Genomic DNA, 60861 nt, shown 5'->3' with positions numbered 1-60861 from the left:
CATCATAATTTAAAATCAACATATGTTTATATATAAGATATATATATATAAATATATTATACAATATAAACCAATGAGTTTTGATTCATCTTTTCCATGCAGGATCAATATCCTCAACACCCGCTTTCACGTATAATATGTGGTTTATTTCTGCCTACACATTGTCACGTGTTCTTAAACACTCGCGCTCAACAATTGACCTAGAGTCGTACTCATCTTCCGTGCTCAAGCGATGGGGGAACACTAACACAAGGCACATTCTTGGCTGCACTCGGAACTGGCGTGATGTGGGTGTGGACACCACGCTTAGGCGCTCATACGCGTAACCTAAATTCTGATACCATATTGAAAATTCACTAGGCTTATACGAGCTTGATCTCATTTCCACTTTAAATCTCGAGCAGATAAGTTTTGGTACTCAAGTCTCATATATACCAGTGGATTTTGATTTATTTTTTTTACGTGGCATTAATATCCTTAATAGAATTCACATTCACTTTTTCTTAGAAGTATTTTCTTTAGTGTCTACACTCTCAAAAAAAAAGAGAGAGCATGAAGCTTGAATAGACTGAATATGAGATCATATCATATTGTTCTTAACTTGATATGAAAAGAAACACTACATATAGCCATAACAAAATACACATTTTCTGAAAAAATATGAGAGTTATCTGATTTTAACTTTAACTTTAACTTTAACTCAACACACTACATAACAAAAATACACATTTTTCAATTCAAAAATTTTAACTTTAATTTTAACTCAACACACTGCACAACAAAAACACATGTTTCCCAAGTCAAATTTATAATCACATCTCATTTGTCCGTTTCCACAATCAAAAGCAAAATTAAAATTAAAGTAATTTTAACTCTGAATCCAAACGGTTCCTAAATATTTCCAAATCTTCCATGAACTTTTTCAGGTGTTACTCTCTCAATAAATTATATATAAAAGATGTTGAAAAATCAAAGATAAAATATTACAGGTTAATGATATTTCCATGATTCGTTCCCTTAATGTACTCTGAGATTTTCCTTGTACATAGTCTTGTATAATGGGATAGATAGGTGGCATAATCTATTACTTGTAATATTTAGCAATCTTTCCTTGTATTTCTTCAACTACTGGCTATATGTGCAGAGATAACAAATCACTGAAGATTAACAAAACCGTTCATAGTATTCTCAATTTTGTACTGAAGATTAACAAAACCGTTCATAGTATTCTCCGAATGAGGGAGATGCCAATTATCAACACTGGGTTACCTGCAACTCCATAGTAGTAGCGCGGCTATCTAATTCCATTGATCAAGAGCTCCAGCCCAGCGTTGTTTGTATTCAAAATACAAATAATTTATGGGACGACCTCAAGGAAAGGTTTTCCCAAGGTAATGAAATAAGAGTCTATGAACTCAAGTCTCAAATTTGTCTTATGAAGCAGGAAGGGCTATTTGTCTCCAAGTATTATTCGGTGTTGAAAGGCCTGTGGGATGAACTCGAGAACTTTCTCAAGATGACACATTGTACCTATGAAGTGGCTGCATCTAATGCATCACAGAGAGAAAAGGAGAAATCCTATCAATTCATCATGGGTCTTGACCTCGAATTCAGCACGGTATGATCTAACATTCTAAGTATGGAACCGTTTCCTTCGCTTAACAAGATATACTCACTGGTCATACACGAGGAGAGGCAGAAGATTGTATCTCGTGTGAAAGAGACAGGAACAGATGCGATTGCCTTCTTTGCGAAAGACGAAGGGGGTCAGTCAGAAACTCGATCGAATGGCCGTCCGTTCTGTGATTATTGTCGTCGAGTCGGCCATGTTCGAAGCACATGTTGGAAGTTGCAAGGCAAACCAGCAAACTGGGAAGCCAAGGGGGAGACGAAGCAAGCTGGCTTCAAGCAGATGGGGAGGGTAACCAGCAATGTCGGGACACACAGCCCAACGAGCAATCCAACCCAGGTTAATGCTGTCCCGATCAATGGACAGTTGGCCTAGCGCACAGGAAAGCCCAATCAAATGTCTGAACTCACTCCGGCCTAGTTCGCTCAATTCCAAAAATTCCTAAATATGATGGGAAACGATGATGAGACCACCGAGCCTCTTGTTGGTAATAATTTTGTTTTACTTGATCCAAGTGTTAGTTGGATTATTGATACAGGAGCATCACACCACATGACAGGCCGGGCTAATCTCTTATCTACATCCAGATGACCCATTCAGAATTTTTGGGTTACAACTCCTAATGGGCAATCGGTTCAAGTTGCTCTAATTGGTGATATACATATTTGGGATAATTTTATTTTAAATGAAGTCTTACTAATTCCATCCTTCCAATGCAATTTAATCTCAGTTGCTCAATTACCATCTGATTTGAATTGCCGAGTGGTATTTCTCACCGACATGTGCTTGATACATGACCTAACCACAAGGAAGACGTTTGGAGTGGGTGAACGGTCCGGGGGGATCTATTATTTGAGGCGTGTGTCTTCATCGGCCTTGGCTTCACCGGCTACTCATGAGGATAGTGAATTATGCCATAGGCGGCTGGGATACCCGTCAAAAGGTGTTAATTTCAAAGGACTTGCATGTGATTTGAATAAAGTTAGGAATAAAGTTTGTGATATTTGTCATAGGACAAAACAAACTCGATCTTTGTTTCCTATCAGTATTAATAAAGCAAGTCATTTATTTCAATTGGTTCACTGTGACTTATGGGGACCATATCGAGTTAGATCGATTACCAGTGCTTATTACTTCCTGACAGTAGTTGATGATTTCAGTTGAGCAATATGGCTTTACCCCGTTATGTGATAAAACCGAGGCTAAACAGAAGTTAATTGGTTTTTGCAACTTGGTGAAAAACCAATTTGAGAAATCGGTGAAAATCATTCGAAGCGATAATGGATTAGAATTTCTTTCCAAGGAATTACGGGAGTATTTTTTTCAGAATGGAAAATTCATCGGACATCTTGCTCAGACACACTGCAATAGAACGAACGAGTAGAAAGAAAACATCGCCACATTCTCAATGTGGATAGATCTTTTCTTTTTCAAGCAGGACTTTTCACCTGTTTTTGGAGCGAATGTGTTTCAACCGCTGCTTACTTAATCAACCTCACACCTACATCGGCATTATCGGGTAAATCTCCTTATGAAGTATTGTTCAACAAAGCACCGGATTATTCACATCTACGGGTATTTGACTCATTGTGCTACGCGCATCATCGACCTCGAAATAGGGATAAGTTTGGGGAACGTTCGTGTAAATGCATTTTCGTTAGATACCCTTATAGTAAAAGGGGATGGCGTCTTTATGATATTCTGAGATATTCATTTCTAGAGACGTGCAATTCTATGAGGGCATTTTTCCTTTGTCTCAAGAAAATCGGATGTCGAATAATCTCACTTCGAGGGATACCCACTGTTCTTAACTCAACCAAATCATCCAGATGAGAGGGAGTCTAGGCTAGTCAATTCCCATTAACCGGGTTTATCCCCACTATCCGTTGAAGCCCATTCACGGCCTAATTCAGTAAGATGGGCTGATTCGCCTTCATTAGAAGAAAACAGCCCAGACAGGCCCATGCAGCTAAGAAATCGCCTGCCTGCTTCAGTAACCGATTCCACTGAAGCTTTTTCACCCGAGAAAACAACTTCACCTCTCCATCCTGCAGAACTAATGCAACCAACATACCAGGAATTTTCTTCAGCTCCGGGTCTCTCTACAAATGAGAAAATTTCAACTCGGCCACTCTCTGTTGTAGGTTTGCCACCTGAGACAACAACTTCATTTCCTACATAACAGAGTCAATTGACAGTGCAGGAACTTCAAATGGCTTCGAGTTTACCCGCAGTGGAGAGAACTTCGACACAACCACTTCATCGCTCGGAAAGAATTCATAAACTGCCTGGTTATCTAAAGGATTTTAAGTGTAACACTGTTGTCACTCAATCCCCTCGTTCCATCTCACCAGCTCCTTCGTTCTCCTCGGGTAAGTCCACTTCCCTTGAGCACTACTTGTCTTATTCGAAATTTACCGATCGACACTTTGCATACACCGCTGCTTTAGACTCTGATGTTGAGCCCAAGTCTTACAAAGAAGCTTTTCGAGACCCTCGCTGGCGTGCCGCCATGAATGAGGAGATTCGGGCGCTAGAGTTGAATAAGATATGGACAATCAAGCAGGTGCCTTCGAATAAGAGGCCTATTGGATGCAAATGGGTTTTCAAAATCAAGAGACATGCTGATGGTAGTATCGAGAGGTTCAAAGCACGTCTTGTTTCAAAAGGATTTACTCAAGTTGAAAGGGTCGATTTCACATAGATGTTTGCTCCGGTGGCTAAATTAATCACCATCCCGGTACTATTATCTTTGGCCGTGGCTAATAACTAGGAAATGCACCAGTTAGATGTCCACAATGCATTTCTCCATGGTGATTTAACAGAGGATTCTCTCATAGGCGTCTAGGATATACATGTCGCCTACGTAAATCTCTTTATGGTTTACAACAGGCATCTAGAAATTGGTTCTTCAAATTTGCGACGGCTCTTCACAATTATGGACTTGTTCAATTTGGCGTAGACTACTCATTATTTTCCTTGCAAAAGGATGAGACTACTTAATCATCGTTGGCAACAACTCGGAGATTTGTGCTTCACTCAAGAAATATCTGGCTGCATGTTTTCGCATTGAGGATTTAGGTCCTTTGCGCTATTTTCTTGGAATTGAAGTCACTCGGATGGAGAAATGATTATTTCTCAATCAAAGTCCTTGACATACTTACAGAATGTAGCATGCCTGGTTCTCGGCCTTTTTCTTTTCCCATGGAACAACAACACAGACTATCTTCGAATTCAGGCTCTTCATTGTCAGATCCTAGCATATATCGTCGTCTTATTGGTCGTCTCATCTATCTGACAATCACTCGTCCTGAGTTATCATATTATGTTCATATCATATCCCAATTCATGCAGGATTCACGTCAAGATCATTGGGTGGCAGCCATGCGCATACTTCGATACTTGAAACGATCACCAAGCCATGAAATCTTTATCTGACCACACTCTACGGAGCTAATAGCATATTGTGATTCAGATTAGGCTAACTGCCCGATGACTCAAAGATCGGTCACGGGCTACGTCATAACACTTTGAGGAAGTCCCATCTCGTGGAAGACTAAGAAGCAGATTGCTGTATCTCGTTCATCTGTTGAAGCCGAATATAGAGTAGTGGCAGCTACAATTAGCGAAATTATATGGTTACGCAGCCTGCTTTCATCATTTGGTGTCACACTATCTGGTCCCACTCAGCTATCTTGTGACAACCAAGCAACACTTCATGTCGCTGCCAATCCAGTATTTCATGAGTGCACTAAACATATCGAGATAGACTGCCACTTCATTCGAGAACACTTATTATCCAAAGAGATTGTCTCCAATCACATGTCCACACGTCTTCAACTTGCTAACATTTTCACCAAGGCTTTGGAATGTGATCGATTTCAATTTCTCCTAAGCAGGTTGGGAATTCGAGATCCTCATTCTCCAACTTGAGGTAGAGTATTACGGGTTAATGATATTTCCATGATTCGTTTCCTTAATCTACTCTGAGATTTTCCTTGTACATAGTCTTGTATAATGTGATGGATAGGTGGCAAAATTTATTACTGGTAATATTTAGCAATCTTTCTTTATGGCTATATGAACAGAGATAACAAATCAATGAAGATTAACAAAAACCATTCATAGTATTCTCGGTTTTGTACATAAAACATAGGTGAAAAAACGTTTAATTTACAATAAGAAGAAAAAACAAAATAATAATGTAAGAACAAAATGAAAACAGGACCTTTTAAAGAAATCGTTCTCCCGGATATTGACACAGTTCTACCTACTTGCTGGGACGATGAAGGACGGCCTCTCCATTATGATGGAGGTGCGCATTTCATTGAGGCTAGTGTTAAATGTCATTACGTAGATATATATAGGCATAAAAGATCCAGACGAAAACGCCTTAAAAAGACCCAAATCAAATCACCACAATATCTTATCATAAAATATAAAAATATTCTATTTTACTCGAATCTTTTTAGAAAATACCCTTCAAAAACTTACAAAATATATTATTAAAAAGCAAAAATTCAAAAACGTGAAAAATCGGATCTTACCATAAAATGTTATTAAAAATTTATAATAAATCGTATTTAATTTGTAATCATCAATATTTCATCATAAAGTTAGGAATATCTTTTAAAATTTTCTAAAAATAGTTTTGTTAAGAATTATTTTCAAAAATATAAAAAATCTCAGAAGACAAAAAACATCGGATCTTATTATAAAATATCTTTTAAACAATTAATATCAAAATAAAAAATTCAAAAACTCGAGAAAATCTCATTCCGAAATTGGGCAGTCTAACTCCGTCCGGCCGAGTTCACCATGTCATTACTTTTATATATATATGTATAGATTTCCGTGCATCGGGCCATAGCGAGTTTGCACCCATGGCGGAGCTCCTACAAGATAAACAGTAGCTAATAAAAGTCATGACCATGAAAATCCATGGAAGGAGCCACCTTGACTCAGTGCACTGTTAAAGCAACCGAGGTCTTTCCCGAGTGTGGATGAAGGAACTATAAATGGGGGAGGGGCGTCAAAGTTGCCTGCATCTCACCAAAATCTTCCTCCATGACAATCATTATTTTTACGGGTTAATCGCGCTTAATGACACGACATTTGCTCGAATTTTTAATTGTAGCACAACATTTCGAAAATTGCACAGAAATGCATGACATTTCATTTTAGTCTCAAATCTAATCTTTGCTTGAATTTTCAATTATAGTATGACCTTTCAGAAATAGTTTAGAAATACACGACCTTTCGTTTTAGTCTAAAATCTTACCCGACATTTCGTTTTAGTCTCAAATTTAGCACGATAAGTGGATCCATATATTTTTATTTAATTCCACATATTTCCACTTATCGTTACGACACATGACATCATTAGTGCCTAGTCAGCCGCTACCGTTAAAATTGACGGAAAATTTAACATCGCGCTAGACTTGAGACTAAAAAGAAAAATCGTGCTAGATTTGAGACTAAAACGAAAGCTCGTGCGTTTCTATACTAGTTTCGAAAGGTACTAGAATTGAAAATTCAAGTAAAGATCGTGTATTTTTACGTGATTAACCCCATTTTTACTTAACGTGATCTCCAACATCTTAATTAGGTTCGAATGCCCTTACAAAAGGCCACTCACACATGTGCTCGCACATTGACTGATTTGGATCCATGAACTTGTTACGTGTTATGGATTCTGGAAGAATAACCTCCTCGTCAGCACTCATTAAATCCACAGGTTGATTGACCTGGCTTTTATACCAGGCTCCAAGCGAGTATATGTTGGTGCTGGGCTTAGATGTCAGCTAGGCTCCGAGCCGGGTTGCTTTTTGGGCTGTGGCTTTGTTCAATTTTGGGCCGCCCTTGACCAAATCCGAGCATAACATTTTACCTTCCTATTTACGTCCTTATCACACAGTACCATTCACATTCGGCTTTGCCTCCGCAAAGTTTCCTGAGAATTTCCCATCATTTTCCTAATGACCAATCGGAAATTACAGCCAAAATTCCTTCAGCATTTCAATGTACTGCTCGGGGTGAGAAGGAATAGGGACAGGGATACAGCTGGGGGCTCACTTTAACAGCACGAATTTTTCTACTGCGCGCTTCATAGAATATCCGGACTTCCTCAACATGGCCCAGCACGGCATGACAAAAAATCGGTACATAGAATTTAATCATAGCTGTACTTGACCTAAGAGCTCCCTCTTTCATATTTATTCCCCTCAATTCTCCGTTGACGTTAATTAATACTGTCCGGGGTGAAACTGTTTTTGAGTTGGCCGAAGATCTCCCATTCTCCCAGTGCTTGATAGACAAAGAGCACACGTTACGTTTGTCCGTTACTACTTTAGATGGCTCGGTGCTTTTAAACGCGGGGATGATGTCGGAGCACAATTTTGAACGTCCGACCCTTGTCCCCTTTCTGCCATGTATGAGAGTCGAAGTCTTTCCTTAGTTTGTGCCCATGGCGGAAAAGGCCAGGAAAATTCATGGAAGAAACCACCATGACTCAGTTGCCGTATGAAAGCAAGACAAACGCTCTCTCCAGTTTATAAAAGACAATCCGGTTGCGAATTGTGTCATCCATCTTCCTCCCCATTATTGTCAGTTTTACATGATCGCTAAGATCTCCATCCATAGGAACTTATAACGCCATTATATCCGATATGGAATTTCCCGACCAATTTCTATCGGCAACCTCCAGGACCCGACTGACCATGCTGGATGTGATCCTCTGGGTTTCATTTACTGTGCCTCTCCTCCTGCTACAACTCCCTTGCGAGTCCATCGACGGGAGCCCTGTCCCTACTGTTATATTCAAGGGCCTCTCGTCGACCTTCCATGGCTTCCTCGTGTCCGTCACCCTGGCTTTCACTGGAGCTTTCAGTGCCCTGGTTGTCGATGATGGGTCCCAATTCACAAGAGCCTGCAGATACCTTTCCATGGCTTCTATGGCCTCTGCTCTGCTTTTTCTAGTCTGGGCCTTGGTAGTCTAGTCTGGAGCATGCTCCGGGGTTAGGCGTGGTATGTCCATGTTTCCTGCACAAGGAATGTAACAAAGCCGGTCGTATAATTATACGTCACATTCTAGATTTCATTATGTTAAATCATATTAAAAATTGGGAACAATCAGCTTGATTTGTCTCCTTGGCCAATAATGTGAAGGTTTTCAATTTTCTGATATGATGAAGAAAAACACAAGTTGAAATTAAGATCCAAGACGAGAGGAAGCCAAAGCACGCGACTATCAAGAGACGAATTATTATTCGAAAATTGAAGTCTGATTACAAGCTGTAGCTTTCCTGTAATTCACGGGGAAAAAATAAATTATAAATAATATTTCCGGTTTCAGGCTGCCCGCGCTGCAAGATTGCTGCCACTTCGATCGTTGAAGCTGAGCTATAGCATCTTCAGGATCGCCTTCACTTAGCAGTTAGCACTGCTGACCCTAGGCATAACCCTCCTTCAGGTAAAGTTGAGTGCTAAGGTCGGTGAAGACTTCAATTGAAGCTATGTTAAAACTACATATTGTTTTCCTGATATCTCTTGTGATTGACTGCAGGCTCCTGGGCAGTAGAGTCCCTGATCTGAGATCTCCAAGCTTGGCATATCTATCACGAAGCTAATTTTTGAGTGGACGGTCTCGCTAAGAAGAGCGCCAGTCCATGGGCAAACCTAGGCTGATGTTATTGTAATCATTTTTTATTTTCTATTAATGAAGTGCCTAATCTCACCCAAGAAAAAACCCAAAAGATGTGACATGATTCTTATTCTGGATCAACACAATATATCAGCACCAACCTGAAATGATCCAATACCCTAACATGAATCCACCAAATTTATTGTAAACCGAGAATACAATGATGAAATCTCGAAAATTCTCTACCTGTAACATCAACCGCCCTTGAGAACTAGATCAAGCTACCTGCATGGTGGATTTCACCTTGTTCGGAACCTCCTCCTTCATGCTTTTGAAGAATTTCCTTAGCGCCCTGGCTATGGCTAGAGGATTCTCCAAATGAACAGCGTGTCCACTTCCAGGAACCTCAACTATCTCGCAACTTCCCTTTCCAAATTCATAGCTCATCTGTCGAGCGATTGCCTTGAACTTCACATCGCTTCCCCCAACGACGAGAGAAACTGGCACTTTGCAGTGTCTCAAGTCCTCCCACAATGACCTGTCATTCCATAAGATGATGGAAATTAATAAAAGAATATTATCAATTTTTTTAGTGACCTTCATCAACTGATCTAAAAGAACGATTTTGTTGGGCATATCTAAGCTTGCAAGATGAAGGCAGTTAGCATATTTGTTATCCAACGAAAGGGCACTGTGATTTGCAAATTAAAAGATAGCTAGATATCGGGACTCACGGTTGTCTCCCGGTGCTCAAATCGGACAGAACCTTTGAGAGGCTGTGGGCGTCACCGTGCTGCAACCGGCTAGACACTATCTGTTGGAAATGTGGATGGCTTCTCAAGCTGCAAAGCAACCCAAAAATTTTACATGGCCGAGGTGTACGAATGGAGATTATTAATTTGATGTGTACTAGGAAGAAAAACACTTGATGAGTTCAAAATTACCTCTTCCACAATCGTCCTGCATACCAGGACTCGAGGAAGAACTTTAAGCCATAAGAAGCTAGAATCTGGGCTTTTGAATCATCTTGAGCTCTGCGAATTTTTCTTGCAGCAGGGCTTTTCAGCCCGGGGCTTCCTGATATTATTGCAGCTCCTTTGACCTTCATTAATTAGCATGTTATATCATTAAAGAAGATATCTCGCATACTTCAAGCAAAGCCGTCTGAGATCAACATCTCAAATATTATGTGGTACCTTGTCAGAAAATTTTAGGGCCATGTAGAGTGCGATCCTCGCTCCCATTGAATACCCCACGATTGTGACCTTCTCCTGTGAAACTTGCTCCAGGGTCTTTGACAAAATATTTGCAACAACCTCAATGGATAGCTGTAGGTCCCGAGCTTCTCCGTTGCTGCTTTTAACCCTCGATTCCCCATGTCCTGGAAGGTCAATGGAAATGCACCTTGCTGATCCCGAAACTCCCTTCATTATCGGAATCCAATCCTCACTCCTTCCGAGAAAACCGTGGAGGAACACTACTACATTATCCTGAGGCAGTAACAAGACTGTCATGCTGGGGCAAAAAAATCTGTACAGCATCCATTGAACTCAAAATTCAGAACCAGTCCCTACATTTCGTTGTCCAATATCTATGACTTTGACAGAATGAGAAGACCCCTCTAAGTCCAATGTCAGGTGGTATTTACGGAGTTCCTCCTCTGAGAATTCCCGATCGATAATTTTGTTATTGATATGGAACTTTTGCAGATACTCATTAGCATCAGTAGCAGATGCTTCTAGGAAGCCACTGCTGGGTCCCCGACCGATCCTCAGAGGATAAGTGGCCACATCCTCTTGAAGCCACCTGAAAGTTCCAAGACCATGTGCGACAGGCGGAGCTAAATCTTGATTCTTTGCCTTGCGTATATTGGAATTTTGCAGATCGAGGTAGCAGGAGAACATAATGTATGCTGACAAGCTTATGCCACTCTCAAATCCGGAGCTCACGACAGCCATTTTCCCCTGAGACTGGGCCCACCGAGCAATCAAAGCTGACTTTTCAAATCCACCAAGCATGCTTGGTTTCAGAACCTGATGATGCCCATTCATTTAGTTCCTCATTATATTTAAATATCCAGTACAAACACTTGCAAGAAACAAATGGATCAGATCATCATAAAGCAAGGGCATAAACTGATGAAAATTTTATACTTACGACAGCAACTATACCGGGGTGAGTATAACTAGCAAGCTTTTCCAGTGGATCTTCGGGACCACTATCGATTGTTTCATCTAATGCAACAGGTAAGCCACTCTCTTCACAGAACCTTATGATATCATTCTCATCCTGAAGGGGCTCCTGTCAAATATAAGAAAACCTTTAAAATATATTTCAACCCCAACTGTTCTGTCTAGAAATGTAACCCAGTATTTCCACTGCTATTCATCATATCGAAGATATATGTAGTGCTTGCCTCGATATACTGCAGGTTACAGTCTTTAACGGAAGAGGCAAATTGGAGAGCTTTTTCATAAGTCCATTTTCGATTGGCATCTGCTCGGAGTTCAATCTTGTCACCGACTCTCTTTCTCACTTCCTTTACTATGGAAGCATCTTGCAAAGGATCAGATTTGCGCGCTACCTGTGCCAGAAGAAACATAATCATCAGAATATAGTTATAAATTAAAGATTCGAGGGAAAACTGATGGAAGAGTTCCTCCAGAGAGCAATACTTTTATCTTTATTGCAGTGTATCCCTCTTCAATGAGTGCAGAGGCGGCACGAGCAACTTCTTCTGGAGTCCCATGAGGATCAAGAAGGGCACAGATCTGAACTCCGTCTGGATTCTCCAATATCTCTTTCTCATCTTTCCGGGAAAGAAGTATGCTTAACAAACTTGATCTCTGTCGTCCAGCTAATGCGTTAAGCATAGCCATTTCAAGACCACATCGAACACTTGGGAAGATTGAACTTGGCTGCACAAGATTGACTAGCTTTGCATAAATAGTTCAAATTTGCAACCAGATGTTTAGTTTCAAACCATCATACCGGGATCCCCAGTTCCTCCCATATCCAGGAAGAAAACGAATCCTTGAGCAGAGGAAGCAAACGGCTTATGTTGGCTCCTTCCATCTTGTGGACAAGAAACCGAAGTTGCTCTTCCACATCTACTAGATTCTCTTCATGGATTTCCAAAGGCGCGACCTGGTGATCAAAACCATGAATTTCTATTTAACTCTCCAAGTAAGAATTTTTTTTTTTTTTAAGAGCTGAAGAAAAAGAATAATTTGGCTTAGGCAAAATAAACCTCGCCAAGGCCCACTGCTCCATCGTCAAGGTGCAAAAACAATACAAAGCCTTCTCGGATCATTGCACTTTCATGGGCATTGGCAGTTGAAGTGGGGGGAGCCCTTAGAGGAATGCTATTATGTAAAAAATAGTTATTAGAATAACAAATGACAATATAAAGCATGGAGAAAATTAATAACATGATGATGCCTCACTTGTACAACGAGTAGTCCAAACTCCGAATCTTGCATAGGGACAAATGAGGGTACATTGTATCAGGCACCAGAGAACTTTCAAGAGTTCTCAAAGCATCATCTATAGCTCCGGTGGCGAAGTTTCTCAAATTACTGGAAGACCAGCATGATATTATGTCACAATAAGACAGGACGTGATCATTTGTGTTTTCAGCAAAAAGAACCATTCTAACCTGTGGATGATGGAATTCAAGGGAATGTTGCTCTCCACTTCAATAATGCAGTCAATCTGTACTTTCTGAGATTTGTCCAAGGCATCTCGAAGTTCTTTCTGTGTCTGCACTTTCACATGCTTTATGCTGCAATTTAAATGGAAACATGAGAACCGCAGTGTAAGTTCTAGAGTAACTAAACATCACATTATTTGGAAAAAGCTAACTGAATAAAAACAGAGCTAGAGACTTGGGACAAAGCATGTCGACCATATTTCACTTGTCAGGTCAAGTTATTACCCATGAGCAGCAGACAGGTGGTCAAGTGAGATGTTATGGTTCGTGTAGAAGTACTTATTCAGCACGTTCTCTTCCGTGTTCCCTGCGATCGGAAGGAGACTGAAGATCGCACCTCCCTTGTTGTTTACGACAATTATAGTCATAGGTTTCCTCGCAATCCTTCAACAACTCATAAACAAATCCCATGAATTCCAAGTTGGTAAAATTGGATTTTGAAAGGCAACATCTCAACTCTCGAGAAGATTTTTTACCTTTGGCTCAGGAGAGACAAGCCATTGGTATCGTACATGAAAGAAAGATCTCCGAGCAGACAAAGTACCTAGACATTATCAGCCATGGAAAACTAATTCCAAATTATTTTATAAAGGAAAAGTATCACGAAATACTTGGTCAAGTAAGAAATCCTCTACAGTCTAGTTGTGTAATCATACACTTTGCAGTTAAGATGAGCCATAACAAGTTTTATGCATATATGATATCTTAACAAGTCAACTTACTCGTTTGTTGGACCCAACAGCGAAGCCAACGGCAGTGCTAACAAGGCCATCGATGCCACTAGCTCCTCTATTCGCACCCACACGTACCAGATGGCTCATTAGCTTTGAGTGGAACATCACAGACCCAACTTTATCAGTGAATTTTGACCAACTACATCCGAACATGTCTAGATCCCGTATAACCATGCTGTTCCCAATAAACAAAGCATGGTCATCTGTAAGTGCCTCTGAGACCAAGTGAGCCACTTGGGGCTCTGTAAGCACGGGCTCCACAAGAATTTGGAAGGATAATTCCATCGCAACCTGGGAATAAACATAAAACTTTTGAAAATGCATCCGGAATGACCTCATTACCAGCACTGAGACAAATTAAATAAAAATCGAGGTGCAATGGAAGAGGAACAGAGTTCTCAATAATAGAAAGGACATTTATTGAGTTACTTAGGAGAAATACAGTACCGTATCGTTCAAGGCTTGTAGAAAATCATTCCTCTGACTGCTTTTGCTCGGAATCTGAGCTTGCAGCACGATGTCAACAAATCCGACAATTGAGCTCTGGATCCTGTGGGTTATCATATGTGAAGGATCATGTCGGAACGGGTGCTTATCCACCATGATATAGTGGCACGGGAAGCATCGTTCTAGCATTTGAGAGGCACGCTTGCCCGTTATTCTACTCCCAACCTGCTTATACCCAAAGAGAGAAGTTTAAATGATGATACCACTAGTCTAAGCTTAACCATGGTTTCAACTCCAAGTCCTAATAACTCATGCATCTGGATTTCTCTGGTTGTTCTATGCGTTTATGTTCTCTGTAGTTTTAGTTTGTTCTGTGTGTTTAAGCTCCAACAGAGACATGAGAGTGTGACAACTGACTAGCGTGCACAATATATATTGTTGCACCACTTTAGCTTAAGCATTATATAAAGCTGCAAGCAAATAGTCATAGTAGAGAGACGGACAATATATACCTGAATAATCCCATCAACCCTGATCCAATTCCTGAAGGAACCAGACAGCAGGATGTGATCGATATGATCAACAAACAAAACATTGTCCTCAACTTTAGGAAAAGAACCTAAGATTCTCCTCAGTCGTAGACCGGATAATACATCTGCCATGACGGGCCACTTAAGATGCTTTGCCAACAGAAGACATGCCCAGATCTCATCCTCCAAGTGCATCTCACCGAGCACTAGAAGCCCCTTTTCAAGTCCTCGAACAAGATCCAGAACTTCCTCCATTTGAGCTTGTGAAGCACTGCAAGGTTGGGAATTCTCAACCTTGATGTACTTTGTAAAGGGTTGGCCATTAGAGATCCATGTATCGAGCCCCTCCAGGCAGCTTGACGCCCATTTTTTAGGGGTGTTGTCAAGCGGCTCCCGGAAGGGGCAGTTCACATGGACAGGCCCATAGGGTACAGTGGTAGCATAGTGCAAAGCAGAGTCCAGGGCAGTGAGTGCAACCCGCACAGGGACCTCATCACTTGGTTCGGGAAGGTAGTAGAAGTGCCTCGGGAAGTGACCAAAGTGGTTCACCTGTGTTAGTCCAGAACAGATCAAAGCATGATGAAGGATAATACCATGTATGAGACGTTTACATTTGATTTGAGTCCTTTTAATTTTTCATAAAACCATAAAAGTTTAGGCAAAAACTTGCAGACTCAAGATATGCATATTTTCCAAATATGGAAGAAGAAAGCCTGACAAAACAAAAGCTATTCTGGTAATATCAACACGATACCCCCAACAAAATCCAAAAGAATATTTCAAAATGCAAAAGCAGAGAACTTGGAGGGATGAGGAGAGCACCTGACTAATGGCTTGGTTAGCTCCGCAGTCGAGCAGCTCTGAGGGACGATCAGCAGTCAGTAGCAGAAGCGGAACAAAATCTTGACTTGCCTCCACGACCTGCAGAATCAAATTCATGTGTCACCAGAAAATTAGACTGGGAAACCTTTGGATGGAAGAAGTAAAGATTATAAACGAATTGTTATCACAGTAGAAGACTCACAGCAGGGAAAAGATTCGACACAGCAGTGCCTGATGTGGTCACCACGACGGCAGGCTTGTAGGACCCTCTTGCATAACCTAGAGCATGAAACGCGACCGAGCGCTCGTCAAAGCAAGTTATACATGTGACAAGTGGATGCCTTGCTGCTGCAAGAGCGAGAGGAGATGATCTCGATCCTGGACCAAGGCAAAAATACTGGGAGTGAAGAATAGTCAGATAGATATACTAAGAAGATGTTAAATGAACAAATAAATACATTAGAAAAATTGGAATACAATGTCTATCTGGGAGCTTACTGTCAAACCCAGTCGAACACATTCTTCAACGATAAATGATGCCCAAAGGGAATTGAGGTTAAGAAGATTGCTCCACTGTATGCTTGGAGTAGTGTGGTCCAACTGCCCGAAGGAAGAGAAATAAAAAGACATCCATCCAAAATTTTACGTCCTTTCCAAAGGTACAAGAATCCACATGTACGTCACTCGTGGTCTATGGAAAATATTGAATATGCTTATCAAGCTGACAAGAATTACAAAACATACCACGTTGCTGGAAACAGCAGTCACTGCAGAAAGCCTGACACAGAACTGACGGGAAGATGTAGCTTCTTTCTGCAAGAAACATGAATGATCAACAAGCCAAGAAGTTAACGACTGTGCCTGATGGGATTGGCCACAAGAAATAACTTCTAACGCAGCCTAAACATTTGGAAGTGGAAACATAATTACCAGAGGAAAAGGGAAATTACCAGTTCCATGGTGTTGGGGGCGAAACTGGTAGCAAGAAATGAAGTGGCATAGCTATAAACCTACAAAACTGCAAGGTTACAACAATATCGAGGGAAAGAATTTTACTAATCAAGTCATACTTATGTCACCTATGCAGTATCTGAGAACATCTGCACATGATTGTTAACAACAAAAAAAAAAACGGGTGCAAGAATGAAAACAGAACGGAATTGTACCTTGGAGACCAAGTTACTTTCAACCATATCAAGCTTTGTGAGAGCAGATCCTAGGTAACTGGTCCCGAATCTCTCCAAAGTGTGTGGAAAATGAGAACTTGCCTGGGACAAGTAAAAGAAAAGCTAAATAACTTCTAATTGGCGTGAAACGACCAGCAATCTGAATAGCTAGGATTTAGATCCATGCAAAGACATCGAATTACCTGGTGCAGGGATGACTCGAGAGCTGCAACTGCATCATGAAATGTGCAGAAGCAAGCCTCACTCCACATGAGTGTTGCTGCTAAAACAGAAATTTCCTCGCTCTCATCCAATTCAATCTGTTCAGAAGCAATTTCTACGGTTCAAGCGAGAAACACGACGCGGGCACCAGTCACTAAAGCAATATCAAACTCCAGAAGCAGAAGCAAAATTTACCTGGGGAACGAAGAAATAATATGAGCCTGCCTTGGGCTTCATGGAACACAACTCAACATCCAATTCGACATCCAGGAACCCATAAGTCGTTATCATGGACGAATCATTCGTGAGGTATCTGCGAAATAAGGATATTCGTACCTTCATTCTTTACGTGTTCATTTAATGCCACGCTCTCATAAACTGCGAATGAAAGATGGAACGAGAAGTAACCTTTTGATGGAGCTCTGCCCATTCAGGTTACGAGAAGAAGAGTCTGTGAAGTAAGCAGCGGCCCCACATCCGAAAACTCCTCGGGTTTCATTCAGGAGTAACGACTTATATGATTGGTCTTCGTCCTTTGAAATGAAGAACAGAGGAAACACTTGAGAAGCCTCAGGCTGGCAGCAGAACCAATTCAAAGCCTTCGCACCTGGTGGAACGGCTACCTGCAAACATCTACATATTTTAAACACAAGTCCCCATTCCCAATCCTGCATCTATAACATGCCGGAGCATGGCCGGCATTCGTATTTCGCTCCTTTGCTGCGTCTTAGAGCGACAATTCTCGACAAGTCAAATAATATCTCACTCGATCAACATCTAAAGTTTTGTCTTAAATTTTTGGCACTGTCGTGCCAAGGTCCTCGACAACATGCCCGGCTCCCTGTTCGACATCGTACCTAGTTGATCCGGTCATCACATAACTAGTTTAATTTCATGGCAAGTTGGACCGACATGAATCTTCCTGTCCAGCGGCTGGGGACGGGAGAAATTTCCGTGTAACATAGTAAACGAAATGAAATGCTACACTAAATGCCATTTTTAACAAGGAAAAAATAAAAACATAAATGCCAAAGCATTTTGACCAATCATAAAAAAAAAGGAGAAAAATAAAAAGGACGAAAATGAATAAAACGAACGTGAAGCGAGGGCATCAAAGGAATACCAAAAATTCACTCCGCCAATCTATCTGTCCGGCCGAAGCCAATCAGACAACCGCCGGGCGCCTCCGCCGTGAGAGGTGGCAAGTAGCACCACCGTCCGTTGGTGAGCCACCGCCAGTCTCGCATCATCTCCGCCCCAGTGGACCCCACACCCGGTAGCAATGGCTTCAGCTGGAGGGACCATGGTCAACTCCCTCTGACACCGTCCTCTCTCTCTCTCTCTCTCTCTCTCTCTCTATGTGTGCCTTTCTGGACAACATGGTAGTGCCCTAATTCTCTGTATAATCGCTTCTAGTTCTACACTTTAGTAAGCGACATCAAGACAACGGTGGACACCACCAATCACAACCTTCTGTCTGCCGAGGACGTGAGCTCGTTTTTTGTTTCGTTATATATTTTTGGAATGGTCTAATCGGGAAGTTCTTTGGTCTCTTTCGAGGGACAATTCACGAGTGACTTATAATAGCACCGATTGGCGGACTTTAAATTTTGGTCTCGCACCGAATAGGAGGGGAAATGGAGGAAAAGGGAGGGAAAGAGAGGAGAAGTCATATGGGAATTTGTAAAATGACCCACACACAATCCCCTCCCTTCCCTTTCCTTTTCCTTCGTTTCCCACTATCCAAACAGAGGGTTAAAAGCTTATTCGAAGCGGCAATGCGTACGATTTTAGAGTTAAGTAAAGTTGAATTTTGATTTTAATTAGATTGTAATAATTGTGTTATTGAATTATGAAAAAAAAAGTATAAAAAAGTAATGAATAGTTGAAAAAAAGTAATGGTTGTATTGATTATGAAAAAAATAATCAATAGTTGAGAGAATTTAATATTAAAAATTGAATTGAATGATTAAAAAATTAAAGAAAAAAAGTAATAATTATATTATTAATTTTTATTCTGTAGTGAATAGTATTAGAGTTAAAATTAGTTGTAAAAACCATACTGAAATTTCCCGGGATTATTTGGCTGCCCTGTTCTACAAGTCAAAAGTCAATACCATAGGATGGATTACGCGGTTATGACTGGTAGTGTTAAAGTTAACCGTACCTGGAATCTAAGCATGCCACTGGTGGAACCAGGCGGGTCCAGCTTCAGCTTCTCAATAGCCTTCTTGATGCTCTCGAGCCCTTGCTCAAGTGTCAGCGCCGGTGGCAGGGTCCGCGTGATGCAGGTCTCCACCACCACATCCCCATCCTCTGCGTCTCCCACCTGCTCCATTTCTATGAGCGGGCCGCCGAACCTCACTACCCTCACATCCTTAACAAAACAGACCAACAGAACACATAATAATTCAGTGGCAGTGACAGTCTTTATCTTAAATCATCACGAGCATGTTTTGTATTCGCTTTTCGCTGTCTTTTTTCCTTTTCTGTGTGAACCGCTGTCATGGAATGTCTCATTCCATGAACCTTCCTACTGAAACAGCGATTGGACCTTTTAGATTCTGCTATTGAGACAACATTGGGTGCCATTACTCTGTACCATAGACGGTACGAATTTAATGAATTCCATAAAGGTGTTGCGAGGCAACGCCATCAACTGATCAGCATGTCCTTACACGAGTCCATCTTATGAAAAAGATTCATGGAAAAGTTTGAATTTTGGCAGCTCGGTTCTGTTGGGTGATAGAAAATTGAAACAGTTTTTCATTTTCCTTTTGCTTGGAAAACAAACTCTGTCTGGGAATTGCGAAATGTGTATCCTTTTGATAACACGGAACATGTTTTCCAAATAGAGAAGGGAAAGAAAATGAAAATATTTGACAAAAACAGAGAGGTCGAAATTCATTTTGCCTCCTCAAATTTGCTTCCCCGTTTCAATTTGGCCCCTCGTGGTTTCAGCTGCCTCAACCGTTCCTTCCCGTAGTTTCAGTTTCATCTCGGTGCAGCTCAGACCACTAATGGCCAATCACAGACCACCGCCCGTCCGCCGGAGGTTCGGGCGACATCGGCCAATCCCGGGTCATGGCTTCTGAGTCTACCGGGGGGGCCAATCCGAGGCCGGGCAAATGGGGAACTCTAACAAGAATATGAGCTCTGTGAGAATTGACTGACAGAGAGGGAGGGGGAACCTTGGAGATGGGTCTTTGATGGAGAGGGAGAGAGTTGGGGGAGCTGAGGAAATGCGTCCGGTTGCGGAAGGGGAGGTGAGTTCCGGAGAGGAAGTGGAGGACGGAGAGCTTAGACGGCGGAGGAGGCGGCAGAGCAAAGGTGGGTGCCCGGAGCAGCGCCCAAGGATTCATTGTCGATGCTCTGAAGGGACCTCTTCCGGTCCCTTATTTATACACGAGGGGCAGAGACTGGAGAGTGACGAACGCCGGTGGCTTTTGTGCAGTGAACAGAGAGAGAGAGAGAGTTCATATCTGGCCAGTGAAATGATGACGGAGGCCATAGTCAATACTTGACACGATAAGGTGTTGACTTCTGAAACATTGGGCTGGGCTTTCACGACAAGCCTGCAATCCTTTTGGGCAGTAATAAATCAAGTACGGCATGCTGAAATGCGACGTCAGCACGGTCGAGAATAAAGCTGGACCGCTGAAATTTACCACGTCCGCCGAGCCAGCACGGTTTGCCACAGTAACAGAGCAGGGCCGATCGTATGGCACATCGACAAACGGCTCGGCAATCGTGATAAATTGCATTAGCTCGGCCTTATTTCTCAACCGTGATAATGTCGCATTTCAGATAAAGAACAGAAATGAATGTAAAAACAAATAAAATTACGGCAAAAGCGTAATTATGTTTAGATTCGTATTAATTTCTTCGGACCAAACAGTTTGCACCATCATGTTTTGTGTATGATGAAATCAAAAGGATATTTCAAGTTTGCAGTGCGTTTTTACATGATTTTCGAAATTCTTCATTACGAATCTCGTCCACCTACCATGATATAAGACCATTTGATAATATTCACTAAAATTCCACGCCTCAATGTCTAGGATGATGATGAGAACGCCAACCATGGAATGTTATGTGCCCAATGGGGTTACTGTATTTCCAGTCATTATCTAACTCTTTCGCAAGCAAAAGGGATTAAAATTGACAAATATTCCGAACAGTCCCTCTCAAAACCTTCCTTCTCATGAAACTCGCAACGAGGGGGTGCAATGCATGATGCATGCATGAGGTCCCGACTTTGTTGCTAGCTACAAGCAAGAGCAGACTTTTGACTTTTAGCTTGCCAAAGTCAAAGACCGAACTCCCTACTAATCCCATAAATGGTGGGGGAAAACCTAGCGCCTCACATTACTATATCCATATGCTGAATCGGCCGTTTCGTTGTCGTTGGCACTCATTCTAGTTTGCATATAAACCAACTTTTTTTTTCGGTTATAAGAGATGAGCCTCATGGACTTATGATTGAATAGATAGGGGAAGAGTGAAAAGTGAAAATTAAAGTTGGAATCTTTTGATATCGAGTTGAGGGAATGTCATCGCACACTGAATTCTTCTTCCCTCTGCAGGTCCAACTTTATTTCTCGGTGCATGTATTATGTAACTTTATGTAGATACCACTTGGAGCAAAATCCTTTTTTTTTTCTTTTCCCTTGTAAATGGAGGGGCAAAAGCCCATACAAAAAATTAAAACAAACAGAAAATAAAGCAAATGCAAAAACTGAGTGTGGAGAACCAACGATATCTCATAGTATAAGATGGCCTAAGCCATTAGGAATTGAGCCAAGTAAATGAAAACCAAGTGAAAAGGATGAACCTCTTCTCACAAGCTAGTGTGCGCAACGGTTGTCTTCTCGATATATATGAATGACCTGAATCTCCCATCTCCTTGAAATTAATTCTCAAATTAATGTGAGAGAGAATATGTCTAAAATTATGAGCTCCAATTTTCGTATCCAAAATAAGGTGGTGTACAATAGAAAAGTCAACTTCGACAATAATCTCCCGGCAACCTATCGACCAAGCAAGTTCAAGACCTAAGCGGACTCCCCACATCTCAATCAAAACAGAGGTTGCGATATCAATGATATAAATGAAACCGCAGACCCAATTGCCACCGGAAGGAATCACGCGTGAGTCCACCGGAGCAAATTCTTCCCTTACAAAGAAAACAGACATTTTCTTTGTCTTTTTATTTTATATTTAACCATATTTGTTTTATATATTTATTCGTATGATGTCTTGAATGCATTTATGTATTGGTCTGATTCATACATATACATCCGTCAACAGTGCCATACTATTCAAACAGTCTCTCTGTCGAAGACAAAAAATCATAAAATATGAATATATGAATCATATATTCATATTTTATGATTTTTTGTCTTCGAAAGTTTTCTAGAGTGTCGAAAAGGAGTCAACTCATTCAGGGAAAAAAAACAAGGAAGTAAACTCTGTTAATTATCTTTTTTTGCTGAATAACTCTCTTAATTATCATTTGAATGTATTGTCACTGGTTTTTCTTGGCACTGTAGTTATCCTTTGAAATGCGATTCTACATATGTTACTCTTACTCATATGTTCCTCTTCTTCTTCTTCTTCTTCTTCTTCTTCTTCTTCTTCTTCTTCTTCTTCTTTTCTTTTCTTTTTTTGTTCAATGGTAATGAAATTGTTGTCATTGCTAAGAAGAGTACAAAACACATATCAATAGTACCAAATAAATATTCTAAATATTCCTAAAAAAATATATCATAAAATATTTATCTCTAAAGATATGTGTAAGACCATCTAGGAAGTTACAATGAAATCGCACTAAAACGGAAATCAAATTGCGATGATATCTCTCAATCCGTCATTCATGCCTCGCACGAAAAAGCTGTGCCTCGACACCAAAAATCTGATGCCTTAGTAAAAGCGTGCCTCAACACACTTTGGTCTGTTTCACAACACACTTGGCAGATTCTTTATCCTTGTCTTTGGTCGATCTCCATTCTCGTTTCTAGGTCTTTGGGTCTTCAGAGCTTGATGTGAGACACCTCTAAAAAAATCTCCACCTTAGCTCGCATCGAGCCAAACCGCAATCTAGCTTATCATACTCTTTATTCCACCAAAACCCTCATGGGCTCCACCTCAAAATAGGCACGCTCCGCTCAAGTCCAAGTCTCCCTTGGACTTTTCAGAGGTGTCGGACTTCGTGTTTCTACAGAACTTTCACCGACCACAAGACAAGCCGAATTCACACAGTTTCAGCATTCTCCAAAACCGTTAGTTCTCTAAGCCCATTTAGTGGTCTTGAATGCTTCCATCGGCCATCTACAGCTAGCTCATTTCATAGGAGTTGTTGCCTCACATCAGCTCCCATCACCACAGGGCGAGATTCAAGTGTACTCGAGTCTTCAAACTCCACCTTCTTCCAAGATGTCACCTTCGCACAAGGCTCCACCTTCATTTAGGATGCGATCTTACACTGCTTGGTCAAGGCAGCTTCATCAAAAGCAACATATCTTCTCATGAGGGATTTCGAGGACTTACCAACCATCGTGCAATCCTTGCACTAGTTCATCCTTCCGTGCCCGAGAACATCCAAGTACTTTTCTTCGGGAGTCAACTCGATTTCTGACGTAGAACCAGCTTTACTCTGCAAGATGTACTGTCCTTCTAGCAGCACCCATTTCATTACTATTAGAGCACCTTTCGAGACTTTCACGATCCCGTCTTAGACCCTGTACTTATACCTTGACCAATAAAGAATACCAAGAGAGATCAAATTCTTCCTTAACTTCATAACATGCCTTACATCAGATAGAACCACCTCACTTCCATCATGGACTCTAATTTTGACCTCACCAATCTCGGCTACTCTACATAATTGCTCGTTGCCTGTACGAACTTTACTACCCTCAATCAACTGATAAGTAATATATAAATTCTTATCATGGCACACATGGTCGGCACTTCCAGAATAAAAAATCCAAATACTTGAGCGGTTCGATCTAGCATTCCTTTCATCAAATGCAACAGTGAGAATTTCTCCTTTTCCTTCACTCCCATCAGCCACACCTATACTCGCCAACGCTTTCTTTCTCCTTTGGGGACAGTCCCTTCTGAGATGCCCTTCTTTGTCGCAGTGCCAACAAATTGGCTTCTTGCCTTTTGATTTGCCCCTACTACGAGACCCTCTCTTAGATTATCTCCCCCTCACAATAAGCCTTTCACCATTGCTTCCATGGGCTTGAACCTCCTTCACCATATTCTTCAACTCTCTCGACTTCAGTGACGCCGTGACGTACTCCAAGATGATACTTCTCCTCCCAAATAGCATGGTGTCAACAAAGCTCTCATAAGACTCCGGCAAAGAGCACAGCAGTAACAAGGCTTGATCCTCATCTTCAATCTTGACGTCAACATTCTGAAGATCCATCATAATCTGTGTAAACATGTTGAGGTGATCACTCACGAAGGTGCCCGGACTCATTTTCAGCTGGTACAAGCGTTGCTTCAAGTACAACATGTTCGTTAATGACTTCGTCATATACAACGCTTGTAGCTTCTCCCACACTTTTGATATCGAGTCCTTGTTGCGTACCTGTAGTAAGACTTTATTAGAGAGACTTAGTCGTATGGTGCTCAATGCCTTACCCATAATCGACTTCTTCTTCGCCTAGGATAAGTCTTCTAGTAGGCTGGCTTCACCATTCAGTGCATCCTCTAGTCCTTGTTGGACCAGAAGGTTCGTCATCCTAATACGCCACAATCCGAAGTCGTTGGTCCCATCAAATTTCTCCACCTTGAACCTAGAAGTCGCCGCCATCTTCAATCTCGCTTTGATACCACTTGTAAGACCCAGAGGCAATCCAATCGACTCAAAGAAACGAGAAAACCGAAAAACAGAAACGACACACAGATAATTTGGCAGAATTAAGAGTATCCACTAGATCGCATCGTATCTCCCAAGCCTAAACCTCAACCTATTCTCACTAAGACCAAGTCTTATACTAAGCTCTCACGATCTTCACCGTCACGTCTTAACCTAGCGCTCTAGGACTATCTCTATATATAGAGTACAAGACCCACATCTATAATATCAGATAAATATCCTAAATATCCCTAAGAAATATATCCTAGAATATTTATCTCTAAAGATATGTCCAAGACCATTTAGGAAGGTACAACGAAATGGCACCAAAACAGAAATCAAATCGCAAGGATATCTCTCAATATTCATGCCTCAGCATGAAAAAACTGTGCCTCGACACCAAAAATTTAATGCCTCAGTAAAGGCGTGCCTCAACACATTTCACATATTCCTTCTCCTTGTCTTTGGTCGATCTCCATTATCGATTCTAGGTCTTCGGGTCTTGATGCGAGACACCTCTAACATAGATGTTTCAAGCAACTACAGAGATATTCTCGAGTGATGTTGGAAACATAGAACTGATCGATCGTAAATTAAACTAGCTGATTTTATTGAACCAGACTACTTTTTTTTTTGTTAAAACAGACGAATAATTAGATAGACACTTTTTTACATCGATATAAGCTCGAAAAAACTAGCATATAAAACAAACCTTTCTGGTCTATTCTGGCAAAGTCTACTTCTGTCATTCTAATTTTCTTGGGTAAACGTCTTACGTATGGTTACATGAAATAGAAGCAAGTAACAAGTTGGTCGATGAATTAGAGAATATTGAAGACGAAAAAAATTTTGGACAATGTTTTGCTTTTGTTAATTTTTTAGAGCAGACAATCATGATGATTTCAAAATTTCACATGATTTGACATGCATTTGCCTTTAGTTAATTAAATCCACGTATAATAAGTCTTCAAAACTACCTCAAACCACATGGGAAAAGAATAAATAATTTATATTAGATGAAAATTTTCGATATTTGTTGCCCAAATTCTTAATTTATTTTTCGGTGAAATAAGAAGACTCTTAATTTTAAATAAGAATAAGAATATTATAAAGGTTAACTCTGTCCAACGTTATTTTTGGAGGACAATTTATTATCCTGATGCAAAACCCTAGTTTATCAATAACTTTATGCCGTTTCTATTAATGTTTATCGTTGACTTGTGTATATTCATGCCTAATTTTTAATCCCTTTAAAGACTATCTTCATCCTAGCTTAAGGGTTAAATTTACTGGTCAATGGATCCACGCGTTGCACAAGTTTATTATTTGTAAAAAATTCTCATTCAACTGATAATGGACTTACGAAATAACCCAAAGAATTATCCATTTTATAGTAATAATTATATTTCCCTAGTAATTATTCAATTTGATTAATAATGGACTGACAAAATAGTATTATCCTAGTTTATTCTGGACTTTCGAAGAAGTAGTAGTTGTAGTAATTATTATTTGGTAATAATAATAATGATAATCCAAGAAATCATCCATTTTATAATAATAATAATGATAATAATAATAATAATAATAATATTTTCCTAGCAATTATTCCATTTGATTGATAATGGGATTACGAAAAATGATGATGATGATGATGATAAGTTATAGAAATATATTAAATGTGGTATTTCAAGAGTCATTGAATGAGAGGTTTCCGTTGGTAGATTTTATACGAATGATAAAGAATGGTGAATATCTTAACAATTATATATTATATACAGATTAGTAAAAGGCCTAGCCTTAGAGCAAAATTATATATATATGATTTACAAAGTTATTACTGATCTAAAATTTTCTCTTTTTTTCCTTTTATTGTTTGCTAATCAATTACTTAGCAAGCACAAAGCAAGCCTTGCAATTGTAAGGTGGGCTTGCGTACTTATGTAATAAGATTGATAAATATTTCTTACTTTACCACTCAACTTAAAAGGATTAATGATTTTTCTTAATTTTTATTTGTCTATATAAGAGTTGCTCCAAGTAATTTGATAGAAAGAGGCATCGTAAACCTACTAATGTCCTCCATTTTTTTTAAGCTTAGTGTAACGAGGATATATAATATTTATACCGGGGGTAATTATTTTTTTGTATTTCATTAGTTTTACTATTATAGGATAGACCCGGCGCTTAATGCAACCCAGCTACTTTATCAATTAGAATTATCATTTTGTGCTGATATTAAATTTTTTTTTCCTACATGACAAGTGACAACCCTTAATATATTGAATATTTTTATTAAATGATATTGAAAGCAAACCATAAATTGGTCCAGCAAAGCTTGCTATCAGAATCAATGAGTTATAATATATAAAAGTTGGGGACGGAAATTAGAATGCACCACATTAGTCTTTTATTGTTACCCTCAGTTCAAAGTTGAATGACTTTTCATTGTTCGATCATAATGATAATGATTAATTATTATATTGAAAAATAAAACAAAATTCTCAATCATCACGTAGATATATAAAATATTATTTTTGAAAAAATTAAAAAAATTCCGGATCATAAATGAATATTAAAAACAATACAAAAAAATATGTTTAAGATAAAATAAAACATTTATTCATAAAAGTTAAATTAATTAAATTTTGTTTATATTTTTAAGCATAATTTCTGAATTCTCAAGCTCAAAATGTATTGATGAACATTCAAGAACATATATAGGCTAATAGCCTGTTACATCGAAAAGGAAATGTCTAAACTATCTAAAACTACGGGATTTGTCTAATTACGTTAACTATTCTAAGTACCCAAATACATAATATACATCTAATAGACATTCATAAAGTATTCCGTAATACTTTCCTTCAAGTTGGAGCATGAGGATTCCGAATGCCCAACTTGCTGAGAAGAGACTGAAAACAATCACGACCGAGTGCCTCGATAAATTTTTCTGCAAGCTGAAGTCTGGTAGGCACATGAGAAGTAGCAACTACGCCCGACTTACAGTGTTCACGAACAAAATGACAATCGAACTCAATATGCTTCGTATGCTCGTGAAATGCTGGATTTGCAGCGATGTGTAATGCAGCCTGATTGTCACAAAATAGCCGTATCGATTGTTTCATCTGAACTCCAAATGTTTCGTGCAAGTCAACCCCTGTCCACCCGCGTGAATCGTTTAGCTACTAAACGAGCCTCGTAACGCTCAATGCTTCCATAAGCCCTTCTCTTCACCTTGTACACCCACTTACACCCGATCGGTTGCTTTCCTGGAGGGAGACGCTCAATCTTCCATGTCTTGTTAGATTCCAATGCTCGTATCTCCTCAGACATTGCTTCTCTCCACCGTGAATCATGTGCAGCTTCCCGATAGGACTGAGGTTCTGAATCTGAATCAATAGCTGCTAAAAAGGCTCTCTGACGACTATCGATTCGAGAATAAGTAATAAATTACTCACTGGGATATGACGTATCTGAGGAAGATTTGCTCGGAGTGGCTGCATGAAGTGGGGGTAAATTGTGCCGTGAGGACTATAAAATCTTTGCAATGTCCTGGGGGTGCCCGAATACGCTTGGATCGCCGCAAAATAACTTCCTGTGGACTGAACATATCCTCATCTGTACTCTCATCATCTTCCTCCGTATTCAGCATTTCTACCGTCTGAGCTGAATTTCTCCGGTCTGGACTGGACTGGACTCGTGAAGTCGAGGCCCATCCGTTGTTGTGGTTTCATGCTGTGAAGTCGGTTTTGGACTGAGCCCGGGAGGCTGCTGCCCAGGCAATTTCGAATTGCGCTCTATCCGCTGCTGCCCAGACGGATGACCCAGCCTCCGGTGCCAGACGTCTTCCGGTCCACTATGAACTGCCTGACGTGCCCTCGGTCCAGCTGCCACACGTCTCATAGAATAGACACTCCTCCCGTAGCTGCTAACCCACTTCAACTATCTTCCTCCAAGTGCGGTCCTGAATCACAAATAAATTTGAGCAAAAAATTACTCTGCAATTCATATCTACAGATAATTAAGCAATGGATATCAAATTACAAGTAAAAGTAGGCACAAAAAACACATCGAATAATTCCAGAAAATTCCCAATCTTCACTTTTCCAAGTCGAGCCGCTTGCACTTTCCCTCAATTTGGGATGTACACTGGTGCATTGCCTTTAATAGGCGATGATTCAGGAAAGTAATCGAGACATCCTGTCAGGTGGCTTGATGGCGCAGTGTCTAATTATCCACTCCGTGTCCACATAAATAGAATCGTTACCGGAGAGCCGAGTAGGGTCGTAATCTTCTTTTGAAATTGGGCCTCGGGAAGTGCCTCCAATTGCCCAGGCCGTGAGCTGCCCGTGGCTGAACTCCCCTGGACAGCATTGGCGCGCATTGGACGGCACTGTTACTGCTGTCGGCCCGCCCCAGAAGCTTGCTGTCGTTCTGGACCGAATTGCTGGCCCACTCCCTTCCCTCCAGTTGGCCTCTTCCCTTTAAAGATGCTGGATATCCAATGGCCCGGCTTGCCACAATACTCGCAGATGGGCCGACCCCATTGTGTCTACTGCTGGCCCCGATCCGTAGTTCTGCTTCCCTTAGTAACAGCCCCCGAGTTTGACCGACCCGGATTACTGCCCCAAACCCGACTTCCCGAGCCAGACCAGCCCGACCCGAAAATGTTGTGGGCCAGACATGTGCTACTGCTTTCCCGTACTGCTTCCAGCCGAGTTGTTTCCTGCCTTGGCGTGAAAAGCCATGCAACAATCTTCTGCCTCTCCTCCTGGGCAACCATCTATGTTTGGATTCAGAGTTAAAGTTACTTTGATTTTGATTTTGATTTTGATTGTGAAAAAGGACAAATGAGATGTAGTTATAAATTTGACTTGGGAAACGTGTATTTTTGTTGTGTAGTGTATTGAGTTAAAGTTAAAGTTAAAGTTAAAATTAAATTCTTTGAAAACAAACGGGGCAAACACCTTATTGACATTTGGCATCGGTTCAACACTGAGAATATTCGAACGGACCGTATCGAACACTGACAAGACTTTCTCTGTCTCCCGTTGTGCTACGATCCGATTCTTAGCGCCGCAGTTGCATCCCGGACTTTCGAGGTAAAATTCCAATTCATCCCATGAAACCTTTAATTTGTCGTAGTAGTCCCTCACGCTTAGTGCCTCCTCCATGAGGGGGAAAATATCTGATTTCCTTGAGATCATCCCATAAACTCTTCGTATCAACAACATAGGCGGTGGTCGCCTGAAGATCCTTCTCCAGCGTGTTGAAAATCCATGCTAGAACCGTCGAATTACAAACCTCCCATCTTTGCTGCATCGGATCATCCTCTTCAGGCTTCTCAAATGACCCATCTTTTGCTCTTCGCCCTTAACACGATCCGCATATTGCGTGACCACATCAAGTAATTGTCACCGTTCAAGTCAGAATTGATCAAGACATTCCCCGTCCCATCGGCCGAGGTAAGTTGATACACGGCTGGGATTTCTGACTTCTTGCCCGATCCATCCCCCTTTTCCACTGCCTTCAGGAGCTCATCACCCTTCTTCGGGCTTCATTCAGTATCACTCACATCCGACATCTCTCACAAGATTAATCGATTGTAGAAAAAAAAGCGCTTTGATACAATAATAATTTCTGAATTCTCAAGCTCAAAATGTATTGATGAACGTTGGAGAATGTAAATAGACTAATAGCCGGTTACATCAAAAAGGAAATGTCTAAACTATCTAAAACTATACGGGATTCTAGATTGTCTAGTTAGGCTAACTATTCATAATATCCAAATACATAATATACAGCTAATATACATTAATAAAGTATCCCGTAATAATATGGATAACGCGCAGGTCTGCACTTAATATATATAAATATATATATATAGTTTCTAAAGTTTAGAGCGTCGGTTAATCCCTCTCGACGTCAAATTGTGACAAATAATCATGTTCTTCACTTTTTAAATTTCTTTTTTGTCCTTCCCGATCATAAAGTCCCAATGAGGTTATGTATTTTCTCTCTAGCAACTGAGAAATGAGAGGGGAAGAAAAGAAAACAAAAGCTGATCATGATTGGAAGTCCATTAATTTAGGGCTCGAAAAAAGCCACGAAGAGGTCGAGCTTGTAATTACTTGGGTTTGGCTTTAGTAATATATTTTACCAATTATCCAGAAAAAATAAATTACTTGGATTGGTGGACAGCTGATATCTTGTTTGAATTTATATATCTAGGCAGCATGGTGCAGTATTCCTAAATAATTTTTTTCCAAGGGGCTGGGAACATGCCCGATTGATATATTATACATCTAGTGTGCTTCAATGTCGCTTGCTGCTAATTGAAAAATAATGAATTGGAGATGTAACTCTGGCTAAGACTATGCATAGGCATTTTGAAATCGATGAAATGTACCCGATGCTGTTCCTTTGACACGCTACACCATTTGATATTATAGTTGGCTTTGCTAACATAAGTCATGAGTGTAAATAATGTATCTCTATGTGATTGATTTGAGGTTGTGTGACTTCAAGTAGCCTTCTCTCCTAATTAAGATCTTTAATTCATTTACTATGATGCCTTGTTAATTAAATTTCCAATTGTTAAAGTATCTTCAATGGATATTTCATTAGAGGGACATGACACGTCAGAGATCAAATAGATGGAACTATATCGATGTTGATATGCTCCTTTAAAAGCTATTGTCATTTAACATTACTGTCTTAGCTTTTCCCTTCCCCATGCTCTTGACACTTTGCTGCACATCGAAACCAGCGATAGCAATATTGTGGAGAAAAGACTGTATCCACATATTATAGCACCAGTTTTTAAACGGCATAATTGCACCAAAAATTTATTGTGCAGATATAACTCGATTGAAAACCCCTGGATGAAAACCACTGTACTCTTTTTATAACTAATTGCTCAGACCCAATACACATGGGTTGACTTAGATAGTTCGATGTTTGTTTCGCTTAGATAAAGTCTAGGGTTTGAATCATTGTGAATGTACAAAATTCACGCTGAGAGAGTTTTATCTCTTAGTTGGCTGACTGGATTCAACTGAATTAGTCGGAGTCCAATTAGGCTTTTGAATCGATTCTCACAAAAAAAAAATCTAATAGTTCAGACCCATTTCTTGACCCATTGCCCAAACCTGATGGCAAGTTCACTGGATTCCTTAACCCATTTCATAATAAAAATAAATAATATTTTAATTTGCACTTTGTCTATTGCTAATCAAAATCTAATGACATGTAGGAGGAATAGTAAAACATTTGGTGAAAACTTTTCATTCATAAAACAGTCCAACATTTGTTTTTACATCCTTTAGTGCACGTTACACTCTTTGTCACGCAAATAATCCCTTGTTTTATAGTGAGAACATATATTCTTTCAATTCAATAGGGTAAGTTGTGACTTACGTTGTCGATGATCGATCAGAACAAGCACCAAAATGCCTTCGTTAATCTTGTTAGTGTACACAGATCATTCACAGACTACAAAACTAACCTGTGGCGTCACAATGCTTTTGATTGAGACCATCTTTTTAATCGGGTAGATAATCAAGTTGGCGACTTTCAACTTGTCAAGATTATCAAATCAATCAATCAAACAAATATGCAAGCAAGTGCACTTCTTAAAATGATTAGGCAAGAAAATCAAATTATGACCCCGGTGTATTTAATTAGAAAAATTCTCAAAGTACTTTAGTTAAATAAAATCTTACTGTTGTTAGTGTTGTTTTTGGCACTGAGCGATTAACCATGCAAGGTAAATCTGATGAAAGAACAACTTCGTTTTCAATAATGAGGCATAGATGAAATTACATATGTGGCCGTTCCTTCTCAAATTTAAACAGAAACTCAGTAATTAACTAGTTTATCCAAATAAGAAAATGAACAATAAATATGGATAATTAAAAGGGAAAATCAATAAATAAATAAACATGGAAAAAGAAAAGGGAAGCAAATTCAAGGTTTGGGGAGGTCTTGAGTGTAGATGTAGTCCGTATGCTCCAACATGAATCTCTTGACTATACATTCTTCACTGCCCAACCTCCTACATTCATCTTCCATCATACTTATTAAATCTCCCTACATATCAAAGAAGAAAATAATTAATAAAGACCAGAAAACATATAACATTGCTTTTATCGTAAATAAATTTACTTGTGGTATCTGATGGAGATTCAGCTCGGTTAGGAAAGATTTGATAGGATACTGATAATTTTATCTTTCATTGTTCTCTCTATTCTAGATCATTCTGTTGTTAATCTTCCACAGCCGGAACTCTGGGCTCATCCGGTCAGGTTGCTTCAACGAGCCATCGATAAATCCGGTCTTGTTCTTAGCCTCCAGTGCTCTAACCGTGGCTTTTGCCCAGCTCTGGTAGTTCTGTCCATTGAGAACCACAGGGACGAGAGCTGCGCCTCGGTTGTCTGAGTGACTCACGAAATAGGGTGAAGTCACGTCTATTGGCTTCTTGTCTGCCAGGACTCTTCTCTCTTGTCTCACCTTTTTCTCTTCTCTGATACCATATGAAGTTCGACAGTGGGTCGAACTAGGATAGAGGAATAAACAGATGAAGGGAACAACCCTCAGTCTTATTCATCTCTTACTGTCTGTCACTAGTCAACACATATATACATTCTTCCTGTCAAGTACGAGGAAGAGAACTCAAAGGGAAAGAGAGAACAAAAAATGCAACAGAATGATCTAGAATAGAGAGAACAAGGAAAGATAAAATTATCAGTATCCTATCAAATCTTTCCTAATCGAGCTGAATCTCCATCAGTATCAATGCTTGTTCTTTTAGAAAAAGAAATGGGATTTTTTTTTTGGGGGGTAACAAAAGAGACGGGATTACGTACGGTGACCGCATTCTCCTGATGAGCAGAAGGCGGGAAATCAGGGAGGGATGGCTTGCTACTAATCGTGGAGATATCCCTTGCGTGTGCCGGTGATGTTAAATGGAGGAGGAGGAGGAGGAGGAGGAGGAGGAGGAGCTGTGGTTGCATGAGGAAGATAGGACAGAACCTTCTTGCCATATGAAATATTTTCTTTGGCACAGAAGATGTTCAAATAACGGCACCAGACACAGATATATAGCTGTTGTATATGGAAGAAGAAGCCTATTCAAATTCGAATCATATATACATATACATATATACATATATATATATATATATAAGATATTACTGGTTTTTAATCTCGTGCGTTACACGAATTTATTTACAAATGGTGATTATTCACAATCTTTAAAGATGAAATTATTACTGAATTTTCAATAATTAATTTATATTTTTGAAGAATAATGCTAATATGTTTGACTTTAGACTGATTTTAAATGGAATAGTGACACTTCTATGACTGATTCTCATATTTAATTTGCTTCGTAAATATCTCATCAATCATTTGTATATTATCCGTGATCGTTTAGTATATTTGGTTCCAATAACCTGATTTTGTAGTTCTTTAATATAGTGTTTTCTAATAGTATATTAGGACGTTCTCATTTTAAATCGTCAATTTAAATATTTTGATTCAAAAAAATGAATTTTAGTAATTTATATTTCAAATCTACGTGAAACTGTATAGATAATTGTGAACTTTGTTGTATAATATATTTATTTTTATTTATGTAAATTAACTATAATCTTTATTTTAAAATATTTTTTTAGTATGTCGATAACATTTATTATGGACATTTATTATTTAGTGTAGTTTATTTTACGATATTTAGATAGATATAGATAGAGATTAAATTATTGGTGAGTAAGTGGGAATTAGGGCAATAGTAAAAACTCTCCACACCACCCAACATGGCTTTTCATTACATGCATGTACTAATTAACAGATTAATTACGACAAAATTATAGGGAAAGTGGCTTTTCATTCTCTTAGTTTCTTTTTCTTTTGTTAATGAACAGATCTAGTGAAAAAAAAATTGCACCAATTAGTGGCTAATTAATCAGTGTACTAAAATACCACTGCATTAGAGAAAGAAGACTCAATATAAGTGGCCCTCATTCCTGACTTGTGAATTGGGATTGAAATGTTTTAAATTCAAATTTCAGCCATATATTTTCCTTTCTCTCGTTGAATCTGTACACCGAACTTGTAATTAATTAAAACGATTAATTAAAACTCTACCGAAAAAAAGGATTAATTAAAAATAATAAAACTGCTATAATTGCCTTAATTTTGGTATGGGTTACAGAAACGGAATTGGAATTCCCGTCAGAATCTTGAGACCCCAAAAAGTCAAAACATCGACAATCCCAAACTTTAATGAGGTCGTCAATATAATGCTTTCATTTTGATTCATAATTTGCCATGGGAACCATAACCCTTCGGGACAATATGACATCACTGTCGACACTAGTCCCATTTAAAGTCGTCGAGGCCCCCACATAAATATGTTACTTCTGCCATCTCTGGTCGATAAATAAATAATCTCACCCTGAAATGCATAGAAATTATCGGCATGTAGCCTTTCGAGTGCATGTTCCTCGATGCGAACTCGGTATCGGAAGCTGTTTGCATTAGCTAATATCTTATGCTAGAACACGACTAGTCTGCTGCTTAAATAATAAGTTATTTGTTTTATCGTACTTTGTGGAGTCGTCTATCAATCTTCTACCAATAGAGGCTCTGTAACTCGATTTTTGACTAACCATGCAAACTCGATAACCCGAAAAAGGCACAAGTAGTTTTAATATAAGCTCATCGTCAAGCCTTCAAATTTTCAGTCTCCTGCAAAAGTTTGAAATAGCTATATCAATCCAAGATACGTTCGATATTACACTCACCAACATCTTACATTCACGGTCGAGACAAAAGAACTAACGATGAATAATCCGCTAAAAGGAGTACATCAGTCATCGTCAGTTTAAGAAGGAAAAAAAGAAAAAAGAACATGAGAAGGCCAAATACGATAAACAAGGGCCTTCGATTCGATGCCAGTAAAAGAACATATCTCACGGCATGATGATCTAAGGCAAGACCAACCAGAGATACCTCGTGGACATTGATGCAAAGTCGAACCACAGCCCAGCAGAACTCTACCAGACAGCGGCTCCCCATGTCAATCGATTCAAATCCTACACCTCTGATATGTATGAGATCAGACCAAAGCCAGTGTCTCAAGAGCCCTCCTGTAGCCTGTACAGTGTGATTTCCTGCTGCTTAAAGTATCGCCGATCCTCCTCATCAACCAGGACAAGGTTCAGGTAATACTTCACGCTGAACTTGTTGTTCACATTCCGATGAGTTGGGGTCAGCTCGTACGGGCTAAGGAACAGCCTGATGGGTATTGATTCACCTGTATAATTAAATAAATCTCTCAGAGCAAGTTATATTCTCCACATCTCCAAACATCATCATCGTTATGTCAAAACGTCAAGGTCCTAGGTTGAGTAAAATTATTAGATATACAGCTAGATTAGCATAAATCAAAGTACTACCTCTTACAGGAGCACCGTCCATCAATTCAAATTTAGCGAGCGTTTCTGTCTCCACATGGGTGTTGTGCCCTGCACCAGTTGATTCACGGCGCCTGATTTCCAGGTCCATGTTCTTTATCTTGATCCTCACAAGTAGAAAATATATTTTGCCAATGATCACATCTTTCAGATGATACCTACAATATCCAATATTTTACACGATGTTACCATAAGGTTCACTTTATCTTGATTTTGGTTTGAACCAAAATCAAGGATCACTGTTCATTTGACCCTCTTCATAGAGTTATGCTCCAGGGTCCTTGGAATAAATTATTCTTTATCTGGCACTTCAGTGCACATAACAATAGTACATCGATGATTCATTGAAGGAATACACATTCTTACTTGCTTTTGTTGTACTCAAATTCTATGTGAAGGCAATCCTCGATTCCCACTTCCATCTGCATAGCACACGAGGAATGCACAGCTGAGGTTAGCCTTAAAGATTAAGCACTCCTTAAAAAAGAGGCGATAATCTTCAGGTAATATCTAATCAACATGGCAACATGTGACAAAAGAGCAAGCTTTAGGTCATAGACATCAGAAAGCAGCTACTAAACAATTGAGATAACAATGAAAGCTCAAATTTCCCCAAGGTATTGCCATAGAATAGATACACTTAAAGAGTACCCACCTTAATGCTGGTGTTTAGTGACGGTGGCGGAGAAAAGGTGCGAACCTGATGCATGGATATTAACGTCAGATTGTCTGGGGTGACAATACACAGGCCACTTCTTAGAAAGAATATTCACCTAGTACTACATTAAGAATTAAAGAACCACTCGGTAGAGGTGATTCCGAATTATATTCCTGAAAAGGATTTTCTGACTTAGAAAGCAGTAATCAGGTACAAAATAGATATTAAAAAAGAAATGGCAGATGTTTTACCACAAAATCCTGGTATTCGATAATGCTTCCAGTATAACCACGATTAATTGTCACTTTAAGAACATACCTAAAAATAGTAAAGAATAACCACATGTTACTTGATGAGAAGTACTTTAAACATCCAACCAATTGGAATATTCAGCTAAGCTTGAATTTTATATTATATATTTACTTCCATTAAGTCTAAGTTAATCAGGACAATCTTCTCAGAAGCGTACAGAAACCGAACCCAAGCAATATACACTTGTAGGTACAAGAGTTAAGCATACTAAAATGTCAAGAGTCCAAAAGCCAGCCGTCCCATATTGATGTGCTTAGATAGTTCATGTTTTCAATTGAACCACATAGGAGAGAAGCTCCTGGGTTATACTGGAAATGTAACATGGACTGCTGTAATGACTAAGAAGCTGAGGCATCGATACCATCTACCCAACATCTTTAAATAGTAGCAAGGTGCTTACCTGAGCCTTACATTCACCCCATTGTAGGTCTCATAAGGCATTTCAACAGTGGAAAATTCAAATGGATATGTTTTCTTTTCGTAGATGTCTCCAGGGATATCCAATTCACGAACTGCAAAGAGACAGAGAGAGAGAGAGAGAGAGAGACGTATCACGGTGGTGGTGAATCAGTAAAAGACATGATACCATTTCCAACAAATAATTGAATTGAGATAGTGGAGACTAAGCACAAGTATACCTACCAAGAGAAGTAAAGTCGTAGAAGTTGCCTTTGTCAAAGTACATCTCTGCAACACCATTGATTTTAGAAGCCGTTAAAGTTAAATCACCTCAACTGTGTCCAAAGGAAATTCAAGTGAACTTGCTATCGTGATAGTACCAAAGAAAAGTTTTCTTTCATATGAAGACTTTCTTTAACAAACAGCACATTAGCAGTGGGCTAGAATAATGAGATCACCACTGCTATAATATAAGTTCATAAATCAATCTGGAGACAATGGGAGTTACCTATCTGACCAAGGAGTTCAACTTTGATGCCATTATGTTCAATCTTTTTCCCTTGAATTGGCTCTATAGAAATCTGACAGTGAATGAGAGAAGTTGTTATGTTGTGCTCGAAATATGCCACTCTCGACAAAACGGGATGAATATGCAATATAAGGAACTCAAAAGTTCAATGTCAAAACAATACCTTCCCGCAAACATTTTCTTGACTCTGGAACAGTGGGACCATTACAGTTTGACCATTTTCCTTCTTCATAGGAACCTGCCAGGCAAATATTTGCAGGAAAAGGGTCCATTAATGGGGTAACCCCAATCCTGACATGTTAATACTAAAACATGCGGGTGGGTCATATCAAACTGTAGGCAACACACAGCAACAAAGAAAAGCATCATTGTAGAACCTATTAGAGGTTATGCACCAGTCTCGAAATCAAGGAGTCTAAATCTAAAGCCAAGATTGCATACCATAATTAGAGTCCCTAAAATTATGAGATTCATCTATTCTTATAAAAAAAAAAAAACCCGTGTCCGTAAAGATAAAGGGATCCCGTTTCTGACCACTTAAGGAATTATAATCTCGGATGAAAAGAATCTAAGAACTGCAGTTGCCTACTAACATCTCTTCTTCGAGACTACTGACTGAATAAAAACAAATGCAGGCGATCGGATTCTTACCTGCTTACGCGTTTTTCCATCGGTAAACGTGATGAAAATATTACACGCTGGCTTGAATGCTCCGAGAAGATAATTCTGCAAAGGACATAAACATCATCACTACTTATCAAATCTCGACTAAAAATATCAGTAAGTAAAATGTCATGCACTGGCTCATCAAGTCCTACCATGATGCATGTATTTCCAGCAGAAAAAAGAATCTCTTTCTTAACACCTGAAACATTACGCAGAAGGAAACGCAAAGTGATTCAGGTAAAAGATTGAACTTTGGAAAGTGAATTCTCGACACAAAACCAAACCCATGTCAGTTGAACGTGGTCTCTGATTCAATTACCGGAAGAACTGATAAAGTTGAGATTAGCTGCAGATTCTATTCTCCTCAAGGTTTTTCGATGCTAATCATGAAACGGCAGTTCTCCTCCTGCTTGGAACATCCGTCGGTCAATCAACTCACCAAGTTAGGCCAGAAATCAACGAATTAGCACGAATTCAAATGGAAAAAATCGTACCCTTTTCACTCCATCAGCTGCAGGCGCGGAAGAAATTGCCGTTGCTGAGATCAGAGATCGCCCGGAGTGAGAACGAGCAACGAACGAGGAGAGCAGAAGAGACCAAACAAACCTTCAGCATATTGCAGGGGAGAAGTGAGAAGAAGAAAAGCCCACTGGGCCTTCAAAGGTAATAAATTCTTGCAACCCAAATGGCTAAAAATAATATGTTTCTATCTAATTAAACTCAACTAGCTCATGGCAAAATTAAAAAAGAATCACTATGTCATCTGAAATATTAATGAATAAAATCAAAGTTGCATCATTTTACTCAAAAAAGAATCAAAATTGCATCAAATAATTTTATTTTTATGAGTCTTGGAAATGATTTTCAATAAATGAATCAACTAAAATGGCTTCCAAAATCAACTAGAGATATAAGTGATGAAAACACAGTAATTTTGGTAACAACAACTAGTTTACAATGAGCACGATAAAAAAAATTGTTATCTCTTTCTTTTTAACTTGTGTTTGATAAGTTAAGTGTTTAAAAATTAAACATTTAATTAGTTAAGAGAAGAAATGTATAGGACAGAGGGAGGAATAAATAAGAATGATAAAATTTTGTGAAAAATAAATAGTATTAATAAGTGAATAATAACAAAATTTTCTACTTATTTCTATCCTTCATTTTCCCCTCTTTCTTATATTTATTTTTTTATAACTAATTTGTAACTAATTTTTAAGTATTTATTTAATTAAGTTGAAACAAACGCATTTTTAGACTTTTACTGCTTGTATGGATGGTTAGATAGAGGTGGATTATGGATGATTATTTTATAAATTTATATAATAATCCGTAACCAACTCCGAGCCAACTCAATACAGAATAACATATATAATTTATAGGACATTTTGTTTTGACAGTGAGACCTATCTGAAGTAGAAAATTTTGAAAATGAATAAATTTATTTTTGCAACAATTTATTATTTATCGGAAGTGGGACAAAAAAAAAACCAAAGATATATATATATATATATATATATATATATATTTTTTTTTTTTCCTTTTGGGGTGAAAAAAGATATTTTCGTAGTTAAATTTATTGGTCACTCTTCCCTCGTTATCTCATTTCCGTCTTCCCTCGCTTGTCTCATCCGCTTAACTATCTTCATTCCCGCAAAGAAGAAGAAGAAGGAGATCGAACAGAACGGAACATTTCCAACAATGGCGGGTGTCCGTTCCCCAATCTCTGCGCTCCCTTTCACCACTCCAAAGCCTACACACAACGCACCTCCGTCGCCGCTGCTGACCAACCCAAAAGCCGTTCCCAAAGAGCTTCACTTCAACCGCGACGGTTCAGCAACCAAGAAGCTCCTGGTTCAGTATTCACTCCGTTACATGACACCCCAGAAAAGAAAAACTCAATCATTTTCTATAACCATTATAGAGCTGAGCCTCATCCCCTTCTGCGGTTTTGCTCTTCCGTTGGATATTTGCAGGCAGGGGTGAACTTGGTGGCAGAGCTTGTTGGGGTGACGCTGGGGCCCAGGGGAAGGAATGTCGTGCTGCAGAACAAGTACGGCCCTCCCAAGATTGTCAATGACGGTGAAACTGTCCTTAAAGAGGTATAATTCATTTGGAAATTATTAGTTCTTTTTTTGCCTCCTTTGATCCTGATTTTAGAGGGAAGTTCTTGTGGAAGTCGGAGAAGATTGTCCAAATGATCCACGTTAATATTGACACCGTTATGGAATTTCATCGATACTATATCATACGCATTTATGCAGCAAATCGTGATTCTTTACAGCTGCACTCTAGTACAGTTCGGCGAATTTAGCTGATTGTGGTATGGCTTCATCTATTTATAGTTATTTTTTTAATGAAGTATTTCTCTTTTAGGTTACGGTGAAATGAAATGAGAGTGAGATGGAATAGTACATGCGTAGTATAAGGTCACGGAATAGCATTCTCTTTTCAGTCCTGCATACTTAACGCGTCCACGTTTTCTGCCAATTACGTGTCCTCATTGTTTCTTCTGCTTACAATATTCAGATAGAATTGGAGGATCCTCTAGAAAATGTTGGTGTGAAATTGGTGAGGCAAGCTGGTGCCAGGACGAATGACCTTGCAGGTGATGGATCCACTACCTCTGTCATTCTGGCTCAGGGTTTGATCGCTGAGGGCATAAAGGTACCAGTTTTATAGTTATCTCATTATAGGCCTGTTTAAGTCTTCACCATGATTAGGTTCTTAAAGTTCAATTAAAGATGAACCTAGCAGAATGCACTGGATCAAGTTGTGTTCCGTTCTCCTTTTTCCGTTATTTTTATAAAGGTCATCAGTTTGATTATTTTCTTCAACTCCCTCAAGGACAACAATGTATTCTGCTTTCTTACAAAATTCTGCTGGGCTGTTTTGCATTAAAGAATACACTTGCCAGGTTGTTGCAGCTGGTATGAACCCTGTCCAGATCGCTCGTGGTATAGAGAAGACTGCAAAGGCCCTGGTTTCCGAACTGAAAAAGATCTCTATTGAGGTGATTAAAGTTTTTCCCTATTTTTTACTTTGCCTATATATGTCTTCGATGCCTGTATGAACATATTCGGTTGGTCCATTTCTTGCTCATCACAACATCCAGAGCTTTCCATGGTGCAGGTCGAGGATCACGAGCTTGCAGATGTTGCTGCAGTTAGCGCAGGGAACGATTATACAGTTGGGAACATGATATCGAACGCCTTGAAGAAAGTGGGGAAGAGAGGTTTCATCACGATCGAGAAAGGGAAGGGCACTGACTGCAGTCTCGAGATTGTCGAGGGCATGCAGTTTGATCGAGGATACCTGTCTCCATACTTTGTGAACAACCGAGAAAAGATGACTGTGGAGTTCCACAACTGCAAGGTCTGACTGAATTGTGAATCTCTAACACTGCCAACCCTTGCGAAGTCTAAAAGGGGTCATTTAGAAACTTTTGTCTGTTACTAAAGCATGGGTTCGGATTTCCTTATCGTTAATCATGTACAAATGGGTGCAGTTACTTTTGGTCGACAAGAAGATCACAAACCCAAAGGAGATGTTCAAGATTTTGGATAGTGCAGTAAAAGAGAAATATCCAATTGTAATAGTTGCTGAGGCAATCGAACCAGAAGCGCTGACTCCAGTAATTAGAAACAAGCTCAGAGGAGTGCTGAGGGCAGCAGCTATAAAGGCCCCTTCTTTTGGAGAAAGGAGGGGTCACTGCCTAGAAGACATTGCTATCATGACTGGAGGTGCCATTAATTATTTTTTATCTTTTTACTTCATTTCAGACTTTCATACTCTTGCATGAAAAATCCTCCATCTGTCAGGCACTGTGATCAGGGAGGATATGGGATTGACTCTTGATAAAGCAACCAAGGATATGCTTGGGAGTGCAATAAAAGTTGTGATATCTAAAAATTCCACGCTCATAGTTACTGATGGGAGCACAAGAGTTGCTGTTGAGGAGAGAGTTTCTCAGATCAAAGGCCTTGTTGAGGTCCGCTTCTAACTCTCAGCAATGTCGGATTGTTTAATCTTCTTTTCCATACTATCTTCTACTTGAAGGTGTAGATTATGTAGATTTTGTTCATAAAATAAATGGAGAGATGTTTTGATAAGAATGGACATTGTCCCGTTTTGCAGAACACTGAGGAGAAGTTTCAGAAGAAGATACTGAACGAGAGAATAGCAAGATTATCGGGGGGAGTCGGTATTCTTCAGGTAACAGAAAATTGATCCTTCATCAGAATATTCCCTTTTGTGCAATGTTACCTTTCAACCTTGGAATTGACATGGATTGAAACGAAAGGTGGGAGCCCAAACCCAAGTGGAGTTGAAGGATAAACAGCTGAGGATTGAGGATGCTCTTAATGCAACAAAAGTATGTTCTCGCTCTCTGAACTTAATCATTCAAAAAATGAAGAAATATGTAGGGGAAAAAAAAGAAACCAAGGCTTGTCTAAGGTAGTATATCGATGAATTACAGGCGGCAATTGAGGAAGGTGTAGTAGTTGGTGGAGGCTGTAGCCTTTTGAGGCTAACTTCGAAGGTGGATGGAATCAAAGACCTTCTAGATAATGAAGAACAGAAGGTATATATCTTTTTCTGTGTTAACTTTTGAATCCCGGTGCATCACCTTCATAATCGAACCCCTCATTTGAAATTATCAGAGGCTAGCAAATATTATGAAACTAAAGGGTGTAAATAATTAATTTCTGTGAAAGGTTTGATTTAACATTTATGAATCTCTCTGCAGATAGGTGCTGAGATATTTAAAAGAGCTCTGAGCTACCCTGCTCGACAGATTGCCAAGAATGCTGGGGCAAATGGCAGCGTTGTTGTGGAGAAGGTCCATGCTTATCAACACACCGTTTTCTCAAACTGAATTTGCTCAAAATCCAGGCGATTTTTAACTGAACATCAGATTATTCTTCTCTAACAATATTTTTAATGTCTGTAGATTTTGTCAGTTGACAATGTTAGGTATGGATATAATGCTGCTACGCGCAGCTATGAGGATCTAATGTCTGCTGGCATAATCGATCCATCAAAGGTATCTTGGTTTATATGATATATGGGTTTCTCTCTTGGAAATATCCTTATTTGCTAGACGGGAAAACTATAAAAAAGGAGAACTTATAGGTTCTTCATTCCAATTTTGGGCAGGTAGTTAGATGTTGCTTGGAGCATGCAGCATCTGTGGCGAAAACTGTTTTGACATCCGATGCTGTTGTAGTAGACATTAAGGAACAAGAACCCATTATTCCGAAGAGGAAACCTATGAGAACTTCCAGTACCTATGCCTTTCCTAAGAAGTCATAAATTTCCTCAAGATTTTCAGCTCCTCGTTTAATCACATTAGCTCTGAGGAATGGGACATTTTGAATGTGGAGGTATTCAACCTGTGAGACTTCCATTTGCTGTGTAGATCATAATTTGTTATAGCTGTTACATTCAGAAAACCTCAGGCATTTGCCGATGGCACAATGCAATCATGGACAACTTGGAGTCCGTTTAGACTGTACAGCTCCCATTACACCACAGAAGCCGGCTATCACATAAGCATCACTAAAGGCAGTCATTCCTTTGATGACTAAAGAGCGAGATCTTGCATCTGGGAAGTAGCGATGTAGCTATAAAACAGAATGTACCGTCATTTTTTGAGGCATGATTCTCTCACTATATGTATGTGAAGGTGTTGTACTCAGATGGTGGCAGAGGAGATATCAGATGATGCCCTAGAACTTGATTTATGTATTTGGATAATTCCTTTTATGGCAATAAAGTTTATTCTATTATTCGTATATTGTCTATGTTTATTATAATAAAGTTTTTAAGATATTTTGAATACTTCATTCTTAAGAGTTAAGAATATGAGTGACGAAGTAATTCGGTAAGAATATCTTTAAACTGTTCACGATCGTAGGAAACTTAACTGAACATTATTTCTCCAGATAGATCGTCACCTATATCTGTTTCCATGATTAGTATACAGATACTAATGAAGATGGAGTAGTGAGTCTCATGCTATTTGATAACTGTTATCATGACAGATATGTGGATATTTATATGATAAGTAGTCGAACGTGACGTACAGATAACATTCATACGGTAATTTACTAATGTCAATGAATGTTGTCTGGATCGTATTAGTGCATATAGTCCTTAGACCTGAGATGGAACGCTATCTCAAGTATAGGTAATTAGGATTTGCTACTGCTAATGTATTTGTGCTTAGCGTGAGTATTCGGCAGATAGTGGTCCTAGTTAGTTATACTTGGAGTTAGGTGTCTGATCAAGACGGGATTCACTAACCTGAGTAAACAGGGAAAATGTCCTATGGATATGAATTTTATTCTGGATCGAGAAATCCTCGGCCGGGGTAGATAGACTTGAATAGAAAGGAGTTTCTGTTCAAGTGCTACAGATCTAAAAATAAAATTAGAGAGTCCATATGATCGGCTATAGAGTTTGGCATTTACCGTAACTCTAGCTAGATCGGGATTTTGTAGTGAAATGATTCAGTGCATGGTATATACGATCAGAGCTTCATCAGAATGTTCCAATTATACATTCGTTATCTTTTGGATTGTCACGATATGCTGCTAGGTGTCACTCGTGAACTTTGGGAACCAAATGCATTTTGGGAATTATGTTTTCGGTTACAGAAAGAGTTTCTGATAGTATCAAATGAGTTGATACTATAATCCCATTGCCATTTGATGATGAACCTAGTTAGTCAAACACATTGAGCGTGTCTAAACCGATAAAAGAATTAATTCTAATTAAGGAAGTTAATTAGAAATTAATTATCGAACGAGGTTTGCAATGTGGTTGCGAGAGTGCTAGCACATTCTGAGCCGAGTTCAATATCAAGGATAAATCTAATTAAGGAAATACGATAGTTTCCTTATTTGAAGAGTTTCTGTAAATAGATCGTCTATTGATGGAAACTCGTGTCAAGGACTTATTTGATCTTTCTTAAGGGCAAGTCATTGGATGACTTAAATTGTGAGGGCTTATTTGTGATTTATTAATTAATTCGAATTAATTAATAATTACATTTTTAGTCCCTAGGGTAATAATATATATAGATATGTCCTTACGGTTAACTCTAGAGGTTAATTAATCGAAAACCCTAATATTAGAAAGAGAGGAAGAGGAGAGACGGCTGATCAGTTGTTGTCATGAACTCTCAAGGCTGATCGGAGTTCTTCTCGGATCCGATTCGGCGTTTCGGTGTTGTCCTTGGCGTCCTTGAAGAGATCATTTCATTCCGTGACGATTCCGTTCGAGATCAGTGACCTAGATCGGAGTGTACCGGTCGAGAGGAGTCTAATCTCGGTGGAGACGTGCTCGTGTGGACGAGCTAGAGGCCGAACACTTGGACGGCTAATTTGATCGACTCAAATCAATAAGGTTAGTGAAAAGTTCGTAACTTTTTTTATGGGTTCATTGTGTGATGTTATCTATTCGTTTAGAAGGCGATTCTTATGTCAAGATGTAATTTTAAAGTTTTTGATTAAACGAGCACGCGATAAAAATTTGATTTTTACGGTAATTAAACTTTCCGCTGCGCACGTGCTCGGTTTACTAACAATCATCTCTCCGGAGCTAAATCTCAATCCTTGTATATGTTTATCAGAGATTGACAACTTCAAAATACTTCTAAATACAGGTCTGGTTTCTCAACCTCTATCTCTCTATCTCCAAACTCTCCCCGAAACTTTCACGTCTTATACGAGCACATTAGTATTTGGAAGAAAAAAATCATGGAAACCTGATAAGAGAATAGCTGTTGGTCCGGCGAGGGCGAACTTCACGATTGTTCTTCAAATCTTGAAAAGGAATTAGCAATTATATTCTAACCTTTTCTTTTCTTTTCTTTTTTTCTTTTTTTCTTTATTGCCTTTACTGATTAAGTTGGATAAACCTCTCACCTAATAGAAATGGGAGTCTGAGTAGTTCAGCCACTCTTTTGATCATTACAAGAAAACTAAGAAAGCACCTTCTTAGAAGAAACAAGAACAGCTTCTTAAAAGTTGGCTCAATAGCTTCTTAACCGAAGGTATGTGTTTTCCAGATTCTTGTCACATCCTTCTTCCTCCTTAGTGAGAATAAGGGAAAAACTTATCAGTTCACACGAACATGTTAAGCATGGCAATCTGGTCTGACTCCCGAGCAATATCACCTATACCATTTTAATCGAGTGTGGTTTATGCTTCATTTGATTGTTATGACCGGAAAAAAGAAAAAATATCATCTTATAATTTTGCAAGAAAGCCACAGAGCAGCCTATTTGACAGATCAAAATCGCTAGCCTTCCTTTAGACGTGATCCTTCTCCATATGCTCACCTTCATCCCCCGGATCTTGCTTTGGGTGCGACTACCAATACTGTCAGCCTCGAGATGTAGCAGTTCTTGTTCTTTGGTGTCTGTTCTCATCTCCGGACCATCTCTTCTCTTCACCTTCCATTTGTAGGAAAGTTTTTTAGCAGAGGACTACGACCTCCTAGCATCTTTAGTATCATATTCATGCTTGCGCTTGACTTGGTGGCTCATTTAGCTGTTGTATCCACAAGAAATCACGAGATGGCATACTCCAGAAGAGGCATCGGAGGTCACATAATTGTCAGTATCATCATCCTTGTCATCGTCATCATCCTGATAGTTAATCTTGTCATCTTTGGTGCCATCATCTCCTTCAGTATTGACGATGTACTTTGTCCAACCGGACTCGCTGCCTCTGTGTCTGCTCTGTTTTCAGTAACAGGGGAAGACTTCATAGAGGAAGACATGAAGCAAGAGAGACATAGAGGGAGAACGCCAAATATAGAGTGATAATATACGAGAAGTTCCATTAAAGTTGCGAGCCTTAAATAGGAGCAAGGGGGTTCACAAGTCTAATTCTGGCTCGTGGAAACAAATTATTGGGTACTTCTAAAGTATCGAGCGCTTTGAGCTAGTTAGACGAGGTAAAGAATACGAAGACGAGGCTTGATATGTTATGACGATTAATTATTCTTGCTGATTCTAATGAAGTTAGGAACGTCCAAATACTGGTAACTTCTGAAGTCAAAAGCAATGCGCACAGGGTTGATATACGTTCGGCGACCACGATAAGATCATGCCATGGTCAAAGTACATATGGCGTGTCAGTCATATAGAAACTGAACAGCAGAGGATGGATATCGCAAGCAAGCCCTCTCCCAGAATGTTTCCACAGTTCCTAAAATTCAGTGATCAGATCTCCCATAGTCTTAATGGTTGTTTCCTTCGCTGTTGTTCGACCAGTTTACCAAAATGATCCATTTGAATGAAATTCATTCAAAATAAGGGAGAGGAAAGGAGTGAGGCATAAGAATCCCCACTCAAAAAAATCGAACTCAGGAATCCGAATTCATGGTCGCTGATACTTGAGTCTACGATTGATGCTGGGCTCTCTTTTGTGAGTCTACGATTAGCAAGGAGCTTATCCATGTACTATGCATAAGAAGTAACGTTTGACATTTTCACCAATCCTCCCGTTCAATTCCGCGAATTCCGGGGTGTCCATCGGACCAGACAATTGAGAAAAAAGTTGAGAGGAGAAGAATTAGGATGGTCATCTGACGAAATGCATGCACTTGTTTGCAAACTGCGAAAAAAAGATTGACAGTGACTCTGGGATGGAACTTAGCCAAGTAGAGAACTAGAGAACCCGAGGCGTGTTGCCGAGCCAAGAACAAGACGGAATTAGCAAGGACTACTGGTAAGAAACAAGAACAAGTTCTCTTATGTCCTCATTTCTAGGATTGGGTTCTTGAGAACTAACTGATCTAACTTCAGCAGCATTTCTGATGCTCCTGGTGTTTGCTTACAAATATATGAGGGACAGTTAAGATGAAATATACGAAAAACTAGAACGATTACTGAGGTAAAATACACAGCAACTCTGCATCAAACATGGTAGAATGACCGAGAAACAGAAATTAGAAGCATTCAAGCAAACAAATTTCTTTAATAAAAAAAACAAAGAAAGAAAGAGGAAAAGGGTTACCTCCTTCTCTTCGAGCTTGTTGTCACCAAAAATGCCCAATCTCTCATTAGTAGACTCGGTAGTGAGTCCATTTGCGTTGCATCTCAGCTTCGGCACGTTCTCCTGCAGACAAAACCAACCATTCCCAGTTCAACTTCTTTTTCTTCTTTCTTTTGCTTCTTTGACAGCAAAAGAACCCTTCAAAATCATTGAATGAAACAGTTGGAAATCCAGAAAGATGGCTCTATGTTACCAGTGCCATATCAACGGCTTCCTTCACAACCGCCTCAACTCAAGGGTCCCAGCTTTATCGTCCATCTTCCCCGACCGTCCCTAGAAAAATCCATTCTTTTCAGCACAGACCCACATGAACAAACACAAAGAACAGCCCAGGGAGCAGTGAAGAGTCGGAAAGCAGATCATGCAAGAAAAAGGAAGGAAAGAAGGGAGGAAGAGAGGAAATGAAACAGAGACAGAGAGAAGAGATTCTATCCTCAACAAGAAGAACTCAACTAACTAGTGATGATGATTGCTTCGGGGCGAAGTTTCTCGGCGGGGTTATGGGTTTCCTTTCTTCGGTTCTTCTTTGCTCTGAAGGAAGTTGGCATGGAGAGTTTGCAGGAGAGGAGAGGGGGGAGGGTTGCAGGAGGCAGAGGATGATGAGCAGAGAGAGAGAGAGAGAGAGAGAGAGAGAGAGAGAGGGAGCGGAACGAGGAAGATCATATGTACTTGGCGAGTGCCAGAAAACACAGTCCCTCTATTTTTTTTTTCCTAACCTGCGAGTCCAGCCAGACTAATCCGGAATTACGTGAATCCGACGGCGCACGGAGCGGGTAATCACGTCAAAAACGTTCCGGTGGTCCCAGGAGATTAGACCCGAACCCCTGGTGGCTTACGAAATGGGTAATCACGTCAAAAATTCTCCGATAACCCTAGAAAATTCAAATCCGAGATTGAGTGCAAACTTAGGCGTACTTCAAATCGTTTGGGATTACAGTCCGTCTATTTTAGCTAGCCAGATATATCACACACTCCTCTATGTTGGAGCAAGAACCAGAGATGGACATAGGGACATACCAATCATATATATATATATATATATAGATACATATTATATGTACATATATTTCCGTTTGGGGGAATACTATACTTTATGTATTAAATAAAATGTTTCCACCGGCGCAATCGAAGGTTATTTATGTTTATATACTTTAATTAATTGATATGTGGTGTCATTTTCCCAAACTAATTAATTAATTGTCCACTTTCGCTCGGCTGTCGAGCTTAACGAAATTCCTCTCCTCTCCCCCACAGAGATTGCTGACAACCTGCACTTCCATCCATCCCATGCATCTCCACTCTCCGGATCCCAAACTCCGCCATACCTGAACCCTCAAGCTCGTCTTCATCACTGTCTGCGAATCCGTTGTTCACTGTCTGCCCATATTCTCGAAGTGGTTCTGATTGGATTGGATGAAAACATGCAGTTCCTCGACTGGGAGCAAGAGTCCTTCCCGCGGTATGGAGATTTCGCGGTCCTGCCCTTCTTCGCGCTCTTCTTCCCCTCCGTCCGATTCTTCCTCGACAGATTCATCTTCGAGGTGCTTTGCTGTTTCTGCTCTTGATTCTTCCATAAAGTTGACTGTTTCCGGACATTCTTGATTGGGTCGTCCAGTTCAGAAAACCCCTTGTTTACTTTTCACAATCTGTGTCAAGCTCGAATTTTTCCGTCATGTTTTTCTGCAAAACTGTTGATCCCGGATGCCCTTAATCAGTATGTTTGTGTAAGTGAAAGATGTAGCTGTTAGAAGCTGGAATTTGCTGAGAAAGTTGCTTGCTTTGTGCCCTTCTTCGATTCCCTAATCAAGAAGCTGACCTTAGGGCGCGACTGTCCAATAAAAGAAACTGAATTCACTGCAAGTTTAGAGAGCTGACTCGTAGGCTAGTTTTGTTGTGAAGGAACGCAGGAGGCGAAACAGAGCAGTCCTGAATGTGGCATTATTGTTTTGTCGTTGTGAGCTACCGTCTCCAGCGATTTTGCACTAGTTCTATTCTTGTGGGCATTTATGTTGTCACCTGAGATGATTGTGCACATTGCAGAAACTTGCAAGGCGGTTAATATTTGGAAAAGGGCAGCTGAAAGAAGATGTAGAATCCGCAGATGGGAGGAAGAGGATAAGAAAGTTCAAGGAATCAGCATGGAAATGCATTTATTATTTGTCTGCGGAAGTTCTGGCCCTCTCCGTTACCTATGATGAGCCGTGGTTCACTAGCACGAGAAATTTCTGGGTGGGGCCAGGCAATCAGACCTGGCCTGATCAAAAGATCAAGTGAGCTTTAGAAGCACTTCATATGATTGCTTGCTTCTGTTTGAAATAAATACAGTTTGAAGGTTATCTACTGATGATTTTCTTGAACTTAGGTTGAAACTGAAATGGTTGTATATGTATGCTGCTGGGTTCTACACATACTCGATTTTCGCCTTGATCTTCTGGGAAACCAGGCGGTCGGACTTTGGGGTCTCGATGAGTCATCATGTGGCGACCCTCATTCTGATTGTTCTGTCTTACATATTTAGGTGTGTGTTTTTCTTTAATAAATTAAATCTTGTTACTTAGTCCTGTTCGGTAACTGGTCAATTTTAATCATTTGAATTTTGGAGGAATGGGAACATAAAGGCTTTTCATGGATTCAAGCCATAGAGATAATTTAGGACTCTAAAGGTTTGGTATAGTTGGGCAAAGATGGGATACGATTAACTCCCAAGCTAGTTTTTGAGCTCCTTCATCATTTTGGTTTTGAGTTTGTTTATGATAGGTTATTCATGAGAATGATTTCTTTCCATCCAGAAGAAAAGAAATAAAGAAAAACATTCCTTAAATTTAGCAGGAGAATGATGAGACTTTATTTCACAATTCTGAACTATTCAGAGCATTTCAATGGTTATTTTGGATAATTTGAACCATTCCTTGCGCTGGTTTTGTAGGTTTGCTCGAGTAGGTTCCGTCGTCCTGGCTCTTCATGATGCTAGTGACGTATTTTTGGAAGTAGGGAAAATGTCCAAATACAGTGGTGCTGAGGGCATCGCAAGTGTCTCATTCGTCCTATTTGTCTTGTCATGGATCATACTGCGCCTTATTTACTACCCTTTCTGGATCCTTTGGAGTACGAGGTTAGTTGTCTGTCAACATTTCCAAGGGTCTCGCTCGCTGTAGATTTTGCTACTTGGTGATTTTTATTTTTGGGGAAGCACATAAAGTTGCCATCCGTTACGAAAAAGTTGGGAAAAAAAAAAAAGAAAAGAAAACTGGACCATAAAATGAATTTTTACATTCAAGATAGACAATGTTTCCAATAAATCCTTGATCATCAATCTAAAGAGTTACATGTCTTGTTTTCTTCTGATATGCAGCTATGAGGTCATTCTGGCATTAGATACGGAAAAGCACCATTGGGACGGATCAATTTACTACTATGTGTTTAATACTCTCCTGTTCTGCTTGCTTGTTCTTCACATCTACTGGTGGGTGCTTATATACCGCATGCTTGTGAGGCAAATACAAGCAAGGGGAAAGGTCAGCGATGATGTGAGATCTGGTGAGTTGTGCTTGTGTTTCTATTATCTCCTGCAGTAATGAAATTTCAATGTTACATTTAAGCAAGAATTTTTAGACAGGAAATTTCTTCTTAGTCATCTCTAACTAAACCTTTTCTTTTTTGGGTCTATCTTGCCAATGTCACATTCTATTGTCAAGTAATACCTTAAAATTTTTGTCAGAATTCCATTGTTCTCTTACCAACATTATTGCTCAGGGGTATTCAGCAAAACATTATTGCTTGGGGATGCTGAAATTTTTCATTTTTGAAAATCTATAATTGCAGTATGCAGCTTTTTATTGAGGCTCCTCATTCACATCCCATAATTAGATACAATCTTCATTTTCACATTATACAGTTAGTTGAGTTGGCCTGGAAGACCTGTAGATCAACACCCAATCATTCAAAAGCAACTGATTTGTATAAAGCAATCACTTTGTGTTTGCTATTTGAGGAGAGTAAATATTTACTTTTTGCATAATTTCAAGGAGGAACAGAATTTTTCTGCCATGAGATTGTGAGAGATCTTTCCATTTAATGCAATAGGTCAAGAAAAAGAAAGTTTGTGGGATGAATTTAGGAATGTGTTCTCCCCTAACTTAAGAAACACTTGCGTCAAGAAAGCATGATTCCTTCATCTTCATATGACAACAGGTAGCAATTCTTTTACGGTTGTTTGAATTATATCCTGCTTTTTTACCAGATTCTGAAGATGAAGATGATCATGAAGATTGATCAGAAGACGAAATCAAACTCCGCAATGTAAATTGCCGGAGGTGCGTTCATACTATGTCATATATCTTGTTAATGTTAGAATTCTTCATTGTGCTTGTGTTTTATGTGTTGATAAAAAAGCTTTAGCCTAACAGTCAATTTTACCTTTGCGCAGAGATGGCGATCTTTGCTTTCTTTGGACAGTCTGCAATTTCTTTTCCCTACTTCCGTCACCATTCGAGGGATTTTCTGAACATTTAATTTGACGAAGAGAAGCAAATTGTCTCTCTTTCTTGTTTACAATGTAAAGATAGCCAAATCATTGTGCAATTCTTGAAAACTTTTGACATTTGAATGGTTTTGAGGCCATATATGCTTGCACGTAGACTGTAGAAGTTGCAGCATTTTCTATACCAGCAGATGCGAAGTCCAAAGAGTTTGAATGAACTCTATAAGAGATGCTTGGGTTTTTGCATTTATGCAATCAATTCCTGTTCCAAGCACATTCTCATCGTTCTTCCCTTTATCTTTTTCCCCGATCTCATTTGCAGATACAAAAATCCCCAGTTTTTTCACATTCCAGTACTGGACTCTTGCCAGGAGGAAGCTCTTGGGGTTTTAGAGGTCAGTTGATTTCCAATGGCACTTGTATAAACTTCAGATCTGAATGAGTGTGGAGGGACCCGAAAGACGGCAATCCAGGGCACTCGACCTGAAGCCTTTTTCGAGTAGTTTCGCTATCCTCCATATAATTACTGCAAATCCTGTGGCAGTGAGTGCTTCTTCATGGGAAATCTCGAGCCTTAGTTCCATGTTAGATGGTTCGTTTGGTGGTGGTGCTTTTCCGATAAGAAACCTAATGTATTCAGAGACGTAGAAGCTGTTGAGATCATTCTGTTATTTTCTGTGGGAATGGATTCCTCGGCCATTGAAGTCAACATTTTTGTGCCGTTGTAATGAACGCTCTTCCTTGAATCAAGAAGCAAGCGGTTCCTTGTGTGCAAAATCTGCGTCTCTCTTGTCTGGGAAGCAAAAGTGAATATATGTCCTATTGTGAATAGGAATCAGTCTTTAAGGTAGTTTCCTACGTCTCCTAGTTGTGAATCATCAACCATTTTAAAATAGAAATCTGCTCAACCAATACATTTGACACCAAAATAGTCCCTCCGGAAATCGTCAAATGTCGAGCTTTCGTCTCTACCTTTGGTTCTTAGTTCCCTCTTTTGCTTCGCTAATCTTTGGTGGTGACACCCAACTAATTCTTCACTTATGTAACTTCCATTTGCTCGGCACAATGACTCCGGGGCTAGAGGACTCACCGGAGTATGGCCCGAATAGTGTGAATTTGCCATCCAAGCCTTCTAAAACACGGGATTTTTTTTTTCTTTTTCTGGTTTGGTGGTTTGCCAGTATCTGTGGAGTAAATAAATAATCTACCAGTGTAGCACACGTCTCCTCCTCCTCTTCTTCTTCTTCTTGAATAGATCCTAAACTGTTGGTTTAGGAGCCATCCACCAACCGTGCTAATATTAGTTGCATCCTCTCTTGACTATAACACCACTTCATGCAAATCACTCAATATCCCCATGCGGATGAAGCCGCCGCAAAGACCTTCTCCACTTCTCTTGACTAATGCATATGTCTCTGTGTGTGTGTGTGTATATATACACACACATGTCATAGTCCCAGAAAATCTATCAGTCATCATCAGCACATTGCAGCTAAAGGACTGAGAATATGGCAACTTCAAGACTCTCTGTTTTTCTGTCCTTGGTTGTCACACTCTCGACAGTCCCTGTTGGATCTCTCGCCAGCGACCCCCCATTGACACTCGACTACTATTCGTCCTCGTGCCCGACAGTGCTCGAGATTGTCAGAAAAGAGATGGAGTGCGCGGTTCTGTCCGATCCCCGGAATGCTGCTTTGGTAGTTCGGTTACACTTCCACGACTGCTTCGTTCAGGTTAGTGCGTATATTGAGCAAACTCATTTTTTCTTAGCTAGGAAAAGACGGTTCTCATATTTTTGAGGTAATGAGTGTTGTGTATGTTGAAGGGATGTGATGGCTCGGTTCTGCTAGATGATACCTTCACGCTGAAAGGAGAGAAGACGGCTTCTCCGAATGTGAACTCCCTCATAGGTTTCGAGATTATTGATCGAATCAAGAACTATCTTGAGTCGGAGTGCCCTGGAATTGTCTCGTGTGCCGATATCTTAACAATCGCTGCTAGGGATGCTGTCATTTTGGTACCATATCCTTCATTTTGCATTTTACCGTGTTCCATACTGTTGTCGGACACACATACCATAGGATACAGACCTCTTATGTCACGCTTAGCATAAGGAAGGGCAACGTTTGTTTCTGCTTCTTGAACAATTTTACGAGGCAGGTTTTGCATTATGCTATTTACAGGTAGGAGGACCTTACTGGGATGTTCCTTTGGGGAGAAAGGACTCTAAAACCGCTAGCTTTGAGCTTGCAAACGAGAACATCCCTACCGCGAATGAGGATCTTCGAGGCATCATCTCCAAGTTCCTCTATCAGGGCCTTTCAATTACAGACACGGTTGCGCTTGCAGGTAATTAACACAATATAGATTCGCCAACAATTTGGCTCAGATGGTAAATGAGTTTGCTAATCTCGGTTCAAATTCAGTTGGGAAATTATCCTAAATAGGCTTTCCTGGACTGGCCTGGGAAGGGATTAGACTATTACCGCAAGCTTTAAGAGACGTTGACCATCAAAAAGCTGAAATACTGTTACATTATCCGTTAAAATGTCGACACGATCGTAATTTCTTGACAGGTGCTCACACGATTGGGATGGCTCGGTGTGAGAACTTCCGAGCGCGGATCTACGAAGACTTAGGAGGAAGCTCACATCTCAGCGGCTTGAAATCGACTTGCCCTGCTGCAGAAGGAGGGGACGATAATATCGCACCGATGGACTATGTGAGTCCCAACGTTTTTGACAATTCCTTCTACAGTCTACTGCTAAAGAATGAGGGACTGTTGAACTCGGACCAGGAGATGTACTCGAGCGTGCTCGCAGTGCAGACCAAGGGACTAGTGAGGAAGTATGCGGAAGATTCCGTGGCTTTCTTCCAGCAGTTTTCCGACTCCATGGTGAAAATGGGAAATATCACGAATTCCGACAGCTTTGTGAATGGACAAGTGAGGAAGAATTGCAGATTTATCAACACATAGACCGTTGAAGAGAAGGAGTGATCATTAATACCGTAATTTCTCCTTATACCGGAAAACTCTTAAAATGTAGAAAATTTTATAATTGTTCTTTTGCTGTGTATGAATTATTGAGTGGATTTGTAATGTCAATATTAATTCTATTGAAAGAGATTCCGTAAGTAATGACTGACGCAGCTTTGGTACTGTGTTGTAATACCTTTGCGGAAAGTATTGTGGAAACTCGATAGAACTTACAATTGCTGCGACAATTACAGTGGGGCTGGCTGTTTTAGAGTAGCTGTAACAATCAAAATGACAGAAGATGAAGCATATCGGCATCAGATATCGATAAGTTCCATAGATCGGCTCCTGGAAGAATTTATATCACCTTGGCCATCACATCTGATCAGCCAAGGCATAGAGAATATCGGCTCCTGGAAGAATTTAAATCACCTTGGCCATCACATCCGATCAGCCAGGGCATAGAGAAATGTTCATTGCGGAAAAGATTTCAGCACTCTTAACAGAGATGCAGTTTGTTACAGTCCCTCACTCGCTTTCTAGAAATGGACTATACATTCACTTTGGAAATAATAGAAATCTCAAAAAAGAACTTCGGCGCAATCAGTTATCGTTCCAATGCTAGTATACAATAGACTTATGTACTTTCCACATTCTTCCATAGTGATCATCATTTTTGTTCCCACTCACCCTCTAGCCGTGAGATATGTGCATATCACCTTGGACCAGAAAGTTCCATTGCTTGGGCAAGCAACGAAGAGTCATCGGTAAGATCGGAGTATCTTTCAGAAGAGGAGAACTCATAAGCGGTTCTGCACTTATTTGCCTCTGCCCTCTGAGAAGCTTCCCATTTCTCTGCAAGCCCATCTCCCACGAGCATTCGTACAATTTCCGACATCTTAGGCCTGTGGGTTGGAAGATACTGTGTACACAAAAGGGCCACTTGCACCAGTTCTTCAAGTTCGATGCGGTCGTAATTATCCTTTAAGTCCTTGTCAACCAGCAATTCGATCTGCTTCTCCAGGTGAATTTTCCTTACCTGCAAAACAAAACACGAGTTTTACTACCCTGTCCTTTTTTTTAAGGTAAATCATGTTAACTCACAAAAAGACTTTCATCGGAAAGAATCTGTTACCCAGTCCAGCATGGCCCCTCTCTGATTTGCTGCTTTTCCGAACTCAAAAGCTCTTTGCCCTGAAATTAATTCGAGCAAAAGAATCCCAAACCCAAACACATCAGTCTTCTCCGAGGACTGGCCTGTTGATAGATACTCGGGAGCAATGTGTCCTGCTGTGCCTCTCACAGCAGTGGTCACATGAGAATCTCGATGATCCAACAGTTTTGCCAAGCCAAAATCTCCCACCACTGCCTCATAGTACTCATCGAGCAATATATTTGCAGCTTTCACATCCCGATGTATAATTTTTGGGTCGCATTGCTCATGCAAGTACAGTAAGCCCCTAGCGGCACCAAGAGCAACCCTTTTTCTTGTGCTCCAATCCAGAGTTGGCTTGGCTGCCAAGTAAACAGGGAAAAATCGCTCAACTTACTGAAATGAACTATTTATGATGTGATGATTTTCTTTGCCAATGCTTTTACTACTTCAGAAAATGGCTGGACTGTATTAGAGCACAATTTCGGCTTTCTTCATTCATTAGAAATTCGATACCTTTGAGACGGAAGGCAACACTGCCATTGGCCATGTACGGGTAAACAAGAATTCTCTCTGTCGCAGTCATACAGAAACCATAGAGGCGGAGGAGATTCCTGTGAACAGCTAAGCTGATCATCTCAACTTCAGTCTGAAATTGGATTTCGCCTCCAATTGCATCTCCATCACGAAGCCTCTTAACAGCAACTGCTGTGCCATCTTGGAGGTACCCCTTGTAGACGTTCCCAGAGCCACCTTTCCCGATCAAGTTCTTGCTGCTGAAGTTGCCTGTAGCGGCCTGAAGTTCCCGGAAGTGGAACTTTCTCAAGTTGCCGAGGGAGATATCCTCGTAATGCCGCTCTGAAGCATTGGGAAAGACAAAGGCGAGGGATGTCACATGTTTTTAGTTATTCTTAACAAAAGCAGTTGATAAAATGAATTAAGTTACTGCTTTGTCGAGAGCTGACCATTTACGTCGAAGAATATTTGCTTGTTATGTTGTCTCCTCCACCAGATGATGAAACTGAAGGTGAGAGCAATTACGCAGATGCAGCTGAGAGTTGTACCAAAGGCCAATGCAATCTTGCGGGTCTTTGATCTCGAGGAGGGACGGGAGGCTGTAAAGAAACAGAAAAATGTCAGGCTAAAGCTAATAGTAATATGATAAAAATTGAAAAATTTGAACCACAAAGGCAGGAATGCTAATTACTTTGTGAGTTATTTAACGAAAAGGAGAACGGCATCAAAGTCGTTCCCTTGCATTCTTCCTTAGCTCCGTCAGCACATATCAGTTGATTTCCAGCAATGCTGATTCGGTCACAAAATAAAAAGTATTTGATATGCTAATCATGATCCATGAAATACGTTCTCTTCTATTATTGCTGATAAAGATAGTTAAAAGCTCACTTGATTGTGTGGGCTCGGAGGCTAGGAACTGGACCACTTAAATTATTGTACGACAAGTCCCTACAGTAAACGAGGAAAAGTTAGCAGGAACCGTTTTGAATTGTATTCTTCGTGAGGCAGGAGAGCCGAGAATCGAGAAACTTACAGGACGACTAGCTGGGACATATTAGCAAGAGATGGAGGAATTTCACCAGATAAACTGTTATTGTTGATTCTCCTGATTCCAAGTACCAAAAAACAGAGAAAATAAATTCCGGTTCAGACTAAAAGTGAAAAAAATACCGGCTATGATTATAAGACATCAGAAGAAGAACATGTACTTACAAGTACTGGAGGCTCCTGAGATCGGACAGCTCCGTGGGGATCTTACCAGTGAAGGAGTTGGTAGAGATATCGAGTGTACGAAGCTTCGAAAGCCTCCCGAGCTCCGGAGGGATGAGTCCTGATATGTCATTGTCCTGCAGGAGCCTAGAGACAGTTTTCAAATAAAAATCTAAAATCCTCCAAGTAGAGCGAACTCAAAAAGGCATGGTTTATTGTACTAACAGGCTCTGAAGATTTGTCAAGTTCCCGACACTCGGCGAGAGACTTCCGGAGAGACTTTGGCTCGGAGTTCCTCTGCATGTGATCGTCGTTCCAATCAAAACCCGAAAACATATCCTTCCCCAATTCGATAAATATCTAACATATATTTATATATGTGTGTGTAAGTATATTGCTTAAGTTGTGGTAATTTGATACTTACAAACTGATGACAAGACCATCAGGAGAACAAGTGACCATGCTCCAGCTACAAGGATCAACTGCAGTTTCATCCCAGTTGTCCAACACGCCATGCGGGTCCTCCAATGCGTACTTTATGCCCATCAAAGCTACCACTGTGATCACATGAATCTATCATAAACCATCGTTCCCGTTACCTTTAGCTGCGTTAAAGAAACCGACCCGAAATTCTTCTTACCTTCATAGTTGACACCCAGAGGAGAGAGCAGCCCGCACACAGAAGACAAAATGCCGAGTAGAACCACCCCGACGAAAACCGAGGACTCTGCTCTTGTTTCCATGTCTTCTGAGGAGTGATGAACTGTGAAGAGCTCTCAGCACCGGAGAAAGCAGAAACTGGCAAGGTTTAGGAAGAAGGTAAGAAGCTGGTGGGAAATAGGATCAAAACAAGGTCATCGTCCTTTTTATTTGGTTTCCTTTGTTGATGTTATATAGATTATTATCTAATGAGAAGCCTACCAGAACTATTCCGATGCTGCCAGTTAGTTCTGCATGCTAGAAGATGCTTTTCCTAGTAAGTCCTTTCACCATTTCACGGGTCGGTTCAGCAAGTCGATCGCATAATTACCATCCATGGAACCATTCCATGAATTACTTTTTTCGGGTCGGAAGCAGGCATCCTGATCCCATTTCTTGTACTAAGGTGTAAGTTTGATTATCTAGTCTGACAGACTCGACTTAAGTCCGGATATTTGAGCCTAGACATGTTGAATTTCTAGAGAGTCGTAGAATTATTGAATTTCAAATATGTGGAAAGTGAAGGTTTCAGGCTTTTAGCTGTTAAGCACTGTAATATGATCTGCTGCACGTTAATAGATTTTAATGGAAAATGTTTTGATGTGGGTCAGGCCAATTTCACTGTTCTCCCTAAGAATCCAACATTCTTTCGAGGTTGCCAATTAGGAATGTGGTCTAAGAATTCCATTTCCTTGTTAGTAGAAACTATTGGGAGGTGAGAATCTCGAGATAATGGGCTCGAGATTGGTGGATGAAATGCTTCCTGTGACATGGATCCTTTTTATGTTGCGTCAATTTTATCATTCTTTTGCCTTTTTCTTTTCACCTCTTAAATAAATAATGCATACTTTGGCTCTTTCATATTGTTAGATTAGACATAATTTCTTAGCTATGACTTAAAAAAAAAATTAAGTAAAGTAGATTTTGTCGTT

The 60861-nt window shown here is 39.9% G+C and overlaps 8 protein-coding genes and 1 long non-coding RNA gene across 22 annotated transcripts; 4 read left to right on the top strand and 5 right to left on the bottom strand.

Moving 5' to 3' along the window:
- Window positions 1–8153: 8153 nt before the first annotated feature.
- On the bottom strand, window positions 8154–20389 carry LOC116210702 (protein PHYLLO, chloroplastic). Of its 5 annotated transcripts, none has more exons than XM_031544694.1 (29): window positions 20097–20389; window positions 19073–19282; window positions 17314–17528; window positions 17101–17218; window positions 16887–17003; window positions 16684–16785; window positions 16468–16527; window positions 16262–16330; window positions 16016–16117; window positions 15720–15914; window positions 15518–15616; window positions 14678–15244; window positions 14166–14390; window positions 13707–14009; window positions 13461–13528; window positions 13210–13368; window positions 12931–13056; window positions 12719–12850; window positions 12523–12637; window positions 12264–12419; window positions 11948–12190; window positions 11689–11856; window positions 11430–11573; window positions 10847–11305; window positions 10469–10762; window positions 10217–10374; window positions 10007–10114; window positions 9519–9810; window positions 8154–8671 (listed from the first exon to the last, which is right to left on the bottom strand). In XM_031544694.1, the coding sequence occupies exons 1-28, from the start codon at window positions 20265–20267 to the stop codon at window positions 9549–9551; spliced, it is 5145 nt and encodes a 1714-aa protein (XP_031400554.1). In that variant the 5' UTR covers window positions 20268–20389; the 3' UTR covers window positions 8154–8671; window positions 9519–9548. The 5 variants fall into 5 exon arrangements, with proteins under 5 accessions (XP_031400554.1, XP_031400553.1, XP_031400552.1 ...); XM_031544693.1 differs by lacking the exon at window positions 8154–8671 and adding an exon at window positions 8868–9433; XM_031544692.1 differs by lacking the exon at window positions 8154–8671 and having other exon boundaries at window positions 8868–9810.
- LOC116210703 lies at window positions 8515–9377 on the top strand. The gene is made up of 2 exons (XR_004157548.1): window positions 8515–8656; window positions 8985–9377. It is a non-coding gene; the product is annotated as an uncharacterized LOC116210703 (long non-coding RNA).
- Window positions 20390–32551: 12162 nt separating the features above from the next.
- Window positions 32552–33833, bottom strand: LOC116211852 (phytosulfokines-like). Its single transcript, XM_031546378.1, has 2 exons — window positions 33646–33833; window positions 32552–32869 (listed from the first exon to the last, which is right to left on the bottom strand). The coding sequence occupies exons 1-2, from the start codon at window positions 33820–33822 to the stop codon at window positions 32747–32749; spliced, it is 300 nt and encodes a 99-aa protein (XP_031402238.1). The 5' UTR covers window positions 33823–33833; the 3' UTR covers window positions 32552–32746.
- A 1654-nt stretch (window positions 33834–35487) lies between these two features.
- Window positions 35488–39434, bottom strand: LOC116210779 (vacuolar protein sorting-associated protein 26A-like). 2 transcript variants are annotated; one of them, XM_031544825.1, is made up of 13 exons: window positions 39317–39434; window positions 39142–39228; window positions 38975–39021; window positions 38808–38882; window positions 38320–38394; window positions 38136–38208; window positions 37871–37915; window positions 37629–37740; window positions 37168–37234; window positions 36914–36958; window positions 36625–36680; window positions 36241–36416; window positions 35488–36098 (listed from the first exon to the last, which is right to left on the bottom strand). In XM_031544825.1, the coding sequence occupies exons 3-13, from the start codon at window positions 38975–38977 to the stop codon at window positions 35920–35922; spliced, it is 906 nt and encodes a 301-aa protein (XP_031400685.1). In that variant the 5' UTR covers window positions 38978–39021; window positions 39142–39228; window positions 39317–39434; the 3' UTR covers window positions 35488–35919. The 2 variants fall into 2 exon arrangements, with proteins under 2 accessions (XP_031400685.1, XP_031400687.1); XM_031544827.1 differs by lacking the exon at window positions 38975–39021 and having other exon boundaries at window positions 35520–36098.
- A 988-nt stretch (window positions 39435–40422) lies between these two features.
- Window positions 40423–44620, top strand: LOC116210778 (chaperonin 60 subunit beta 4, chloroplastic). Its single transcript, XM_031544824.1, has 13 exons — window positions 40423–40676; window positions 40799–40924; window positions 41352–41489; window positions 41740–41835; window positions 41955–42197; window positions 42331–42565; window positions 42644–42813; window positions 42960–43037; window positions 43126–43197; window positions 43303–43407; window positions 43573–43665; window positions 43777–43869; window positions 43983–44620. Exons 1-13 carry the CDS (start codon window positions 40524–40526, stop codon window positions 44136–44138), a joined length of 1758 nt encoding a protein of 585 aa, XP_031400684.1. The 5' UTR covers window positions 40423–40523; the 3' UTR covers window positions 44139–44620.
- Window positions 44621–46987: 2367 nt separating this feature from the next.
- On the bottom strand, window positions 46988–49590 carry LOC116210780. 6 transcript variants are annotated; one of them, XR_004157562.1, is made up of 4 exons: window positions 49349–49572; window positions 49089–49168; window positions 48857–48958; window positions 46988–47569 (listed from the first exon to the last, which is right to left on the bottom strand). XR_004157562.1 is itself a non-coding variant. In XM_031544830.1 (4 exons), the coding sequence occupies exons 2-4, from the start codon at window positions 49095–49097 to the stop codon at window positions 47380–47382; spliced, it is 306 nt and encodes a 101-aa protein (XP_031400690.1). In that variant the 5' UTR covers window positions 49098–49168; window positions 49353–49590; the 3' UTR covers window positions 46988–47379. The 6 variants fall into 6 exon arrangements, 3 of the variants coding, with proteins under 3 accessions (XP_031400690.1, XP_031400689.1, XP_031400688.1); XM_031544830.1 differs by having other exon boundaries at window positions 46988–47574; window positions 49353–49590; XM_031544829.1 differs by having other exon boundaries at window positions 46988–47574; window positions 49089–49183; window positions 49349–49589.
- A 485-nt stretch (window positions 49591–50075) lies between these two features.
- LOC116210757 (ASC1-like protein) lies at window positions 50076–54152 on the top strand. 3 transcript variants are annotated; one of them, XM_031544793.1, is made up of 7 exons: window positions 50079–50436; window positions 50936–51165; window positions 51258–51413; window positions 51822–52007; window positions 52248–52432; window positions 53136–53208; window positions 53698–54152. In XM_031544793.1, the coding sequence occupies exons 1-6, from the start codon at window positions 50317–50319 to the stop codon at window positions 53165–53167; spliced, it is 909 nt and encodes a 302-aa protein (XP_031400653.1). In that variant the 5' UTR covers window positions 50079–50316; the 3' UTR covers window positions 53168–53208; window positions 53698–54152. The 3 variants fall into 3 exon arrangements, with proteins under 3 accessions (XP_031400654.1, XP_031400653.1, XP_031400652.1); XM_031544792.1 differs by having other exon boundaries at window positions 50080–50436; window positions 53322–54146; XM_031544794.1 differs by lacking the exon at window positions 51258–51413 and having other exon boundaries at window positions 50076–50436; window positions 53322–54146.
- A 496-nt stretch (window positions 54153–54648) lies between these two features.
- On the top strand, window positions 54649–56514 carry LOC116210756 (peroxidase 11). The gene is made up of 4 exons (XM_031544791.1): window positions 54649–55108; window positions 55201–55392; window positions 55559–55724; window positions 55952–56514. The coding sequence occupies exons 1-4, from the start codon at window positions 54884–54886 to the stop codon at window positions 56350–56352; spliced, it is 984 nt and encodes a 327-aa protein (XP_031400651.1). The 5' UTR covers window positions 54649–54883; the 3' UTR covers window positions 56353–56514.
- Window positions 56515–56766: 252 nt separating this feature from the next.
- LOC116210755 (protein NSP-INTERACTING KINASE 2-like) lies at window positions 56767–60377 on the bottom strand. Of its 2 annotated transcripts, XM_031544789.1 has the most exons (12): window positions 60152–60377; window positions 59871–60028; window positions 59655–59787; window positions 59456–59527; window positions 59234–59377; window positions 59055–59126; window positions 58910–58969; window positions 58713–58810; window positions 58471–58620; window positions 58022–58363; window positions 57488–57867; window positions 56767–57391 (listed from the first exon to the last, which is right to left on the bottom strand). In XM_031544789.1, the coding sequence occupies exons 2-12, from the start codon at window positions 59971–59973 to the stop codon at window positions 57068–57070; spliced, it is 1878 nt and encodes a 625-aa protein (XP_031400649.1). In that variant the 5' UTR covers window positions 59974–60028; window positions 60152–60377; the 3' UTR covers window positions 56767–57067. The 2 variants fall into 2 exon arrangements, with proteins under 2 accessions (XP_031400649.1, XP_031400648.1); XM_031544788.1 differs by lacking the exon at window positions 60152–60377 and having other exon boundaries at window positions 59871–60104.
- Window positions 60378–60861: the final 484 nt, after the last annotated feature.

This window comes from Punica granatum, chromosome 6, assembly GCF_007655135.1.
Source record: "Punica granatum isolate Tunisia-2019 chromosome 6, ASM765513v2, whole genome shotgun sequence".
Taxonomy (NCBI): Eukaryota; Viridiplantae; Streptophyta; class Magnoliopsida; order Myrtales; family Lythraceae; genus Punica; species Punica granatum.
The sequence above is the reverse complement of the archived record's forward strand: the minus strand, read 5'-3'. Positions and strand labels throughout refer to the sequence as shown.

What these genes read in the sequence shown, in the direction of transcription:
- LOC116210757 (XM_031544793.1), top strand. Translation starts at nt 50,317, where the DNA reads ATGCAGTTCCTCGACTGGGAGCAAGAGTCCTTCCCGCGGTATGGAGAT. An exon ending in TCGACAGATTCATCTTCGAG is followed by an intron (nt 50,437 to 50,935) that starts GTGCTTTGCTGT and finishes TGCACATTGCAG; the next exon opens with AAACTTGCAAGGCGGTTAAT. An exon ending in TGGATCCTTTGGAGTACGAG is followed by an intron (nt 52,008 to 52,247) that starts GTTAGTTGTCTG and finishes TCTGATATGCAG; the next exon opens with CTATGAGGTCATTCTGGCAT.
- LOC116210702 (XM_031544694.1), bottom strand. Translation starts at nt 20,267, where the DNA reads ATGAATCCTTGGGCGCTGCTCCGGGCACCCACCTTTGCTCTGCCGCCT. An exon ending in TGTCGAATCTTTTCCCTGCT is followed by an intron (nt 15,617 to 15,719) that starts GTGAGTCTTCTA and finishes TTGATTCTGCAG; the next exon opens with GTCGTGGAGGCAAGTCAAGA. An exon ending in CACCTGTCTGCTGCTCATGG is followed by an intron (nt 13,057 to 13,209) that starts GTAATAACTTGA and finishes TTTAAATTGCAG; the next exon opens with CATAAAGCATGTGAAAGTGC.
- LOC116210755 (XM_031544789.1), bottom strand. Translation starts at nt 59,973, where the DNA reads ATGGAAACAAGAGCAGAGTCCTCGGTTTTCGTCGGGGTGGTTCTACTC. An exon ending in CTCCGAGCCCACACAATCAA is followed by an intron (nt 58,811 to 58,909) that starts GTGAGCTTTTAA and finishes TGACCGAATCAG; the next exon opens with CATTGCTGGAAATCAACTGA. An exon ending in TGTTGCCTTCCGTCTCAAAG is followed by an intron (nt 57,868 to 58,021) that starts GTATCGAATTTC and finishes TTTACTTGGCAG; the next exon opens with CCAAGCCAACTCTGGATTGG.
- LOC116210778 (XM_031544824.1), top strand. Translation starts at nt 40,524, where the DNA reads ATGGCGGGTGTCCGTTCCCCAATCTCTGCGCTCCCTTTCACCACTCCA. An exon ending in CAGCAACCAAGAAGCTCCTG is followed by an intron (nt 40,677 to 40,798) that starts GTTCAGTATTCA and finishes GGATATTTGCAG; the next exon opens with GCAGGGGTGAACTTGGTGGC. An exon ending in GGGGAGTCGGTATTCTTCAG is followed by an intron (nt 43,038 to 43,125) that starts GTAACAGAAAAT and finishes TTGAAACGAAAG; the next exon opens with GTGGGAGCCCAAACCCAAGT.
- LOC116210780 (XM_031544830.1), bottom strand. An exon ending in ACAAGCTCGAAGAGAAGGAG is followed by an intron (nt 47,575 to 48,856) that starts GTAACCCTTTTC and finishes TACTGAAAACAG; the next exon opens with AGCAGACACAGAGGCAGCGA.
- LOC116211852 (XM_031546378.1), bottom strand. Translation starts at nt 33,822, where the DNA reads ATGGCAAGAAGGTTCTGTCCTATCTTCCTCATGCAACCACAGCTCCTC. An exon ending in ATCAGGAGAATGCGGTCACC is followed by an intron (nt 32,870 to 33,645) that starts GTACGTAATCCC and finishes TTTGATATGTAG; the next exon opens with GGAGATTTAATAAGTATGAT.
- LOC116210756 (XM_031544791.1), top strand. Translation starts at nt 54,884, where the DNA reads ATGGCAACTTCAAGACTCTCTGTTTTTCTGTCCTTGGTTGTCACACTC. An exon ending in CTAGGGATGCTGTCATTTTG is followed by an intron (nt 55,393 to 55,558) that starts GTACCATATCCT and finishes TGCTATTTACAG; the next exon opens with GTAGGAGGACCTTACTGGGA. An exon ending in AGACACGGTTGCGCTTGCAG is followed by an intron (nt 55,725 to 55,951) that starts GTAATTAACACA and finishes ATTTCTTGACAG; the next exon opens with GTGCTCACACGATTGGGATG.
- LOC116210779 (XM_031544825.1), bottom strand. An exon ending in GGGGTGAATGTAAGGCTCAG is followed by an intron (nt 37,235 to 37,628) that starts GTAAGCACCTTG and finishes TACTATTTTTAG; the next exon opens with GTATGTTCTTAAAGTGACAA. An exon ending in CACTAAACACCAGCATTAAG is followed by an intron (nt 36,681 to 36,913) that starts GTGGGTACTCTT and finishes TGTGCTATGCAG; the next exon opens with ATGGAAGTGGGAATCGAGGA.